At 45.1% G+C, this 72,089-nt stretch overlaps 1 protein-coding gene and 1 pseudogene across 1 annotated transcript; both read left to right on the top strand.

The window, feature by feature from the left end:
• Positions 1-31,991: 31,991 nt before the first annotated feature.
• On the top strand, positions 31,992-33,311 carry LOC136469677 (uncharacterized; annotated as a pseudogene).
• Positions 33,312-35,874: 2,563 nt separating this feature from the next.
• On the top strand, positions 35,875-57,779 carry LOC136469676 (mediator of RNA polymerase II transcription subunit 15a-like). The gene is made up of 5 exons (XM_066467774.1): positions 35,875-35,925; positions 54,394-54,527; positions 56,218-56,329; positions 56,626-56,740; positions 57,530-57,779. The coding sequence occupies exons 1-5, from the start codon at positions 35,875-35,877 to the stop codon at positions 57,547-57,549; spliced, it is 432 nt and encodes a 143-aa protein (XP_066323871.1). The 3' UTR covers positions 57,550-57,779.
• Positions 57,780-72,089: the final 14,310 nt, after the last annotated feature.

Here is a 72,089-nt window from a genome sequence, read left to right as displayed (position 1 = left end):
AGTTTAAGCATTTGACCATCACCATGCCATCTCCATTGTCATGATCTTCGCCATTGCTTCATCACTTGAGGTAGTGCTACCTATCTCATAATCATCTTGATAAACTAGGTTAGCACTTAGGGTTTCATCAATTAACCAAAACCAAACTAGAGCTTTCAACAAGGTGATATACTTGGTGGTTGGCACATTTGAGCAAGGGTTAGAAACTTCACCGGCGTCCTAGACAGAAAAGACAGGGGTTCACAGAGTGACCGGACGCTGGTGGAGTAGTGACCGAACGCTGGGTTCAAAGTCCGGTCAGTAGCAGCAGTGAGCATGCGTCTCGGTCTTATGACCGGACGTTGGCGCGAAGAGTGACTGGACGCTGGCAGGGTGCGTCCGGTCAGTGCTGACGTATGCTGATGTGAGGCGCACAGAGGAAATGTTGAGTGACCAGACGCTGGGTGAGTCCGGTCAAGCATGACCGGACGCGTCCGGTCGTGAAATTTCGTGTTTGGAACCTTACTGGAAACAACCAGACGCTGGGGTCCTGTGTCCGGTCACTTTCTAACTGACACGTCCGGTCATCACTTGACCGTTAAGATCGGGCGATTGACGTTTGAAGCCGATGACATGTGACAAGCATCGGGTGACCGGACGCTGGGGTCCTGCGTCCGGTCGAACTGACCGGAGCGTCTAGTCACCCCAAGTTGTGCCTAGTGAAGAGGTACAATAGTTCTATTTTGTGGGGCTTCTATTTAAGTCCCATGGCCGGCTCAAGCTCACCCTCTTGGCCATTTGCATTGACATAACAACCTTGTGAGCTTAGCAAAAGCCCTCACACTCATCTCCATCATTGTTTCATCATCATTGTGAGATTGGGAGAGAATCCAAGTGCATTGCTTGAGTGATTGCATCTAGTGGCACTTGGCATTCGTGTTTCGCTATGGGATTCACTTGTTACTCTTGGTGGTTGCCACCACCTAGACGGCTTGGAGCAGTAAGGATCATTGAGCAGAGGTTCGTGATTGTCTCTGGCTCCGATCGTGGTGATTGTGAGAGGTCTTGTGCCTTCCCCAACAGAGAGCCAAAAGGTAACTCTAGTGGATTGCTCGGGTCATTGAGTTACCTCACTTGTGGGTAGGTTCTTGCGGTGTCCAATTGTGTGGACGAGGTTCGTGCAACACCTCTTAGCCGCTGAACCACCAAGTGTTGGTCGACACAATAGGGACTAGTGTGCCGGCAAGCACGTGAACCTCAGGAGAAAAATTGGTTGTCTCTTGCCCCTTGGTATTCTCCCAGTGATTGATTTAGTATTCATCTTGTGATTGGTTCACTTCTCTACACGGCGGTATAATCACCCTACTCACTCATTTATATTCTTGCAAACTAGTTGTGGCAAGCTCTTTAGTGTAATTAGAATTGAGAGCTTGCTTTGTTATTTTAAGTTCATCTGGTGGAGCTCTTTAGAGTAGCAAGATTGAGAGCTCTTAGTGAGTAGTAACATTGCAAGTTGTGTGCCTAGTAATCATTGCAACTAGAATTATTGGATAGGTGGCTTGCTACCCTTGTAGAGCTAGAGCAAGTTTGCATTTCACTATTTGTCATACTAATCAAATTGCTCTAGTTGATTTGTAGATTTTTAAATAGGCTATTCACCCCCTCTAGCCATATTAGGACCTTTCAAGTAGTATCAGAGCCATGGTCACCGTTTGATTGAAGGCTTAACAACCTCGGTGTCAAATTATGGCTCAAGTTGTGTTCAACCATGTGGGGGGCAAACCACCGTTCTTTGATGTCACGTGCTATGATTATTGGAAGAGAAAGATGAGGATGTATCTTGGTTCAATCAATGATCAAGTATGGGAGGTGACTGAGAATGACTATGCTATCATTGATCCTGATGACCCCACCAACCAAGACATGACCAACAAGCAATGCAACACAATGACTCTCAACACCATATACAATGCCATTGATTTCAAGGTGTTTGAGCAAATCAAGGATTGTGAAAGAGCAAATGAGGTGTGGAGGAGATTGGAGGAAACATATGAGGGCACACCGGCGGTGAAGAGTGCTAAGTTGTATATTCTCAAGGATAAGTTGACAAGCTTCAAGATGAAGGAAGATGAGAACATTCTAGAAATGTTCCATCGGTTGCAAGTGATTGTAAATGACTTGAAGGCCTTGGGAGAGAAGATCAAGGATGATGATGTCTCTCATCGGTTCTTGATGGGCTTACCTCCAAGATTTGAGATGTTGAGATTGCTTATCATAAGAGGAGGATTGAAGGAGATTACCCCTAACTAAGTACTAGGTGATGTCATGACCCAAGAGACATACCGTGTGGAAAGGGAGGGGGATGCCAAGGATGACAAGAAGGAAGAAGAAGAAAAGAAGAAGAAGAGCATAGCATTCAAGGCTAGCTCATCATCATCCAAGAACAAGGGCAAGTCCAAGAAAGAATCAAGTGATGATGATGATCTTAGTGATATTGATGATGAAGCTATGGCCCTCTTTATATGCAAGATGGGAAAATTCATGAAGAAGAAGGGCTATGGTGCAAGAAAGAGAAGAGATCACACCAAAAGCATAGAATATGTGAGAAGATGCTACAATTGCAAGAGTCCCGATCACATTGTAGCAAATTGTTCCTACAATAGTGACAATGATGAGGATGAGAAAAAGAAGCACAAGAAGGAAAAGAAAGAAAAGAAGGAGAAGGAGAAGGAGAAGAGAATGACCTTCCAAAAGAAGAAGAAGGGTGGATGCTATGTGGTCACTTGGGATAGTGATGGCTCTTTGGATAGCGATGACTCTAGTGATGATGGCAAGAAATCTATCAAGAAAGCACTAGCAAGCATCGCCATCAACAACAAGCCCTCCATCTTCGACACTCCTTCGACATGCCTCATGGCAAAAGCTACCAAGGTAAAATATGATGTGAGTGATGATGATGAATGTGAAAATGATGCTTATAGGAGTGATGATGATGATGAGGAGTACTCCAAGGAGGAGCTCATGGACATGTGTGAGCAAGTGCATACTTGCTTTGAGATGAAGAGAAACGAGTGCAAGGAATTGAACAAGAAAATCAAATTTCTTGAGCAATCCCTTGATGAGCTCAATGGCACTCATGAGAGGCTAATGGAAGCCCATGAGAAGCTTGGCAAAGCTCACTCTAAGCTTGAGAAAGCTCACTCCTCTCTCATTGAGCAAGTCAAAGAGGAAGCCAAGAAGGAGCAAGTGATTGTATCATGTGATGTGGGACTAACCTGTGATCTTATTGATGAATCTTTTTATAAGCCCATTATAGTTGCTCCCGCTAACACTTCTTGTAGCACTACTACTTCTACTTCACCTTTGAGTGATGGTCTCACTTGTGATGCCTCATTAATGGTGGAAAATGAGACCCTCAAGAAGGAGGTGAATGAGCTCACTCGTGCCTTAGGCAATGCCTATGGTGGAGATGTCCACTTGCTAAAGTGCTTGGGTAGCCAAAGATTTTCTCTCAACTAAGAGGGATTAGGCTATACCCCCAAGAAAGGCAAGGCGGCCTTTGTCACTTCCAAAGTTAACTTTGTGAAGGGCAATGGTCGATTTTGCAATAGATGCAAGCAAGTTGGGCATGTAGAGCAATATTATAAGATTAACAAGAACAAGCTACCTATTGTATCCTCAATTAAATTTGATTCTTGTTACATGCTTGTAAGGGTGCCAATGGTGTGAAGGCTAAGTTCATTGGTACACCAATTGTGGGCCCAAAGAAGAAGGCCATTTGAGTACCAAAGACCTTGGTAATTAACCTTCAAGGACCCAAGCAAGTTTGGGCACCTAAAAAGAATTGATCTTCTTTTGTAGGTCAATTATAAAGCCAGAGGAAGGCATTGGATGCTTAATAGTGGGTGCACACAACACATGACCGGTGATCCAAGAATGTTCAATTCAATCAATGAAAACAAGAGCAATGGGATTGATAGTATGACATTTGGTGATAATGGCAAAGGCAAGGTCAAAGAGCTTGGTAAGATTGCAATATCCAATGACTTAAGCATTTTCAATGTGCTACTAGTAGAGAGCTTGAACTTCAACCTTTTGTCGGTAGCTCAATTGTGTGATCTTGGTTTCAAGTGCATATTTGGTGTGGATGATGTAGAGATTATAAGTGTAGATGGCTCTAACTTGATATTCAAAGGATTTAGATATGAAAATCTATACTTGGTTGATTTCAATGCTAGAGAAGCTCAATTGACAACATGTTTGATCACTAAGTCTAGCATGGGTTGGTTATAGCATAGAAGGCTTGGTCATGTTGAAATGAAACAATTGAACAAGTTGATTAAGCATGACTTAGTTAGAGGCTTGAAAGATGTCACATTTGAGAAGGATAAGCTATGTAGTGCATGTCAAGCCGGAAAACAAGTTGGTAACACACATCCTAAGAAGAGCATGATGAGCACATCTAAGGCATTTGAGTTGATGCACATGGACTTGTTTGGACCAACCACACACACAAGCATTGGAGGAAACAAATATGGATTTGTAATTGTGGATGATTTCACTAGATACACATGGGTATTCTTTCTTGTTGACAAGAGTGATGTGTTTGCAATATTCAAATCATTTGTCAAGGGCATTCACAATGAGTTTGAAACAACCATCAAGAAAGTTAGAAGTGACAATGGTAGTGAATTCAAGAACACTAGAATTGATGAGTTATGTGATGAATTTGGAATTAGACATCAATTCTTGGCCAAGTACACTCCTCAATCAAATGGCTTAGTTAAAAGGAAGAATAGAACTTTGATTGACATAGCAAGATTAATGTTGAGTGAGTACAATGTGAGTCATGCATTTTGGACTGAAGCAATCAACACGGCTTGCTATTATAGCAACCAACTCTATTGTCACACCATGATGGAGAAGACACCTTATGAGCTTTTGAATGGAAGAAAGCCCAACATAGCATACTTTTGGGTTTTTGGTTGTAAATGCTACATATTGAAGAAAGACACTAGATTGAGCAAGTTTGAAAAGAAATGTGATGAAGGTTTCTTGCTTGGTTACTCCACTACTAGCAAGGCTTATAGAGTTTGGAATTTGGCTAGTGGTACTCTTGAGGAGGTTCATGATGTGGAATTTGATGAAACAAATGGTTCCCAAGAGAAAGATGAGAATCTAGATGATGTAAGAGGCACTCAATTGGTCAATGCAATGAAGAACATAGACATTGGTGATATAAGGCCTAGAGAGGTGATTGATATTGAAGATAACAAGAATCAAGTGCTCCCTAACTCAAATGTGCAAGCTAGTGGTTCTCATGATCAAGTTCAAGCAAGAACTAGTGATGATAAAGTGCAAGATCAACAACAAGTGGCTAGTTCATCATCTCAACCAAGTGATCAATCAAATGCAATCAATCAAGTGCAAGTGCTTTTGAAAGGATCAAGATGCCCAAGAATGGGGTGAATTGGGCTAATTCTAAATTACTTTGCAATAATTAAATCCTATGGTTAACCCAATTAACCCCTTGTACCTAGAAAGTGTTTCTAATTGTTCTACCGCACAAAAGACTCGCAACCTAAATTCCAATCCTACTCTAGCATGACAATTCTATGAATGTAAAGACAAGAATTGAATTGCTCAAACTAAATGCTCAAAGTAAATAAAGAAGGAGGAATGCGGCGATGTTTTGCCAAGGTATCAGAGAGTCGCCACTCCCCACTAGTCCTTGTTGGAGCACCCACGCAAGGGTGTAGCTCCCTCTTGATCCACGCAAGGATCAAGTGCTCTCTACGGGTTGATTCTTTGACACTCCGTCGTGGTGAATCACCCACAACCGCTCACAACTTGAGTTGGGTCATCCACAAGCTCTCTAGATGATCACCAAGCTCCCAATCACCATCAAGCCATCTAGGTGATGTCGATCACCAAGAGTAATAAGCATGAACTCTCACTTGACCATGACAAGCCTAATGAGAAGGGTGGATGCACACTTTGCTACTCTTGATCTTCACTAATGAGGGCTCTATTTGAGATTCTCAAATCTCAATCACCTCACTAGGACCTTACTCTTCTTGGCACTCTCTAAGGTGTTTCTTAGCTATTGGAATGAGCAAAAGTACCCCCACACATGAGTGGAGGTTGTATTTATAACACTGGCCAAAAAACAAACCGTTATGTGCCTCTGTGGGGTGACCGGATGCTCTGGTCATGTTGACCGGATGCTCCAGTCAGTACACCCTGAACTCCAGTGGTTAAGTGTTGACTGGACATTGGCGAGCGTCCGATCAGCACTGACCGGATGCGTCCGGTCATGTTTTCCCCTCACTGGAACCTTACTAATATCGACCGGACGCTAGACCCCCAGTGTCCGGTCACTTGCTGAGCAATGTTCGGTCAGTAGCCAGAACCTGATCAGCGTCCAATTAGCATTGACCGGACATGTCCGATTAGGATTCTCCCTCTCTAGGACCTTACTAGAGTCGACCGAACGCTGGCCCTCAGCGTCCGGTCACTTGACCTCTCTATGTCCGGTCACTTCCAGACGCTTTCACCTTGGTCAAATGAACTAACCGGACCCTGAGCCAGTGTCCGGTCACACTAGAGCCAGCGTTCGGTTAGTATTTGACCCTCCATTCACTTCCAACTCTCGATCATATGTGAATGAAGTTTGCTCTATTGGATCAAAGGGTTGTTGTGGAGCTACCTAGTGCTAGTTTTAACAAGTGTGCACCACACTTAACTCACTAGACTCACCTAGGTCAAGCTACCTGTCCATACCCCCCTTAATAATATGGCCAAAGGAAAAACAAAGTCCTAAACTACTCTAAGTCTCTCTCCAACTCCAATCGATACTTAGAACTAGTCCACCCTTAACCTTGTTGTCCATCCTTTGAAAACCAAAATGATTTTCATCGTAGGGGCATGATCGCCTTGATTGCCCAATCGATCGCCATTACCATGACCTAACTTAATTGCCTCTGCAAAACACACGTTAGTCATAGTAATCATGTATTGTCATTAATCACCGAAACCCAACTAGGGGCCTAGATGCTTTCAATCTCCTCCTTTTTGGTGATTGATGACCTATGTTACACGGATACTCCAAAGGGGGTGACGTATCCGTATCTGATACTCATCGGATACGTGGATACGGATACTCGGATACACTATTTTAGTGGGTTTTCTTTTGAGAAAGTGTGTATCCGCGTATCCGATACGTATTGTATCGGATACCCGTACCCGTACTCGTGTAACGTAGTTGATGACAATACTACCTTGAGTATGTGAAAGAGATGGGGTTTTTAACATGCTTGGTTCATATAAGCTTTTGGCAATAAGAACAAAAGTGTTAAACAAGCTTATATGACTCAAGCCAACATGATGTACTCAAAAGATATGAAATAAGCATGAGTACAAGTAATGAAGCTCATTTGCATCAGAGTAAAACACAGAAGCAAAGGCAAATGAGCATAGCACAAGTGATATGACATATAAATAATTCATAGTAGAGAGCACACATATCATATATCACGATCACGTAGATATCACTATCACATAAATATAGTACTAAATATGAATGCATAATGTATCACACACATAAAAACTCCAAATGTAATAGATAAGCTAATAAAAGATAGACTCCCCCTAAATAGTCGCTCCCCCTAAGACTATCATACTCGAACCCTCTCCCCCTTTGGTGTCAAACACCAAAACCTAAGGGTCGGTCGGTGGGGCTACAGCGGACGAGCCAGGCGCTGAGGTATGAGGAGCAAGGTGGAACTAGGTACCATCATCATCTGATCCTAAGCTTTGAGCTGTCTAACCCTCTGTAGCTAGAAGTGATGCTGAAGCAGTCTAGGTCAGATCAGGAACTAAAGCTGCTGTAGGCTATGCTGGTATGACTGAAGTAGTCGGCTTTGATGATGCCACTGAGGAGGGGAGCGTCTCTGTAGTTGCTGTGATAGGTGCAGCTGTAGAAGGACCTAGAACATGTAGGTATGGTGGAGTAGGCTACCCTGTCAACTCGCTGAAGGTCGCTCCAAGACTCCTAGTGTCGGTGTTTTGTACAAGCACCGGCAAGTAAATTTATAGTAATGCGCGTTAGGCTCGGATGGTGCGCTAAAGGACACAAGATTTATACTGGTTCGGGCCGAATGTCCCTACGTCCAGTTTGTTGCTGCTCGTATTATTAGCACCTTGAACAGTATGTAGTAAGGGGTACAAACGATCGAGAGAGGGACTGGTCCCAAGTCTCTGATGGAAGGGCTGAAGGGAGGTCAAGAGGATTAAAGCCACTTGACTGTGTGTATCTGTGTGTTGTATTGTTCAGTCTCAAGAGTCCCCCCTCTTGATGGAGGAAGCGCATCCCCTTTTATAGATGAAGGGGCTGGCTTTACAAGGGTGAGGGCTTTAGGACACGTACTCTACTTAGTCTTGTGGCTCACGTCTACCCGGCCTGGTCCTTCATTCTGATGAGTGTGAAGGAAGATAAGCGCCTACAATACTATCGATGTCTCTGTAGAATGTCAGGTTGGTTACAAAATGCTGCCCTACGCAGGGTATGGGCTGCAGTACAGTGGTTTTGACTTATGAGCCTCCCCCAGCCTTGCTCCGCATGCCTTCTGGTTCTCATGAGTCTTCGTTAGAGGGACGCAGGGCCGGGGTCTGGAGTAGCACTGTGGCCAAGGTTTTCTGGCTTGGTGGACCTGAGGGGTTGGGAAGCGGCGCCGCTCCCTCGGATCCATAGCGTGGTGACAGAATACCCGTCGTTCATGGAGATAACAAATCTTCTTCTAGAGCGTAGCGATTGTCGTATATCTTTGTCAGGTTCCATGTCCTAGGGCTGAAGGCGGCACCTACAACTCTACAGGGCGAGGAGCACGCACCTGTACAACCTTTCGGGCCCTGCGGCTCCCGAAAGGGTCTAAAGCACCTGTCCCATCATCCCCTGGCAGTACTTTTCCTACCAGGGTGCAGGGTATGGTTCTTGGAGCCACGGTTGACCCGAACGTCTTGTCTTGCCCTGTCCCTATCATCTTGAGGGAACGGGGAGAAGTGGTCAGGTAAGATGAATCCAGTCTTTAGGTATGGAGTAGGGTGAGGCTCGTTCCTTGTCGTCGGGCAAAATGGATACCAATCCCTATCTCCTGGGCGAGACCGACCCTACCCCTCCAAGGTCGGGCGAGGCAGAATCTATCCCTCAGCCCTTGGGCAAGACCGAGCCTGCCCTAAAGGCGTCGGGCGAGACAGAGACTAGCCCTGAGCCCTCGGGCGAGGTAGAGCCACCCAAAGGCGTCGGGCGAGTCAGAGTCTATCCCTCGACCCTCGGGTGAGACCGAGCCTACCCCAAAGGCATCGGGCGAGACAGAGACTAACCCTGAGCCCTCGGGAGAGGCAGAGCTATCTCAAAACGCATCGAGCGAGGTAGAACCAAACTCCTATCATTCAAACAAGAGACGAAACAGCGCTCTTATGCGTCCAGAAGTTTTTAACGTTCGGTGGTTATTGGTTCTACCTTCTATGGTACCCTGGTATTAGGTCCCCGACAGTAGCCCCCGAGCCCCCGGGTGATTTGAGTAGAGTCGCTCGGGGGGTTGTATCGGTCCCTTCGTAGGTAAGGCTGAAGGACTTAGTTTTTCATCAACTGGATGTTTTTCCGAGTGGGTCATGGCATCCCGTTCACTGGGAACTGATTCAGGGCTGACCTAACTGATGCTTCTGCCCTTGATTTTGGATCGTTCACGGATCCTTCCTTAGTTGGGCCTGCCGCCGAGCTTCTGGGCCCTAGGTGGGCCAAAGAGAAAAGAAAAGGTCTTCGTGGCTCATGTTTCCTAGGTGGGTAGAGAGTTCGGATTCACCTAGGGAAGGCGAACCGTCTATCGAAATTTTTGGGGTGAGAGGATAGGGACTGTGCGCGCGTGTCCCGCGACGTGACACGGTGGCGCACGTGGCAGGCCCGGAGATCGAGGCAGACGGTTGCCCTTCTCACGTCCATCGTCGCCTATAAAACCATGGGGTTCACCCCCAAGGTTCCGTATTTCGCTCCCCTGCCTTTGCGTTCTGAAACATCCGCCGCCAATCGCCCTAGCCTCCTGTGCCCGTATCGCCACCACCGACCAGCTTGCGTTCGTGTTGCGGCCGCCGTCAAGCTCGCGCTTGCCCTCCTCCCCTATTGCTTTAATGGAGTTGTGGGGCAGATCTAACATCACCTCACGGCGTCTGGAGGGCCTCATCTGCCGTGGCCTTCTCCGCCCACTGTCCACCGTCCAGGAGTGGCTGCTACCTAGCGATGAGGGTGAGCTGGTGCCACCCGAAGGGTATGTTGTCTCTTTCGCCATCTTTCATGAGCGGGGATTCGCGATACCCGTGCATAGATTTCTTCGAGGGTTGCTGGATTATTACGAGGTGGAGCTGCAGCATCTAACTCCTAATGGGATTCAACACATGGCAGCGTTTGTTGCCCTGTGCGAGGGTTTCCTAGGGATCGATCCCCATTTTGATCTGTGGCGATATTTCTTTAACATTAGTTTGTCGAAGAGAAAGATTGGGGGGAAAGATGTGAACGCGCTGATGGGATGTGCCAGTATTCATCTGCGCCATACCCGGTCGAGGGGTTACCCATACATGCGTCTGGCGACATCCAACAAGGGATGGCACTCATAGTGGTTTTACATTAGGGATGATGTGAGTGCCACCCTACCGAGGTACACTGGACGCCTTATTGTAGATGCTCCAGAGTCGTGGAGCTGGGGCGTCCAGTCCAAAGACAAGAAACACCTCTCTGACCTTCTCTCCGCCCTCCAGGCCCTGAAGGATCGGGGTGTAAAAGGGACGGGGATTATCGGCGCCTATCATGCGAGGAGGGTGGCGCCACTGATGGCGCACGTGCTTCCCCTGCATCGGATGATGCCCGGGATATCGTTCGAGGGGACGGTGCTCGTTGACAAGGCGCTCCCTTTCTTGGAAGTGGCGCAGCGCATCAAGGAGGCAATGGAGCCGATGATGGATTCCATAGGCAGGGTCCTCAACATCGTGTATCCGGTGCCCAGACATCCCCCAATGCGGCCAAAGCCTGGGTTCTTTGAATTCGTAAGCCTTCTTCTCTCGTGCTCTTTTCTCTTTTTTCTGAATCTCTATTTTTTGATACTTGCCTTCGTGGCGTTGGAACTAGCCGTGGGGGCTAGTCTTCAAGGATAGTCTGGTCCCGCTGCCCAAGGACAAGGCCGTGGCAGTGGCGAATCGACTCGCGGCCGAGCAGGACAAGAAAGCAAGAGAGCAGATGAAGAAGGAGAAGCGACTAAAGCAGGAGGCACGGGATCGGGGAGAGGATGTGAGCAGTGAGGATGAAGACGACGACGATGATGATGATGACAAGGTAGCCGTCGGCATGGATTGGGATGTCCTGGAGGACGAGGACACGCTGACGAGTGGCCACCCATCCGTGCAGGGACCCTTCCCTTTCCATGCAAAGGGAAGTGAATTGATGAGGTCGGTGGAGGCCGGCGAGTCCGCCGCTTCGCACGGCGTGCCAGCCGAGGACTGGTGGATGGAGGAAAGTGTGCCTGCCGCTGCCGACCCCAAAGCAATAGGGGAGGGGAGTGGCTCTGGTGCCGCGCCCCGTGAAACAATGGAGGGGAGCGGCTCTGGTGCCGCGCCCCATGAGACAATGGATGGGGGTGGGTCTGGAGCCATGCCCCACGAGGTAAGCCTCCCTACCCCGGAGCAGGGGGTAGGCTCGAAACGGTCCTGCCCAGATGAGTCGGGGCAGGGATCTGGGGATCCGTCCTTAAAACGCTTCCGCTGGCCGAGGACGTCAACGTGAGCTGCTGATTCCCCTGTTTTCATCCTCTTTCCATTTCTATTTTGATCTAATGATTAATACCTTTGTGCAGGTTCTTACAGATGGGTCACCCCCTGGGGCTGGCACCCAAGAAGAGTCTCGCCATTCAAGCGAGATAGATGGCATCGCCTGGAGTCACCCCTACTTCGGGCAGGAGTGGTGCCGACGTCGGGGCCGCGTTGGCCGACTCGACGGCGTCTGTGGTGGCTCCCACGCCCGTGGAGGTTACTAAGCGAGCGGCCTCCTCCATGGTAGATGTGGAACCGCCGGTCGAGGGCCGCATACCGCCGGTGGAAGTGGTCGTGACCGCGCCAAGCCAGGATCAGTCGGGCATGGTTGTGGTGGCACTCGAGGCCGTAGTGCAATCCACGCCACCAGGGGCCCAGGTGGATCCGCCCGTGGCACTCGAAGCGGCCCAGATGGAGGTGGGTCCAGCTGGAGGGTCCTTGAGTGCAGCAGTGGTGCCGCACAGGGTTAGGAGGGAGCTGCCCTCGGCCCCTTTGTTGGGAGGGAGCCGCTCCCCCACGCAGGGGGAGCCACCGCTTTAGTGGATGGCCGCCCAGGACCCGACGTCAGCTCTGTTCTCGCTCGATGATCATTCTGAGAGCATGGAGCGGGAGGGTCTTGACATCGGAATTTCGACCATGCTAGAGGCCCTAGACCAGGCTAGAGGAGCACTGCATGAAATTGTCGTTCCTACTACCCAGGTACTCGCTTGATTTTCTTCTTTCTCTGCATGTTTTTGTGTTTTCGCCTTTCTGATTCCAGTCCTCTTCCTCTTCAGGTTCTTGTTGCTCGGAGCCAGAATAAATCCAAATTCCTCCATGAGCAGAAGGCGGAGTGGGATCGCCTCTCCAAGGAGGCCCGGCTACGAGCAGACATGGCCGCATAGCTTGTTACTACCCAGGAGCGAGAGGCCTAGGCGCGTCAAGACGCGGAGGAGGCCCAGGGGATGTTCGAGGATTTGTTGGTGAGGTCCAAGCTAGATGGGGAGGAGATCGCTAGGCTCCAAAAGGAGCGAGACGAGCTGCTGCAGAGGAATGCCACGGCTAATGAGAAGGCCGGCGAAGTCCTGAAGGAGCTAGAGATGGAGCGGGACCTCCGGCGGAAGGCTGAAAGTAGGGCCACGACCCTCCAGTAGAAGGTGGACGAGGACGTCGAGGTGGTCCGCTCTCTCTGGGCGAAGCTCGGTGACGCGGTGAACCGAAGGTTGAGCGCTGAAAACGTCTCCGTCAAGCTAGAAAAAGAGGTTGCCCATGCATGAAGGGCCCTTTAGGTTGAGAGCGATGAGCACGATCTTCTGCAAGCTACGGTCGGGGTGGTCCTTAATGCCCTGAATGTGACGGAGCCAGTGGAGACCAGCCCGCTCGCAGCTCGTGTCGTAGGTATCATGGCTCAGGTGGGCCAGCTTGAGGAGAGTGCCTTTCACACCAGGATCACCCAGGCCTTCACCGTCGCCCATGCTCATTATGAGAAGGAAATCAACCTGAAGGTGATGAGCAAAGGCTTCCTGTCCACCTATGAGGATGAAGAGCTGGAGAAAATGGAGGAGATGGTTGCTCCCCTTACGAAAAACCTGGCAGACAATCTGAAAGAGATGGTTCTCCCTCCACGGGGGTAATTAGTCGAACAATTTTGAGAACAACTTATATGTAATATGTGGACAAGTGTCGGTATTTTTTGAGTCTGGACGCGGTTTCATGATTTTGCGTCGTAATTCCGTTTTGTTTGATTTTTTGCGATCTTACCAATCTGTTCTCCCGAATCTTGCCGCTGGTCTTGATGTGAGGAGATTGTTTCGAAAGAAAGAAAGGAGGTAGCTGTACCTTAACTAGCCCCCGAGTAAGGTCCGACCCCCTGCATTTGCTGGGGTCGGGGGTTACTGGAGATCGGAACTGTGGTTTTGGTGACAGGGTCGACGAAGTGCTTGGATGTCATTACAATATTCCCCACCCTGTCTTCCAACAGAAATCCTCAACCAGGGACTCTATGGGCTTGACAAGGTGGGGCCTTTGAACCTATGTCCCTGTATTGATTGGCTCGAGCCCCCAGGCCTTGTTAGGGTCTGATAGGGGTCGGCCGTAATTTGCGTGTTACCCTGTCCTCGACTTTCGTAATCGAAGGGGCTGAGTAAACGACACTTGCCTCGACGGCTTGAGTATTGCGCTCAATGAGCTCACTAACGGGTACGTTTGTGTGGAATCCAGGTCCATCATTTGCTGATGGGGTTGGCAGAGCCCTCTGGTGGCACTCCACAATTTCTTAACCTGCCTCTCGGTAGATGCCCGAGCCATTCGATAGGCTCAGGGGGCCCGATGGCCTCTCCTCGATGGAGATTCTGTGGGTTTGGCTCGGGGTTAGAATCGAACGAGAAAAGGTTGAGATGTCCCTATCCGCTTCTGAGCGGGGTCGGGCAGGGCTACTAGGGCTTGTCTCAGTTATTTCTCCCTGGCTCTGTTTGGCATGAGGCGGCCTCAAGCCCTTCACGGGCCGACCTTCAAACCTTGGCCTATGGCCGCCTATATCGAATGAGGCGATGGCCGTTTCGTGGTGCGACACGAAGCGTCGGGGTGTTTTGCATATGTATAATATAATTGAAATGAAAGGGGGGTCGGTAACGTTACCTTGGTGGTATGAGTGACGAAAAGTTCATACCCGATGTGTCCATGCGGGGTTCAGACCCTGATGTTTCACAATGAGGTTGGAAGTAATCTACATAAGAATCGCTATTCTTTGTTTTTCGTATCTCGGTGACATTTCGAGCTGTTTAATTAACTTGGGCAACCTGATAGCCTCTCCTTTGGGGGAGATTCTGTAGGCAGACCCCTCCAAACCCTTTTTGAGAAGGCAGACGTTGAAGCTGGAGACGCGAGGGGCGTTTGAGCAAGATTTTTCTGGCGAATAGAAACACCGTAGCTACCGAGGCGTAGGGTCTGCTAGTTCGTCCAGTTTTTACTCAAAGTTTTATGCCCGTATTTTGCATCCTTAGTTTCAAGTGTATGGTGGGGGCGAGGCAGAGCCACCCAAAGGCGTTGGGCGAGTCAGAGTCTATCCCTCGACCCTCGGGCGAGACCGAGCCCGCCCCAAAGGCATCGGGCGAGACGGAGACTAACCCTGAGCCCTTGGGAGAGGTAGAGCTATCTCAAAAGGCGTCGGGCGAGGCGGAACCAAACTCCTGTCATTCGAACAAGAGACAAAATAGCGCACTTATGCATCCAGAAGTTTTTAATGTTCGGTGGTTATTGGCTCCACCTTCTGGGGTACCCCGGTATTAGGTCCCCGACACCTAGAGACTGAAGTGTCTGGCACTAGCAGCGATGACGTCTGAGCCGGTGTGAAGCCTGTCTGAAGAGGTGTGAACTGCGGGGCTATCACTAGCGAAGTGAACCACTAGGACACCTACTCTGTAGGTGAATCATACTGTGCTGGTGGCTATCCCTAACTCTAAAGCCCACTAGGCTATAATGCTGGAGTCATCGAAGTGGTGGCAGGTTGACCAATCTAGGGTGAAGGCTGTGGCTATGGGGCCCCAATTGCTGTCACTACATGCTGCATGAATCTAAGAAGCTGCTGCTGCATGAGGATCTACTGCTGATGCATGGCCTGCTACTGCTGCTGTAGAGCCTGCGGCTGCTGCTGAATAGCTAGCTACTATCGCTGAAACTCGTTCTGTCGAGTCTAGAACTGAGCAAATGTAGCAGCTGTCTCCTGAGCCTGTCATGCCTGGTCCTGCCTCATTCGCTCAAGTATATCAAGAAGAGTGAGGTCTGTCTGCAGAGCAGGTGACACTGAACTAGAGCTACCGGCCTCAGCATCATGTCGTCATGGAGGCATCTGAGGAATGGACTAGTAGTCATCATCAGAACTGTCACTGGGGTCACTCGCGACCATCCCCTCCTGTTAAGCAAGCTGCTCCTCCTCTATAGGTGCAATACCCCTAATAATGTCATCCTACTGGGCTATAGACTCTCACACCTCTGGGCAACGGCACGGCTAACTAGGTGCCTATGGTGTACTGTGGCGGATCATCTGAGTCAGGTTATAAGCAGGAAACTCTATAGTGGCACCACTACACTCAGCTAGCATCTTAGGTGGCCTAACTGTAATGGCTCTGTGGATAAGGAATGTGATCCAGTGAGCATAGGGTAGCTGCCTGTGACCTCTGAAGCCCTCAGCTATAATGTCCTCCATCTCTGACAGAAGAAGATCCTAAATATCAAAAACTGTCTACTACATCAGAGAGTTGAGAAGCCATAGCTGTATACGAGTCAATCCCTCTCTATATCCCATCCTTAGAAGTAATGTCCTCCTCATGATAGCCTCAATCACGCAAGCAGTGGGAGTGAGATCACTAGGGTTCCTCCACGACCCCTCGCCAAAGGGCTCTATGAAATAGTGATGAACCAAGTCCGTAGGGGGCACCATACCACCATGAGGGTGTCTGGGGGGTGCGGTCTATCCATAGCAAACCTCATGAAGCCTGACTGGCTACTCCTGAAGCCTAAGTATCTCCCTGACCATAGTGCTTGTCAGACGGTAGTCTCTGCCTCCGAATGCAAAGTGTATAAACCTATGCTACGGGTCAATCTAGAGAGTAGCATAGAACTATCAAACCCAAGATGGAACATACAGGCCTATCCGTCCAATCAGATCTGTCGGCCCTGGTAAATAGGATAGATACGGACAAATGTGCTCTCTAGTTGCTGCTACTATAGACTCTATGTTACACACCCTCTGTGATCTGAATACTGCTCCACTGTTAAGATATGCATTATAGAAATCCTCCTGCAAGGGTGTATAGAATCCCTTTAATGCTCTCTCATCCCTCTTGGGTGGAAACCACACCTCAAAGTCCATGAATCTCAGCCACTGCACCTGCTTGGCTGTGGCGACCCTTAGGTCAAGATGGGTCACTAGAGGCGAACCCTGTGGTCGAGGCGGTGGACGAGAACCCCTCCGCTGAGTATCTTCCCTAGGCATAACTGGAGCATGGGTACAACCAGAGTGGCATAACTGTGGCTGAGGTGCTGGCTCTATCTCCTCGGCCTGCTTGGCTTGCTCACCCTCATGAGTCTGCTGTGCTAGCTCTGCATCCTGAGTCTGCTGTGCTGGCTGTGCCTCTTAAGTCTGCTCTACTGCATTTGGCTGTTGCTGTGACTCCCCCTAAGGCTGACCCTCATCAATGGCAACACGCCGTCCTCCAATCATGAGAGTCCCAGCTAGACCACCATGAAGGCGCTCAACTCGCTCAAGTGAAGCCCTCGCTTCTGGTGAAAGCTGATCTACAATCCAGACTCTGCTGCGAGCACCTCCTCTCTCGGCATGCTTTGCAGCCTCTGCAACAGCGACGTCTCTCGTTGTCTATGCATCTGGATACTTGCACTTTCTTACTGCCAACTTCTTTGTCGCCTTGCCTTTTGGATCTATAGGCTGGTGAGGTGGGGGCCTCGGATCCTCATCACCGGGACCACCTCCAACATTCTTCGTACGAGCCATCTGATGGAACTGAGAAGAATCAACTACCGCTGACAAAGATCAACTGTCACTTCTGAGGCTTAGCCTCATTCCGTGCTTGCGAGCTTGGCCTCGAGTTAACTGACAACTACCACTGACACCTCAACGGCACCAATTCATTGCACGATGGAATAGATAGGATATACAAATAATTTTAATTATTCATCTAGAGATATGAAACCCTAATAGAGCAAGCAATTAGGTACGAAATTGAAACACGGGCTTGCTACCCGACGAACCGGCAAAACAGCGAGAAGAGGTACGAACGGGGAACCACCGGATCGGTGAGGCTAGGTTTCACTGGTTGGTGAGATGCGAAGGCCGAGCGATGCAATGATGGCCCTAGAACTTTGCTATGGCAAAGGTGGCGCTAGGGCAGAGGCCCGGTGGCATTGGAGAGGCTGTGTGTGGGCATAGAGGCACTAGGGCAGCACAGCATGGTGGCGCTAGGGCGGCACAGCACAGCAGCGCAGGGGCGCGACTACGGCGGCATGAGGAGTGGCGGGTGGCATGTGACAGGGCACGATGGCGTGTGGGCATAGGGCGGCGCTGTAGTGGCATGCGGCGGTGCGAGAGCGTAGGGAGGTGCAGGGAGCTACAGTGGCACGGAGAGGCTACTCGGGAGCGCAGGGAGGCAGCTTGGGAGTGTAGGGAGGCACTGCGGTGGCGCGAGGAGGCATGCATAGGGTGCGGCGATGTTGGCGGCTAGGGCTTGGCTGCAGCGCTGATGTGGGCAAGGGTCACGGCGACGCTTGATTATAAAGGGGCCCCCACGAGACTAAATAGGAAACAGAGAAAGAGTTCGCAATCCGCACAATTCCTATTGACTAGACGCTCTGGTGGCAGTGACCGGACGCTGCCACCCAGTGTCCGGTCGATTCCAGAGAGGTCTAATTCCTCTAGAATCGCGACCGAACAAGTCCGGTAGACACCGATCGGACATAGCCAGAGTTCAGTCAATACAGCCTTCGTCTTCTCTACACGACCAGACGCTGAAATGCAGAGTCCGGTCACTCCTTCGCAGCAAGTTCACCTCCTGTGAACTGACTGGACGCTGGACTCTAGAGTCTGGTGCAGCATCCGGTCACTCTTTCTTCAGCAAATCTTCAAAGTCCTTCGTGCTGCCTGTTCCCAATCAAGTCCCAACTCAAATAAGATCCAAATAAGCACCAATTGGGACTGATGTGAGTGACCTCTCTCAAACCCTCAAGTTTTTCAAAATATTTTGCCTTAGGCTATAATTCTTTTTAAGAAGATAGGCAATAAGAGGGTAATTGAAGATAAACAACAAAACAACATTCATACATATGCAATGCAATACTTGAAAGTAAATCTAGTTGCTTGTCAAGTTTGATCCAAGGTTAAGCTTCTTCACATGCTTTTCGGTGGTTATCTTAACCATGTTAGACAAGCCCTATATGCATTACAAAACATTAAACATGTTATATATTACAATGCAATGCAAGGGACAACACAAGCTCAATTTTTAGTGAAGTTACTAAAATCAAGCACATTGAGCTCATTCCGCAATCTACAAAATGTTGCCTCATCTAGCGGTTTGGTGAAGATATCCGCCAATTGATCCTCGGTCCTTACACCTTCTAGTGATATATCATTCTTTGCAACATGATCTCTAAGAAAGTGATAGAGGATATCTATGTACTTTGTGTGAGAGTGTTGAACCGGATTATTTGCAAGTTTTACCGCACTTTCATTGTCACACAAAAGGGGTACCTTTTCTAGAACTACTCCATAGTCTAGCAAAGTTTTTTTCATGTAAAGTATTTGTGCACAACAAGCACCCGTGGCAATGTATTCCACTTTGGCGGTGGACAAAGCCACACTATTTTGTTTCTTGGAGGACCAAGACACAAGTGATCTACCAAGCAAATGGCACCCTCTGGATATGCTCTTTCTATCAACTTTGCAACCGGCATAATCCGAATCGGAATAGCCAACTAATTCAAATATAGCTCCTTTAGGATACCAAAGGCCAATGCTTGGTGTGTGCTTAAGATACCTAAGGATTCTTTTTACGACAATCAAATGAGTTTTCTTAGGATTAGCTTGAAATCTAGCACACATACACACACTAAACATGATGTTGGGCCTAGATGCAGTCAAATATAACAAGCTACCAATCATAGAGCGGTAGAGAGTTTGATCAACCGAGTTACCTCCCTTATCTAGGTCAAGATGTCCATTAGTTGGCATTGGTGTCTTGATTGGCTTACATTCATCCATCTTGAATCTCTTGAGAAGATCATTTGTATATTTCTCTTGAGAGATGAAGATCCCTTCTCTCATTTGCTCGACTTGAAAACCAAGAAAGAATGTAAGCTCTCCAATCATTGACATCTCGAACTCCTTCGACATCAATTCACCAAACTCTTTGCAAGAATCTTCATTTGATGATCCAAAGATGATATCATCAACATACACTTGACAAATAAAGATATGTCAATCAAGCTTCTTGGTGAATAGTGTGGTGTCAACCTTCCCAATGGTGAAGCCCTTCTCAATGAGGAAGTCCCGAAGGCGCTCATACCAAGCTCTTGGGGCTTGCTTAAGCCCATATAATGCCTTGGACAACCTATAAACATGATTAGGATATCTAGGGTCTTCAAACCCAGGAGGTTGATCAACATAGACTAGTTTATTAATAAAGCCATTTAAAAATGCACTTTTCACATCCATTTGATAAAGTTTTATTTCATGATGTGATGCATATGCAAGAAGGATACGAATGGCTTCTAGTCTTGCAACCGGTGCAAAGGTCTCCAAAATCTAAACCTTCAACATGAGAGAACCCCTTTGCTACTAGTCTTTCCTTGTTCCTCACAACAACGCCTTGATCATCTTGCTTGTTTCAGAACACCCACTTTGTTCCAATGACTCTTGCACTTTTGGCCGCTCTTCAAGAGTCCAAACTTCATTGCGGGTGAAGTTGTTCAACTCTTCATGCATTGCATTTATCCAATCTGGATGTTGAAGAGCTTCTTCTACCTTAGTAGGCTCAAAGCAAGAGACAAAAGAGTGATGAGCAATAAATGAAGCAAGCTTTTATGAGTGAGTCATTACACCCTTTGATGGACTCCTTATGATAAGATCTTGTGGATGATCTTGTAGTAGAGGTGTATTTCTTCTATTGACCACTTGAGGGGGAGGTTGTGGAGCATCAATATCTTGTGCTTGTACCACCATTTGTTCATGGGAGACATGAGTGTCTTCATTTTCTACTCTTCCATTTTTTTCACCATCTTGTGGCACACTTGATGAAGATGGTGGATCAATTACTTGTACATCATCTTCATCATCTTTAGGCTTAATGTCTCCAACCGAAATGTTCTTCATAGCCTCCCTCAATGGTTCATCACCTACATCATCAAGATTCTCATGTGCTCCTTGGGAGCCGTTAGATTCATCAAATTCCACATCATATGTTTCTTCAACCAAGCCAGTGACATGATTAAATACTCTATATGCTTTGGACTTTGATGAGTAACCAACAAAAAAACCAATATCACAACGTCTTTGAAACTTTCCTAGGTGTTGCCGCTTCTTGTAGATGTAGCATTTGCAACCAAACACCCTAAAGAAGGAGATGTCCAGCTTCTTCCCATTGAGCAATTCAGCAGGTGCCTTGCCAAGGAACTTTTGAAGAAATAGATGGTTTGATGCATAACATGCGGTGTTGATTGCTTCCGCCCATAGAGCTTCGAGGGTGTTGTACTCATCAAGCATTATTCTTGCAAGAGTGATCAATGTCCGGTTCTTCCTCTCAACTACACCATTTTGTTGAGGAGTATATGTTGCGAAGACCTCATATTTGATTCCAACTTTATCATAATAAGCTTCTATATTTGTGTTGTCAAACTCCTTCCCATTGTCACTTCTTATCTTGTTGAGCTTCACTTCAAATTCATTTTGTGCTCTCTTGGCAAACTTCTTAAAGCAAGATGCAACTTCGGATTTGTTATGAAGGAAGAATACCCATATATACCTTGAATAGTCATCAACAATCACAAGACAATAAAGATTTCCTCCCAAACTCTTGTATGTTGTTGGTCCAAATAAATCCATATGAAGAAGTTCTAGCACTCTTGCGGTTGACATGAAAGCTTTTGTTGAATGAGTATTTGCAACTTACTTGCCGGCTTGACATGCACTACAAAGCTTGTCCTTCTCAAACTTCACATCCTTCAACCCTCTCACCAAATCATTCTTCATTAGCTTCTTGAGTGAGCTCATCCCAACATGAGCAAGTCTTCTATGCCATAGCCACCAAAGTGTTATTTTGGTGAATAGGCATGTCTTCAAGTTTGCATCTTTGGAGGTGAAGTCCACTAGATATAGGTTGTTGTATCTAAATCCTTTGAATATCACATGATCATCATCCTTCTTAGATACAACAACCTCCTTCTCGGTAAACAAGCATTGGAAGCCAAGATCACACAATTGTCCAACGGATAGCAAGTTGAAATTCAATGAAGCAACATATAGCACATTGGAGATGGAATGATCATTTGATATAGCCACTTTGCCCAATCCTTTGACCTTGCCCTTTGAGTTATCTCTAAATGTGATTCTTTCTTGTCCATCTAATTCTTCATCTAGTGAGGTGAACATATGAGGATCACCGGTCATATATTGTGTGCAACCACTATCAATAACCTAATGACTTCCACTGGTCTTGTAGTTCACCTACACACAAGAGATCAAGCTTTAGGAATCCAAACTTATTGAGGGTCCTTCACCTTCTCAATAAGTGACTTTGCAACCCAAATTTTCTTAGGCCTATTTTTGTTGGAAGGTCCTAAGAACATTACTTTCATCTTTCCACTAGAATCCTTTCTAAGCATGTAGTGAGCATTGAAGGCAAAAGGTCTAGCATGCTTGGGCAAGGGTTGTGGTGGTGGAGTTTGGCACTCATAAGCAAAGTGGCCTTCTTGTCCACACTCAAAATATCTCTTTGGCTTTGGCTTTGGCTTGGACTTATGTTTTTGTTGAGCTTGAGCATTCTTTTCTTGGTTTGCCAAGTACCCAATGCCACTTCTATCTATCTTCATGATAGTGTTCATTAGTAGCTCACTTTGAAGATGCTTGCCTCTAGTGAACTTGCTCAATCCAATCTTAAGATGCTCTTTCTCCAACTTAAGCTTCTTGTTTTCTTCCTTAAGAGCATCATTATTCTTCTCTTCCTTGAGCTTCGTGTTTTCTTCTTTGAGCTTCTCATTTTCAAGCATCAACTCACCATTATGATCAAGAGTTTCTAGCGCAATGGTGTTGTGGCTTTTGATCTCTTCAAGATCTTTTTTGAGCTTTACATTGTCATTCTTGAGCTTGACAAACTCATCATTATCATCGGCCTCAACCACTTGCTTGCCCTTGCTACTAGAACTTTGCTCAATGCTCTCAATAATCAAGTCATCACATGATGTAGCTATATCAATCTTAACAACATCGTTAGTAGCATCATGTGGCTCATTGGATAAGAATTCTTGAGCAATAACAAGATTATCATGATTAACCTTAAGAGTAGTATATTCTTCTCTTAGCTTGTTGTGGCTAGTGATGAGCTCATTATGTGTCCTCTCAAGTTTATCATATTTTTCTTTAAGCTCTTTCTTAGAAGATTTGAGCTCCTTGAGTTTGGATGATATAGCATCATTTGCTTCTTTAAGCTCAACACTAGCCTTTTCCGCTATATCACATTTGGCTAAAAGAGTGTCATTTTTAGCTTCTAGCTTTTCATTTTTAGCTCTAGTTTTTATAATGATCTTAGTGTATTATTTTAGCAATCTAGCAAGATCATTATAAGAAGGTGATTTATATTCATCATCATCACTATCGCTATCATCATCACTAGCATGCTCATCATCACTACTATCATCATTGTTAGATACCTTGCGTTCACCCTTGGCCATAAGGCATAGGTGTGTAGAGGATGATGGCAGTGGTGGCGATGAAGATGATGAAGAGTTGATAACAATTGGGGCCACCTTCTCGTTGTCACTATCATCATCGGATGAGACACTAGATGAATCAATGTCCGTGAGCCAATCACCGACAATGTATGCCTTTCCACTCTTCTTCTTCTTGTGGAAGTCCCTCTTCTTGCCATCTCTCTTCTTGTATGGCTTGTTCTTCTTCTTCTCTTCTTCTTCATTACTTGAGTCATCTTTCTTGCCCTTGTACTTGTTCTTGAACTTGTCTTTCTTGGGCTTAGTGCATTGGTGTGCAAGATGACCAAGTTCTCCACAATTGAAGCAATCAATCTCAGAGATTGGCTTTCTTCTAGAGCTAGTGAAGAACTTCTTCTTCTTGCCATCAAACTTGATGCCACTCTTGTTGAGCTTCTTAGCATCTTGGTGGTCTTTTTCACCATGAGAGCAAGACTTTCATCATCAACTTCATCATCACTTGAGCTCTCATACTCAAGTCTTGCTTTGCCCTTCTCTTGGCTAGCTTTGAATGCTAAGTCCTTATCTTTCTTCTTGGTAGAGGATGAGCCATCTTGTGGTGTGATGTGCATGTACATCTCATGAGCATTGATCTTTTCCAAGATTTGTGTCGGTGTAGTGGTGGAAAGATCACCATGATGGAGCACGGTCACAATATGCCCATATTTATCAATGGGGAGGACACTCAAGATCTTTCTTACAACATCGGATGGTTGCATTTGAGTGAGTCCAAGCCCATTGATTTCCTCTATAAGAACATTCAAATATGAATACATCTCATTAGCACATTCTTTAGGAAGCATTTCAAAAGAGTTGAGCTTTTTCATGACAAGATAATAGCATTCCTCACGCTGACTCTTAGTTCCCTCATGGAGCGCACAAACGTCCGACCATAGTGTATGGGCGTCTTTGTGGTTCCTCACCCGATTGAACACATCTTTGCAAAGACCTCTAAAGATGGTGTTTCTAGCCTTTGCATTCCACCTCTCTTAATTCACCTCATTGCCTTGTAGGTGAGTAGCATCCTGAGGTTTTGGGAAGCCTTGTGAGGCGGCTCTAAGAATACCAACATCTAGAGCTTCTAGATACGCCTCCATGCGAATTTTCCAATAAGGAAAATCATCTCCCTCAAAGATAGAAGGAGGTCCATCTCCGTGAGACATCTTGCTCTAGGCGGTTAAGCCTAAATACGTGGGCACGAGGCTCCAATACCAATTGAAAGGATCAAAATGCCCAAGAGGGGGGTGAATTGGACTAATTCTAAATTACTTTGCAATAATTAAATCCTATGGATAGCCCAATCAACCCCTTGTGCCTAGAAAATGTTTCTAATTGTTCTACCACATAAAAGACTTGCAACCTAAATTCCAATCCTACTCTAGCATGGCAATTCTATGAATGTAAAGACAAGAATTGAATTGCTCAAAGTAAATAGAGAAGAAGGAACACGGCGATGTTTTGCTGAGGTATCAGAGAGTCACCACTCCCCACTAGTCCTCGTTGGAGCACCTGCGCAAGGGTGTAGCCCCCCCCCTTGATCCGCGCAAGGATCAAGTGCTCTCTATGGGTTGATTCTTCGACACTCCATCGTGGTAAATCACCCACAGCCGCTCACAACTTGAGTTGGGTCATCCACAAGCTCTCTAGATGATCACCAAGCTCCCAATCATCACCAAGACGTCTAGGTTATGGCGATCACCAAGAGTAACAAGCACGAACTCTCACTTGACCATGACAAGCCTAATGAGAAGGGTGGATGCACACTTTGATACTCTTGATCTTCACTAATGAGGGCTCTCTTTGGGATTCTCAAATCTCAATCACCTCACTAGGACCTTGCTCTTCTTGGCACTCTCTAAGGTGTTTCTCAGCTATTGGAATGAGCAAAAGTACCCCCACACACGAGTGGAGGTTGTATTTATAACACTGGCTAAAAAATGAACCGTTATGTGCCTCTGTGGTGTGACTGGACGCTCTGGTCATGTTGACCGGATGCTCTGGTCAGTACACCCCGAACTCCAGTGGTTAAGTGTTGACCGGATGCTAGCTAGCGTCCGGTCAGCACTGACCGGACATGTCCGGTCATGTTTCCCCTCACTGGAACCTTACTAATATCGACCGGATGCTGGACCCCCAGCGTCCGATCACTTGCTGAGCAGTGTCCGGTCAATAGCCAAAACCTGATCAGCGTTCGGTCAGTATTGATCGAATGCGTCCGATCAGGATTCTCCCTCTTTGAGACCTTACTGGAGTCGATCGAACGCTGGCCCTCAACATCCGGTCACTTGATCTCTCTATGTCCGGTCACTTCTAGACGCTTTCACCTTGGTCAAATGAACTGACCGGACCCAGAGCTAGCGTCCAGTCACACCAGAGCTAGCGTCCAGTCAGTATTTGACCCTCTATTCACTTCCAACTCTCGATCATATGTGAATGAAGTTTGCTCCATTGGATCAAAGGGCTATTGTGAAGCTACCTAGTGCTAGTTTTAACAAGTGTGCACCACACCTAACTCACTAGACTCACCTAGGTCAAGCTACCCGTCCATACCCCCCTTAATAGTATGGCCAAAGGAAAAACAAAGTCCTAAACTACTCTAAGTGTCTCTCCAACTCCAATCAACACTTAGAACTAGTCCACCCTTAACCTTGTCGTCTATCCTTTGAAAACCAAAATGATTTCCATCGTAGGGGCATGACCACCTTGATTGCCCAATCGATCGCCATTACCGTGACCTAACTTAATTGCCTCTACAAAACACACGTTAGTCACAGTAATCACGTATTGTCATTAATCACCGAAACCCAACTAGGGGCCTAGATGCTTCTAGCTTCAACCAATGTTGCAAGAAATCATCCATTGGACACTATCATTGGTGATATTTCAAGAGGTGTGCAAACTAGATCATGATTGGCTTCATTTTGTGAGCACTTCTCATTTGTGTCATCCATTGAACCTAAGAAGATAGATGAAGCTTTGAAGGATATTGATTGGGTCAATGCTATGCATGAAGAGCTAAACAACTTCATAAGAAACCAAGTATGGGAGTTAGTTGAGAGGCCTAAGGATCATAATGTGATTGGAACCAAGTGGGTCTTTCGGAACAAGCAAGATCAAGATGGGATAGTAATAAGGAACAAAACAAGATTAATGGCTCAAGGTTACACTCAAGTTGAAGGTCTTGACTTTAGAGAAACATATGCCTCGGTTGCAAGACTAGAAGCAATTAGGATTTTGTTAGCCTATGCTTGTGCCCACAACATCAAGTTGTACCAAATGGATGTGAAGAGTGCATTTCTCAATGGGTACATCAATGAGCTTGTGTATGTTGAGCAACCTCCTGGTTTTGAAGATGAAAAGAAACCCAACCATGTTTACAAGTTGAGAAAAGGCTTTATATAGATTGAAACAAGCACCAAGAGCATGGTATAAGAGATTGAGGGATTTCCTACTCTCTAAGGGATTCAAGATGGGAAAGGTTGACACCACTCTCTTTACCAAGAAGTTTGGAAATGACTTATTTGTAATGCAAATCTATGTTGATGACATCATATTTGGGTCAACGAATCAAGATTTTTGTGAGGAGTTTGGCAAGATGATGGCAAGTGAGTTTGAGATGTCTATGATTGGAGAGCTCAGTTACTTCCTTGGTCTTCAAATCAAGCAAATGAAGAATGACATATTTGTGAGTCAAGGCAAGTATATCAAGGACATGCTCAAGAAGTTTGGAATGGATGATAGTAAAGCTATCAGTACACCAATGGGGACAAGTGGGAGCTTGGATAGTGATGCTAGTGGCAACATGGTGGATCAAAAGATGTATCGGTCTATGATTGGACTCCTACTCTATGTGACCGCATCAAGGCCAGATGTGATATTTAGTGTATGCATGTGTGCTAGATTCCAAGCCTCACCAAGAGAAAGTCATTTGAAAGCAATAAAGAGAATATTGAGGTACTTGAAGCATACACAAAATGTTGGATTGTGGTATCCCAAAGGAGCTAGATATGAGTTGATTGGATATTCAGACTTCGATTATGCGGGATGCAAAGTTGAGAGAAAGAGCACATCGGGCACATGTCAACTATTGGGAAGATCACTTGTGTCTTAGTCATCAAAGAAGCAAAATAGTATAGCACTTTCAACCGCCGAAGCAGAGTACATTTCGGCCGGAAGTTGTTGTGCTTAATTACTTTGGATGAAGGCTACTTTGAGTGACTTTGGAATTAAATTCAAACAAGTGCCATTGCTATGTGACAATGAGAGTGTCGTAAAGCTCACCAACAACCTGGTTCAACATTCAAGAACAAAGCATATTGATGTCCGCCATCATTTCATAAGAGATCACCAACAAAAAGGGGACATTTGCATTGAGAGTGTGGGCACCAAAGATCAACTTGCTGATATCTTCACCAAGCCACTTGATGAAAAGAGGTTTTGCAAGCTAAGGAATGAATTGAACATACTTGACTTCTCCAATATGTGTTGATGCACCCCCCACTTATATGACACGCCTCTCCTTCGAGCAATCCAAGGTAAAAGTTGATTGGCATGGCATACATCCTTACTAAGGACATGTTTAGTGCATCTAGACATTTTTCACATTTGAATAGGCTCATTCATGAAAATCAAATAAATTTGATGCTTGTATGGTACCACTATTGCTTGTATGTTTGAAATGATCTAGTGGTAACATATGACATGTTTGTGGGCTTGTAAACCTAGTATTTGATCTAGAAAACAAGCTATAAGTGTTTAACTCAACATGGTACAAGATAACCCTTATTTAGAGGTGTGAAGAAGCTTGTCCTTGGATTAAACCGAGTTAAATATCTTTTTCAAGTGATCTAAATTGAACCAAATTGGGAAAATAATCCTCATTTCACATGATTTCACCTCAACCTATCTATAATTTGAGCTCACCTTTTGTGCTAATTGTTGACAAAGGGGAGAGAAATTCACAAAGATAGTAAGATAGGAGGAGCAAACAAATGAAATGACATTGTAAGGGGATCAATAAAAAATACACACAAGTAGGGGGAGAAAGCTCATAAACTTGTACGTTGTATTTGAATGTGCATTTCATATATTTGCTTGCATGGCATAAGTTTTAAATTTCAATATCCATGCTTGTGTGGTGTATGCTAGTTATATGCTTGAATGGTGAAATGAAAAACTAACATGCATAGGCTAAAGTAACTAGACTTATGTTCATTTTATGGAAACTAGACCCTTGCTTGTAATGTTGATCTCATGGGGTATTCTAGTTTTTATGAATGTATAGTTACTAATGGTGCTAAGGATGGTATATTGGTGCACTCCGATTGGTATCACGCTTTAAAGGTCCATCTCTTATACCTTAGCATCAGACGATAGAAATTGTCTCCTATATTTCCTATCTAAGCATATGTGCAAGCTACAATCCAAACTCTTAGCACATATGTACGGGGGGGGGGGGGCAATTGCTACCATTTGGAGTTCATGAAACTTGTCCATATTTTTTATACATGGTAAATATGCTTGGGCAAGCAACATAGATTCAATTAAATCTCAATTCATATCTTTGTGTAAGGGTTGTCATCAATTACCAAAAAGGGGGAGATTGAAAGCTCTAGTTTGGTTTTGGTTAATTGATGAAAACCTAAGTGCTAACCTAGTTTATCAAAGTGATTATGAGATAGGTAGCACTACTCCAAGTGATGAAGCAATGGCGAAGATCATGACGATGGTGATGGCATGGTGATGATCAAATGCTTGAACTTGAAAAGAAGAAAGAGAAAAACAAAAGGCTCAAGGCAAAGGTATAAATAGTAGGAGCCATTTTGTTTCGGTGATCAAGACACTTAGCGAGTGTGATCACATTTAGGTTAGATAGCCATACTATTAAGAGGGGTGAAACTCATATTGAAATGCAGTTATCAAAGTGGCACTAGATGCTCTAACTCATTGCATATGCATTTAGGATCTAGTGGAGTGCTAACACCCTTGAAAATGTTTGTGAAAATATGCCAACACATGTGCACAAGGTGATACACTTGGTGGTTGGCACATTTGAGCAAGGGTTATAAACTTCACCGGCGGAGTGTCTGCCCATAGAGTGTGGACAGTCCGACGGTGCCACCGACACCCTAGACAGAAAAGACAGGGGTTCATAGAGTGACCGGACGCTGGTGGTGTAGTGACCAGACGCTGGCGCGAAGAGTGACCGGACACTGGCAGGGTGCGTTCGGTCAGTGCTGACTTATGCCACCGACATGAAGCCGATGACATGTGGCAAGCATCGGGCGACCGAACGCTGGGAACCTGCGTCCGGTCGAACTGACCGGAGCGTCCGGTCACCCCGAGTTGTGCCCAGTGAAAGGATACAACGGCTCTATTTCGTGGGGGCTTCTATTTAAGCCCCATGGCCGGCTCAAGCTCAACCTCTTGGCCATTTGCATTGACATAGCAACCTTGTGAGCTTAGCAAAAGCCCTTCCACTCATCTCCATCATTGTTTCATCATTATTGTGAGATTGGGAGAGAATCCAAGTGTATTGCTTGAGTGATTGCATCTAGTGGCACTTGACATTCGTGTTTCGCTGTGGGATTCACTTGTTACTCTTGGTGGTTGCCGTCACCTAGATGGCTTGGAGCAGCGAGGATCGTTGAGCGGAGGTTGGTGATTGTCTCTGGCTCTGATCATGGTGATTGTGAGGGGTCTTGTGCCTTCCCCGGCGGAGAGCCGAAAGGTAACTCTAGTGGATTGCTCGTGTCATTGAGTTACCTCACTTGTGGGTAGGTTCTTGCGGTGTCCAATTGTGTGGACGAGGTTCGTGCAACACCTCTTAGCCGCCGAACCACCAAGTGTTGGTCGACACAACGGGGACTAGTGTGCCGGCAAGCACGTGAACCTCGGGAGAAAAATTGGTTGTCTCTTGCTCCTTGGTATTCTCCTGGTGATTGATTTAGTATTCATCCTGTGATTGGTTCACTCCTCTATACGGCGGTATAATCACCCTACTCACTCATTTATATTCTTGCAAACTAGTTGTGGCAAGCTCTTTAGTATAATTAGAATTGAGAGCTTGCTTTGTTATTTTAAGTTCATCTAGTGGAGTTCTTTAGAGTAGTAAGATTGAGAGCTCTTAGTGAGTAGTAACATTGCAAGTTGTGTGTCTAGTAATCATTACAACTAGAATTGTTGGATATGTGGCTTGCAACCCTTGTAGAGCAAGAGCAAGTTTGTATTTCGCTATTTGTCATACTAATCAAATTGCTCTAGTTGATTTGTAGATTTTTAAATAGGCTATTCACCCCCCTCTAGCCATATTAGGACATTTCACTCCCGCGTATGGTGGCCTGAGTGCCGCAGTGGATCCCACAACTCGTCGCCTAGAGACGACGCCCTGTGTACAGCGCGGCGTCTTGCGGCGAGTATACCTGGGAGCACGAGCCCGTTGCTGTCGTCTCGCGAGACAACGGCCTTGCCTTGGGAGCTACGCGCGAGGGTTCTTTCTATAAAAATCGCACGATGCAGACGACGCAAACCGACGCGCTGTACATGCCCTTACGATTGTTCCTTTTTAATGGGGTGGTGAAAATATTAATTTCTCTTTATTGATGACTTCTTATGTTATTGTCTTACTTAGCCAAGGACATCTAAGGATTACCTGTAGCAAGTGAAAAGATAGGTTGATAGAAAGTTTTTGTTTCTTCAAACATACTCCCTCCGCCCCGCACAACAAAGAATGTCATTCTCACTTTTTGAGAAGTCAAATATTTTTAGCTTTGATCGATTACATATAAAAGAATATTTATATTTATAATGCATAATTAGTATCATTAGATAAATCGTAGAATATATTTTTATAATAATTTTCTTTAGTGATACAAATGTTGCTAATATTTTTCTATAAAACTAGTCGAATTTGAGAAAGTTTGACCAGTACGCATATCATAATGTTATTCTTTTTGGGACGGAGGGAGTACATGCTTTGAATTAATTTATACTTTAGCCTCACCTACACAAACCAAGTAACCAACATACAGAAAAGAGTAACAAAAGTTTCAGGGTGCATCCCTTCATTCTAGTAGTAATATGTTCCGAATATATCAGCAAACACCGGTCCTGGACATATCAACTTGTGCACAGTGCACTATCTAGAATTTTGAGACGATTAAATTTCCTAGGAATCTACCCAATATTGCATCTCAGTCTGTTCAATACCCTGTAGATATATCAGACCGACTACCACTTCCACTACAGCTGTTGTTTAGTCTCTTCCTTTTCTGTCAATGGGAACTGAACAAACGTGACGTAGATTCAGTCCCACAGCACAAACCACACTTGAGCACAACAAAACTGCTAGCATGAAAAGTTCGACTGCTCTTGAACTTTATGGATGAAAGCGGGAACGGGAAATTCCCGTACCGACCGACACCGAATACCGGAATTCCCGACCGGATATCATTTTCTCGGGAAAAAACGGATTCGGGAAAAAATTCGGCAAAATATGACGAATCCGGGATCGAAATCGGTTAGAGTGTTTTCCCGACCAAATTTGCGGATCCCGTATTTGTACAGGAAAACTCCCGCGGGAAATTCCCGTTTTTAAGGCCTCCCCCACGCCGCCGCCTCCCGCACCGTGCCCCCTGCCCTTGCTCGGTTGCTCCCACTCCCACTCCCACCTCGCCACGCTGTGCCGCGCGATGCAGACCCGCGTCGTCGTCTTCCCCGTCAAGGGCCGCGCCTGGTGCTTCGCCCTCCCGCGCGCCTCCGCCGCAGCGTCCGCTGCCGATGGCGCCCTTCCGCCGCTGCCGACTCTGAGGGATCTCTAGCGCGGCATCTCCTTCGGGGGCCGCACGGCGCCGGAGAAGGCCGAGGTCGTCGTTGACTTTGTCGCTGACAAGGTGCCCGCCTCCCACCCCACAGCCACGCTCGTGCGGGTACCCGTGGCGTCGCCCGCATTTGGGTTTTCTGATGGATTGGTTTGGATTTGCAGATGAACAGGGCGTGGATCAGGTTCGGGAGCGCGCCGGAGGGGTCGATGAAGAGCCGGATCCATAGGTGAGTTCAAGGCTCGGCTAGGATTGATTTGGAGATGGCGAAATGATGCCGGGTCGTTGGGCTTATGCGCTGACTGTTTTCTGTTTGTTGCAGCTTCGGGCTGAAGCTACTCTCCCGGGTGAGGACGTAGGAGGTGCTCCTGAAGTCCGTTACCAAGGACGTGAGCGCGCTCGAGATCGTGCATCCGGCGAGGTCAGTTGTGCTGATGTGATAATCTCTGCATTTCCACTTCTCTTGGCAGAAGCCCGTGTGTATTTAGTAGACATCTCTTCTTCTTTTTTTTTGTTCTGTGTTGCTGTCAATCTGTCATTCTGTCAAGCACTCAAGCTGTGGTGTGGATATGTTGCTGTCATTCTGCGTTGCTTTCATCCGTATATGCATGGTTGCAATTATTACGTCGAGCTAACTGTTTTAAGTGGTTACATGTATATCGATGTTCCCGTTTTTGTGTTATCGATTCCTGATCGTAATCGACATGTTCCTGATCGAAGTATTCCGTTCCCGATATCCCGTAATATCGAATTCGTTTTCCCGTCCGGCTTTCCCGTTCCCGCTACCGTTCCCGGTCATATAATGCAGGAGCGGGAATGGTTACGGTGTCTTCCCGACCGTTCCCGACCCTATTGAACTTCACCAACTGTAGAGACAAACAAATTAGCACCCAGTTCGCTTGCTCGTATCTAGTTTATAAGCCATGGTTTATCAGCAAACGAAAAATATTTTTCTCTCACACTAAACCAGCTAACAGTACTTTCATCCATGGCTTATAAGTCAAACCAGCTCAAACAAACCAGACGCAGGTCTAATACAATTAGCATAGAAGCCAGTAATTCACAAGGTTACACAGCAAGCGTACCAGGAAGTTCTACTGCAAAGTTAGCTTGAGCATCAGCAGCCGAGTTATATTCCTGCGAAACAAACGAGGCAGCATGAGTGTCAGGGGTATGGGTATCATGGTTTAGCTACTGACATTTTCCCTTTTTTTATTTTTTTGATAGAGAGGGACTTTCCGACCAACATTGAATCCAGTCAAAAGGGCCTCTCGTAGAAAGTTATGCCTTACTGAAGGGCCTTTCAGATGGTCTTATCAATCCATAGAGAATTAGAGATGTCAACCTAAATGTTTACGACAACAACAATAAAGCCTTTAAGTTCCAATTAAGTTGAGATAGGCTAAAATTGAAACCCAGCAGAAGCCATCAAGGTTCAGGCACGTGAATAGCTGTTTTCCAAGCACTTCTATCTAAGGCTAAGTCTTTGGATATATTCCATCCTTTCAAGTCTCATTTTATTGCCTCTACCCAAGTCAACTTCGGTCTTCCTCTGCCTCTCTTCACGTTACTATCTTGGTTTGGGATTCCACTGCGCACCGGTGCCTCTGGAGGCCTCCGTTGGACATGTCCAAACCATCTCAACCGGTGTTGGACAAATTTTTCTTCAATTGGTGCTACCCCTAATCTATCACGTAGTGGCGAGCTAAACCACGAGATAAACACCTTGTCTCTTGTATTCTTGCTATTTGTGTTGCGCTCTACTTGTTTGTCGATGATTTCAGGGTTTGCTCCCAATCTACTTGTGCATAAGCTTGTGACCTCATTCAAGTGGTGAAATAGGTTCAACGTGCCTTTAGAAGCATTAGTAATTTACTCGATCTAAGTTCTATTTGGTAGCTTTTGAATTGTCCCTTCGAGGTGCTCTGATACACGACACCACCGCAGTTTTGCTCGACGCGTAAAAGTGCAGTAGTGCCGCACCTGTTACTGACCGCGGCGAAGGAGTTTTGTTTTAACAGGCCTAGTCACCCCGCATGCTAGATCCTTTTCAATAGTGAATCTAAAAATATCAGTATTGTGTTATGAACAATATATTTTTTGAACCGGTGGTCAAAGATACAAATATCTAATTTAGGACAAAGCTAATACGACATGTAAAAATAATTAGAGAAAATAGATATAGATAGGTATAGATATAGATAATATAGATGATGAAATAGGCTAATATTGGGGCCAATGAGCCTTGACTTGCTCACTTTTATTATCGCCGAGACGCCCACAGAAAGGGAGAAGATGGCGCATCCAGCATCCCGAATCCTTTTTTTAGATAAATCCAGCATCCTGATTCGTGAGTCATGACGTGTTGGATCTCCTCAATTCCTTCTTGGTCGCTCCTCCGCCCCTGCCCCTCGCTACAATCGATTTCGTCGTCGCCGCTACCTCGGTTGCTCCCCTCCTGCTTATCAGAGGGGTGCTGGGGAAAGTTCTAACAACCCAAAAATCCATACACAAAAATACCAACTACAAATTTTTTCTTAAAACTCCCATGTGTTGATGAGTGTCATGTATAGAAATCCAACCTAAGAGTTGCATTAGGTCTAACCCCAACCTAAGTCATCACACAAGCATGGCATGCCATTGTTAATCATGTTTATCTAAATACTGACAAAAGAAACATAGCATATAATGTTAACTAAAATGGTGATTTAGATTTTCATCTGTTTTATGCAATGCCTAAAAACTCCTTTAAAGAAACACAGCATAAAATAATTATTACTCAAACCAAAGAATAAATGTTTAAAAGGAAAACTATTTCTATTTGTGTATAACAAAATTACACCTATTTTTGTTATACAAAATAGCTAAATAAATTCCTAATATATATATATAAATGATATGGGCATCATATCTAAAAGGTACACCAATTTGAAATTCAAAATTTAAACCAAATTTGAATTCAAAACAAAGAAGAAGAAAAATAAAATAGAAAAGAAAAGGAAGAAGGAAGCCTCACAGCAGCCTGGCCTGCTCGGCTTTGCGGCCCAGCCAGCCCAAGCAACCGAGTTGGCCCAGCTCGCCCTCAGACCCCACGTGCTCCCAACGGCTAGCCCAGCTCACCCTCCCGGCCTCGCTAGCCTGCTAGCGCTCGTGGCCCACGTAGCCGGCCCGCACGCCGCTCACCCCTTGCCTGCAGCCGCTGCCACACGGGCCCCACCCGTCAGCCTTCCTGTTCATCTTCTCCGCCCACGCCTCAACCGCCACGCGACCGGAGGCCGACAGCCCTGGCAGGAGCGGGCCAGGGGGTCATGCCCGGGGCATGGCCCTGTCTCCTTGGCGTCGCGCCCACGCAACCACGCGCGGGCCGTTGGATGCTAAGCCCGTGCCTCCGATCGCCCTCGGTCTCCATCCGTCGTTCGCCGAGCTCGGCTATAAAAGCCCCGGCCCTGGGAGCCCCTGAGCTCTCTCAACGCCCTGCCGCCACTTTGTGGCCGTCACTGCGCACCCGAGCCAAGAGAGGAGAAGGGCGAGGAAGAAGGAAGGGAGAGGGAGGAGGAAGAAGGAGGCGCCATCGGAGCACCTCTGAAGCCGCCGGAGCAGGAGCCGACGCCATGATCGCCTACAGCAGCGCTGCACGGCTTTTAGAGCTACACAACCTCGAACCGCCACTACATCACCACCCTATCTCCCACGACACCAACGGTGAGCCCCCCCGGTCTCTCCCTGCTCACCGCCGGACCTCATTGTGTTGGCCATGTCGCTCCACACCGGGAGCGCGCAGGCCAGGGCCGTCTCCGGCCTCTGGGTACACACGCACCCACGCGCACATCCGCGACCACGCCGTGACTGCCTCACCAGAGCCCCATAGTGCTCCCGCGTGCCTCACCGTCATCACCATGCCGCCGTGGCCGCCGGGGAGCCCCTACCAGCCACATGGGAACCTGAAGCCCCGCCTTGAGCCCTGGACTCCCTCGCCGCGTCCCCACGGATCCGTAGAAGCTCACACGCCCCACCGAAACGCCTCTCTAAGGCCATAGCCACCTCACCGACGTCGTCATCATGCCTGGAAGACCGCCGCCGTGGCCGGCACACCACGGGACCCCACATGCCGTGTTAACCACACCAACGAAGATGCCATGGGCTGCTGGCAAGGCTCACATGGAGCTTTCAACCGCATCAATTGCGCACCAGCGCTGCTGGCAAGGCTCACCGGGCGCTCACCGGTGAACTCACCACCGACAGAAGCACGACGGGAGAGGAGGTAGGGGAATTCCCCTCGCTGGCCACACACGCATGCACCCAGCGCACGTGGACCATAGAAAGAGAAGAAGGGTGGACGCGGTTCATTGGAAGGAGAAGCAGTCCACCGTAGACCGACGCATGCGTCCACCGTGGACCGCGAGCCATAGACCACAGCCTAGTGGAGGCCCAAGGTTGTGACATGGCTGCGTCACAGCATGCCACGTGTCCGGGCCAGCCCGGCCTAGACCGGCCCAACCTGAGCCCGCCAGAGCCCATTTGAGACCTAGTCCGAGTTGCCCGTTGAACGGTCAACGTTGACTGTTGACCTAGCCCCACATGTCAATGGCACAGACACTCTGGACCAACTTGTCAGATGGTGACGTCATGCTGACGTCACGTGGGACCCACACGTCAGAAGCCAACACAGCCGGGGTGACGTCATGCTGACGTCACGATGACATCAGCTGCTGACGTCAGCAGCCCTGGCCCCACACGTCAGTGACCATGACCATTGACCATTGACTCGCCCATTGACTTGACGTTGACTTTGACCGGACCCACATGTCAATGACCCAAGAGCCCCTGGACCCACCTATCGGAACTGATGACGTCATGCTGACGTCAGCTGGACCCCACCTGTCAGCTCGGAACCGAGATGATAACATCATGCTGACATCAGCATGCCACGTGGACCAGTCATAGCGTGACACGTGTCAGCCCAGGATTAATTCGGCCTTTTCCATTTTTAGAAATGAATTAAACTTCGGAAATTCATAACTAATTCATACGACCTCAGAAAAATATGAAACTAGGACCAAAATTCATCTAAAATCGAGCTTTACGCAATGAACCCATGTTTGAGTGTAGTTGGCTCTTTTGAATTTTTATTACTTCTTTGTGCTATTCTATAGACGTCGCTAACGTGACTATAATGCGAACGTTGCAGACTCGGAGGAGAACCTGACGGACGAGGACCGTGAGTACCATGAGGAGAATGGAGACAACTACACTGAAGGTGCCACATCCCACCCAATCTCGTATCACCTATTACGCATGGCTAATATAGAACTGCTATTGCTTTACTTTACTGCTACAGTCATATTATGATAGGACTTGCATGGTAGTATGCTTACTTGAAGGCCTTTACCTTGACTCAACCTTACCCCTGCATACCCTGCTGTTAGGCTAGACACACACTTACTGCTATATATTTCATTACTTATACTTCTACTATGCTTGTACTACATGCGTGGTGGAAACTGAAGTTATCTAGACTATGGGAAGAGTGCTGCGTGTGTGACTTGGGTGTGTGGAGGGTAAGGGTTGTGTCGACCAAGTTGGAGTATACGACGAGCCTAGGGCAAGTCTTGCCATGTGGTGCTATCTGGGCACCCTTGGAAATGGATACCTATGGTGGGTAAAGGGTATATGAGGTGGTCCCAGGTGTGAACCTGTGATGGGAGGAGCCCAGGGTGGAGGTGCTGTGGTGGCACGGTAAATGGAAACCCTGATGAAGACATTCTGGCTTGGTCATCCCTAAGGACTTACTAGTACTCAGATTCACCAGGAAGCCTTACGTACCACTCGCCCTATATGGTGCAGGACGGCCGGACTACTTAGTAGGATATTGCCACTACTGCTAGGTTGATAGCGGACAGTGTAAGGAGGTACGGGGCATGGAGGATTCCCCCACACCCTTCCGAGACTTCATGGAGACCTTGTGGACCCGGCTCATGACTCATAATTTTAGCCACCCCAAACTAGACTTGGGGTGTACTAGGGCTGAATGGTAGGGTAACATTATCCTAGGCTAGCAAGCAGCCGAAATCAGCCCACTTGACAATGGTCAATGAGGAAGGATGATCTTGTGGTTATGTAAAACCTCTGTAGAGTGTATGGTTGATCGATCGATACATGTGCCGACTTGTCGGCTATGGACCTTTCCTGGGTTTCGCTTAAACTAGATAGTGACATGAGTCTTTCTCTTCTTCCCCCGTGAGAGAGTGTCAGTCGTAGCCAGGGCTATGGGCCTTGAGACAGTGCCGAGAGGGAGTTGGCCTGTCGACTGAGCGATGGTATGGTGATGGTGTGGAAATGATGGTATATCGATCCTAGGATCGAAACCTAGCTCTAGATGGAAATGGGGTGGAATGGGTGTGGAAATGGTGTTAAAACTGGACCAACTATTATTATATACTTGATATGCTATTGCATAGGAAATCCCAGCCTTATAGATTCCTTTTGATTATATCCAACCTGCATCTAATTTCCACAAAGCAATGCTCAAAGGGTGGGAGTGGCCAGTACAAATTGTACTGATAAATTTTGGCACACAGGTTCTGCTGAGGAGTATAGCTCCGAGGAGTTTGACGGTTGAGGTGTTCGTGCCTACGCTCGAGTTTGGCAATCTTATCTTCAAGCTATTCTGAATGAATGCTACTTATGATTCCGCCAATACGGCGATGTAATAAATTATATAATTCCACACTATTTGTATTCTGATATTATCATAGTATGGACATGGTATTCGACTAGAATTTGGGTAATATGATCTACAATGGTCTTATTACACTTCGACTCTGTGGATTTCCCTTCGCAAAAATCAGGTCATTTCAGTTGGTATTAGAGCCATACTTGACCATAGGACGAAACCCTTAGGAATGGATGATAGAATAGGACATGAACAGCCCTTCTTTTGGTTATATATCGACCCTGCATTTACTTTTATGCAAGGCTTATCTATTATTGACCTGCTAACACCTGTTCCTTAAAACATGCAGATGGCAATGAATGTCGACTGGCCACCACTAGGACCGCTACCCCTGGACCACGCCAAGCTCACCTTCGACCTACATGAGCTTGGGGGTTTTGCACAGACCCTATGTTGAGTTCTCGTCATGTTTGGTGTCCCCGATGAGCTTGTCAAGGTCACCTGCACCGGGAAGCTAGCTCAGGAAGGAGGAATCGAAGGACCGATTGTCACCTCAGTCGAGTTCCTAGCTAGCACTACCTTACCTTCTGTCCCAGCTTTCACCGAGTTGACTATAGAGGACACAGTTGAGGAGGGACTGCAAGCTATCTCACACAAGGCACTTCATAGAGTGATGAGGGACCACTACGAGCACTTGAAGATGACAGAGTTCCGTCTACTTCCCCAGGCCCTTGACCTCAGCCTTGCCCCTAGTGAGCAGAGCTTCATAGTCGGCAGGGTTATCTTTGCCGAGGGGGACAGATGCCTTCGTGTCTCAGCTATCCACCTACTAGAGCAGGACAGGTACGTGACCCAGCTAGAGTAGAGGAGACATCAGGACTAGGCCCTTCTATGGGAGTACTAGGAGCGAGACTCACAAGGAGCACAGGAGCGATCTAGTCTACTTGAGACAGTCGCCAAGCTGCAGGACGAGCTCAATCGTCGTGAGGAAGTCCACAGAACTGAGGTCGCTGACTTACAGGACAAAGCCGCCAACCTAGGCAACAGGAATTGCTACCTTGATAGCAAGGTCTTGGAGTTGCATAGAGAGTTGGACGACAAGAAGGCTAAGTTCAACCGCAGAGGAGACAGAGAGAGATCCAAGGGGATTGATATGTTGAAAATCCAATCTCGGAATAAGACCATGACTCAGGATTTAGAGGAGTTCAGGAGGAAGGCTATTCGCAACCAGGGTCACCTGATCGAGGCACTCAGGCAGACCGAGTACCTACAGGACAAGTGTGAGAGGACATGGCAGGCTTGGTAGAAATCTGACAGGAAGCGCCTCAGGGAGATGAAGGGAATGTGGGATCAGCTACCTAAGGAGATTCGCAGCAAGACAAAGCCTAGGATAGAGGAGTTCGAGTTAGCCCCAACTCACCTTAACCTAGATGCCTACCCTACCCTACCTAGAGCCAAGCCTACTGAGGAGCTCGCTGAGGCCTTGAAGTACGTGTCTCGACTTCACAAGTCTGACGAGGAGATCGAGACCAAGAACACTCGTATCCCAGCTATGGTGTACGAGTTAGAGTAGAATGACCCTGCATGGTCATGAGTCATGTCAGTAGCTTCCGTAAGTTGTACCCCATGATGTACCCCTTATGAGATGTATTATGAGACATTATGCGTAGTACGATTCTCACACGTCTTCAAGTGTAGCTACTGGAGATGATGCTATGTAATAAAACCCATGTAATGAATGTTTTGGATCTTATTGCATCTTATGGATCTTATTGCTTCTTTGTAATGAGTGTTGGATAGTATAAATGTTTTTCTTTAAATTATCAAAATCATGTAATCATATTGAATTATAAGCACTTATGGCACAAGCACTAAAATTCTCTATGATCCGTGTTGCAGATGCCGAACCACCGATCTAATCGCCTAATGAACCGTGGATGTGCGCCCACCCCCGAACCAGTCGAACCAAATGGGGGCGTGGTGGAAACAACCGTGGCCATGGCCATGGGCGTGGACGTGGAGGGATACCCTTCAACCTAAAGAATACCCCACCGCCTGAGGAGAACCTTCCTCCACCACCACCACCGAACCTGGCAGAAGTGATGGCACAACAGACTCAACTTCTGGCAGCTCTGGTTAACAAAGCAAACCGTCGCCAGGGAGGTCAGTAGAATGACTTCCAAAGGAAGCTGGAAGGATTTCTAAAGCTAAAGCCACCTACCTATGATGGCACCGACCCTGACCTGCTTGTAGCCGATGACTGGCTCAAGGAGATGGAGAAGAAGCTTGACCTCACTACTTTCACCAATGATGAGTGTGTTGGAGCAGCCGCACACCAGCTCACAGGTGCAGCACGCACCTGGTGGGATAGTTTTAGTGATTCCCATGAAGACCCTGCCAACATCTCATGGGATGAGTTCGCCGAAGCATTCACTGAGTATCACATTCCCAAGGGTATCATGGAGGCCAAAGCTGAGGAGTTTCGCAACATCAAGATGGGAAAGGATAGGGTGACTGAGTACACTACTCGTTTCACCAATCTTCTTCGCTATGCACCTTCCTATGTTGTGAACTCTGAGAAGGAAAAGCTGTACTATTACCGCAAGGGACTTAACCCGCACATCAAGCTAAAGTTTGGTGGTATTGAGAGTAACACATTGCGTGCTCTATTGGATCGTTGCATCCAGATCGAGAAAGATCATGCTAAAGCTAGAGAGGAGTACAGGGAGAGGAAGCATAAGCCTGAGGAGTCCTTCCATGGCCGTGATCACAAGAGGTTCCACAGAGATGCACCATCCAGGGAACGCTCTCGCCACAACAAGGATGACAACCCTGGATCGAGTAGGGGTAGTGGAGGCTACACTGCCAAATACTTCCGCCCTGCTCAGGATTGTTACACCCAGGACCATTATGCTCAGGACCGCAACACTCAGGACCGTTTCAACCATCCCTGCTCAGCGAATGAATGCCCAACACAGAACCGCTCCGCACCAAGCACTAGAAACTAGAAGGCACCCACGCCAACCCCTACAGGTGGTACGCCTTTCACCTGCTTTGCTTGTGGCCAACCAGGTCACAAAGCCACTGAGTGCCCACAGAACTCAGCTGCTCAGAAGTCTCAGCTCAAGGGATCTTCTACTCGTGGATGTCTCAACCATCTAGACACCGAGGAAGCACAGGCTGCCCCTGACGTTGTGTATGGTATGTTTTTAGTTAATGGCAATACTGCATCAGTTCTATTTGATTCTAGAGCAACTTGTTCTTACATATCATCCAAGTTTGCATAAGAGCATGACCTGCCTGTAACCCCACGCGAGAAGCCTATCATCACTAGCTCACCTTTAGGAGACCTAAAATACACCCACATCTGTAAGGGAGTGAGTCTTACCATTGAGGGTCTTATCTTTAAAGCCGACCTAACCCTGCTACCTTCCACTAACCTAGATGTCATCTTAGGCATGGATTGGCTAACCATTCATCGAGGCATCATATCATGTTCACCTAGATATGTCCAAGTGACCCACCCATCAGGCTAAGTCATTAGATGTGAACCCCAGTCCGGAAAGTCCACCTCTATCCTATGTGCCCTTAAAGCCAGTTCAGAATCACAGAAAGAGGAGAAGACAGTACATGATGTGCCTGTGGTCAGAGACTATCCCGATGTATTCCCTGAGGAATTACCGGGTATGCCACCAGACCGTGATGTAGAGTTCATCATTGATCTTTTGCTGGGAACAGGACCCATTGCCAAGAGACCCTATCGCATGTCAGTTGATGAACTGGACGAGCTCAAGAAATAGCTTGATGAGCTCATCTTGAAGGGATATATCAGACCTAGTGCTTCACCCTGGGGATTCCCTATTCTGTTTGTTAAGAAGAAGGATGGCTCAATGAGAATGTGCGTTGATTACCGGAACTTGAACGCAGTCACCATCAAGAACAAGTACCCCCTGCCAAGGATTGATGATCTGCTTGATTAGCTTTGAGGTGCCAAGTATTTCTCCAAGATCGATCTCAGATCCAGCTATCATCAGATGAAGATTCGAGAGAGTGACATCCCAAAGATAGCTTTCATGACTAGGTATGGGTAGTTTGAGTTCACCGTGGTGTCCTTTGGACTCACGAATGCTCCCACATACTTCATGAACATGATGAATAAGGTTTTCATGGATGAACTAGATAAGTTCATGGTAGTATTCATTGATGACATCCTTGTCTATTCATCCACCATTGAAGAACACGAACATCATCTGAGAACGGTGCTTGAGAAACTAGCCCAACATCAGCTCTACGCAAAGTTCAGCAAATGCGAATTTTGGCTATAGGAAGTTGCCTTCTTAGGCCATATACTATTAGCTGAAGGTGTCATAGTTGACCCAGCCAAGATTGAAGCCGTGAAAGAGTGGGATCAACCCCGTAATGTGACAAAAGTCAGAAGCTTCTTGGGATTGGCTGGATATTATCGCCGATTCATTGAGAACTTCTCCAAGATAGCCCGTCCAATGACCAACCTTCTAAAGAAGACTAAGGAGTTTGAATGGACGCCCACGTGTGAACAAAGCTTCCAAGAATTGAAATAGAAGCTTACCACAACTCCTGTGCTAGCATTGCCTGATATCAGTAAAGATTTCGTGGTCTATTGTGATGCATCCCGTCAAGGACTTGGTTGTGTACTGATACAAGATGGAAGAGTGATAGCATATGCGTCTCGACAGTTGAAAGAACATGAGAACCGTTACCCAACCCATGATCTTGAGTTAGCAGTAGTTGTGCATGCCTTGAAGATCTGGAGACACTACTTGATAGGCAACAAGTGTGATATCTTTACGGATCACAAGAGCTTGAAGTACTTTTTCACTCAGGAAGATCTAAATATGAGGCAACACTGATGGCTAGAATTGATCAAGGACTATGACCTAGAAATTCACTATCATCTGGGAAAAGCTAATATAGTCGCAGATGCTCTTAGTCGCAAGAGTTACTGTCACACTTTGATCACTGAATCTGTACAACCTGAGCTCAAGGAAGAGATTGATGATTTCTAACTAGAGATAATACCACATGGCTTATTGAATCACCTCCACATACAGTATGATCTCACAGATCGCATCCGTCAAGCTCAGAAAAGTTGTGAAGAGATCGAATATCTCCGTGGTCTAATAAAACTAGGCTACAAGACCAACCACCAAGAAGATGAACAAGGAACCATCTGGTTCAAGAACAGAATCTGTATTCCATCTGACCTGGTACTGTGAGAGGGAATTCTGTCAGAAGCTCACGATTCTAAGTATTGTATTCACCCTGGAGGTTCAAAGATGTATCAAGACTTGAAGAAACACTTCTGGTGGAAAGGCATGAAGACAGACATTGCAGGACATGTGGCATGGTGTGACACCTGTAATAGAGTTAAGGCTGAACATCAAAGGCCCACATGTCAGATGGTGATGTCATGATGACATCACGCGGGACCCACATGTCAGAAGCCAACACAGCTGGGGTGATGTCATGCTGATGTCACGATGACATCAGCTGCTGACGTCAGCAGCCCTGGCCCCACACGTCAATGACCCTGACCATTGACCGTTGACTCACCCGTTGACTTGATGTTGACTTTGACCGGACCCACATGTCAGTGACCCAAGAGCCCCTGGACCCACCTGTCGGAACTGATGACGTTGATGATGTCATGCTGACGTCATGCTGACGCTAGCTGGACCCCACCTATCAACTCGGAACCAAGATGATGACGTCATGCTGACATCAGCATGCCATGTGGACCAGTCACAGCATGACACGTGTCAGCCCAGGATTAATTCGGCCTTTTCCATTTTCAGAAATGAATTAAACTTTGGAAATTCATAACTAATTCATACGACCTCAGAAAAATACGAAACCAGGACCAAAATTCATCTAAAATCGAGCTTTACGTAATGAACCCATGTTTGAGTGTATTTGGCTCTTTTGAATTTTCATTGCTTCTTTGTGCTATTCTATAGACGTCGCTAACGCGACTATAATGCGAACGTTGTAGACTCGGAGGAGAACCTGACGGACGAGGACCGTGAGTACCATGAGGAGAACAGGGATGACTATACTGAAGGTGCCACATCCCACCCAATCTCGTAGCACCTATTACGTATGGCTAATATAGAACTGCTATTGCTTTACTTTACTGCTATAGTCATATTATGATAGGACTTGCATGGTAGTATGCTTACTTGAAGGCCTTTACCTTGATGCAACCTTACCCCTGCATACCCTGCTGTTAGGCTAGACACACGCTTACTGCTATATATTTCATTACTTATACTTCTACAACGCTTGTACTACATACGTGGTGGAAACTAGAGTTATCTGGACTATGGGAAGAGTGCTGCGTGTGTGACTTGGGTGTGTGGAGGGTGAGGGTTGTGTTGACCAAGTTGGAGTATACGACGAGCTTGGGGCAAGTCTTGCCATGTGGTGCTACCTGGGCACCCCTAGAAATGGATACCTGTGGTGGGTAAAGGGTATATGAGGTGGTCCCTATAACACCCCAGGTGTTTATCACCAGTTAAGCAATGGGTTTAAACTCAAACATGACATGTCGAGTGGTAATGTAGGTGTCAAGATCAAATCTACATGATGGCGCTCCAACTTAAACTTGGGCCACGCGCATTTGCTTACATATGGACCCTTGTTAAGATTATTCAAGAGTAATGCTAAACATGCTTCTTTCATGTACATTACATCCACATGCATCCATCTAGACCCGTGGAAAAGTTTCATGAAGTTTGGAATCAAAAAGTCACATGAAATGATAAGTCATATCTTTGCATGAATTGCTTTATCAAGTGAATGGAAACATATGAAGTCAACCAAACCTTATAACCTTGCTCAAACAACTCTAATTGAACTCTACAACAAAAGTTATGAAGGGTTCGTGTTGAGCGAAGGTGGAGAAAATGTCCGAAAATAATGGAAACCCTATATTTTGTAGCAGAAAGGACTTTGCGTTGACCGAGAAATAAAGTTGACTTCTGGACCAGATATGAGGTTTGACCAAAAATGAAAGTTGAAGAAAAGTTTGAGTATAACAAACTTTGTTAAAGGACCAAGTCATGATTTAGCTTCGAAATAGATCGAAACAGTGCTCAAAGTATAAGAGAAAAAGCTGAAATCAGCCCGACAGTGTTTGCAGTCCGGAATTCACTGACATCGACATTGACATTCCGCGTTCTCCAAATTTTGCTAAGCAACTTGAGTTGGTCCAAAAATAAAAGTTGAAGGTTATATTATGGGGAAGAGCATACAAAAAGTTGCACTGAGTTTGACCGAGTTTTGACCTCCGAAAGCGAATTTCCGTGACCATTATCAATGTGTTGACACAAGCAGTTTGTAGCTTAATTACCTACTAATACATAGCTCAAATGACTTGGCACCCTTAATAAGAAATGTAGAGCTGACCAAGGTGAGCAAACTTTGTTTTGGGCCCATTGCTAAATTCAGCCTAGAAGCAGCCCTAATTGACTCCCCACGTCGACCACGCCGTCGCCCGCCACGTGCTCGGTAGAATTCCTCAAAGGGCGGCCCGTGTCCAGTGCGTGGCAGCCATGCGGGAGCTCGCCTCCACCATTGCCGCGCGCCGCTGCTGTGTGCCCTGCCACTGTCGCGCTCCTGCTCCTCCATAATCGCGCGCCCGAGCTCCTTTGTCCCCCGCTCACTCCCTGCCCTCTCTCTCGGTCCCCTCTCTCGCCTCCACCATTGCAATTATTGTTGTGGTCAAGAGTCAGAATTTGGAACTTTGAGTGTTGTGAGACAACTGATTAGTTACCCATAGTAAGGTTAATCTCTAGCTAGGTAACAACTTGTGGTAACTACGAAGGCCAGATCTCGTAGAATAATGCTAAGCAAAGAAACAGCAAAACCGGTTATCTTCAAGCCGGCGATTAGTGACTCAAACAAAATCGGATTGACCCCAAACTTGGTGATCTCATTCCTTGCTTAGGACCCTTCAATGTCTTAAGTTGGTTTGAGTATTGGTTGAGTAAAACATCGGATTTGAGAGATATCTTGTCGGCTCGGTTTGCTGCCATTTCAGAACATAGCAGTTTTGGTAGATGAATTGTTTGGATGGTCAAACGGTGTCCGGTTGAGTTGAATTTTGGTGAGTAGTTAGAAGACCCATGGATCTACATGCCCACCAAAATTTGTGTATATTAAAGCAGTAGTTTGTGAGATATGAATAGAAAACAAAAGGGTACAGAATCTGCAATTTCGCTGTGACTGCGATCATCATTTGCATTAGACGGTTGTGTTTGTAATTCATACCAAGAAATTACAACTTGTAGGTGTATTGCTGTTAGGCAACCCTCCTTACCCTTGAGAAGACTAATTGCACCCCTATGTGCCTTGCTTTTGCCTTCTTAGATTAGCAATGCGTGAGCAGTCAAGGTGTTCTAGAAGTCAAATTGTGCCGTGCAATTCGAATGTAATTGGAAAGGTGTCAAACCATAGATTTTTAGATTATGGTTTTTGAGATATTGACTGGCCGAAGAATGGAAGCCTCGACGTCTAATATAGTTTAAGAAAGCTGGTTTTGCTACAATGCAAGTCAACCAACTTGCTGTGCAACTGCACCACGAAGGCAAATTTTACTTAACCTACTTGGTAGTGAACTAGTCCCTAGTTTTGTGATCAACTTATATTGTCCTCCAAGCCTCGCTAACAACCTTCTGCATCAATGGTTCTCCAATGCTGACAGGCCTAAGGTGTCTTCCGTGTGTTTTACCCAATAGGTTGCATCAGATTCAACCCAGATCACTGTTGCAACTTGGATCCAAAGGCTCCCTAAGGAATGATCATCGAGAACGTTGAGCCGATTGAGTCAGCTAGTACATTTACCCCTCACTCAATAGACTTAGATAATACAGTGTCGTTATCAGAGGAAGAGCACTACATACATGGAACATTATGTAGCTTTCCATCAGTTGACATCTGAGTGATTGCGCCACTACAACTAGTTTGGATATTGGTTAACTAGCTTCTCATACCCTCAAAGGATGTTTACCCCATCTATGATCACATTCTTTATGAGAAGTTGTGCTCAAGCCACTTTAGTAGAGAATTGCTTTTCAAACCTTGGGAACAAATATAGCATCGTTACAAGGAATATCTGTCAACAGACTATGGTCTAGTGCAAAGTCCGTAGGTCTATGCTATATCCACTAGGGAAGTAGATGTTACAAGTATTTAGTCTATGCTGGTATCACTCTTCGTACATCAAGGACGAAGTACGTAGGACAGTGCTATCTTGGATTCCTTCCAATGTAACAATGCTTTATGGACGCCAACGAAGGAAAGTCTTCAGACAACATCTTACGACGAAGAGCAAGTATCAGAAAGTGTTGTGACCAAATTAGCCTCTCTGATACTCCAAAGTTAAGTAGCCTAATGCTATCACTGATGTTGGAAACTAGATGACATGTTTTTCTTCCCTTAAAAGTCTTTCGCACCGAATCTCGGGACGCGATTCCTTTAAGGGGGGAGGGCTATAACACCCCAGGTGTTTATCACCAGTTAAGCAATGGGTTTAAACTCAAACATGACATGTCGAGTGGTAATGTAGGTGTCAAGATCAAATCTACATGATGGCGCTCCAACTTAAACTTGGGCCACGCGCATTTGCTTACATATGGACCCTTGTTAAGATTATTCAAGAGTAATGCTAAACATGCTTCTTTCATGTACATTACATCCACATGCATCCATCTAGACCCATGGAAAAGTTTTATGAAGTTTGGAATCAAAAAGTCACATGAAATGATAAGTCATATCTTTGCATGAATTGCTTTATCAAGTGAATGGAAACATATGAAGTCAACCAAACCTTGTAACCTTGCTCAAACAACTCTAATTGAACTCTACAACAAAAGTTATGAAGGGTTTGTGTTGAGCGAAGGTGGAGAAAATATCCGAAAATAATGGAAACCCTATATTTTGTAGCAGAAAGGACTTTGCGTTGACCGAGAAATAAAGTTGACTTCTGGACCAGATATGAGGTTTGACCAAAAATGAAAGTTGAAGAAAAGTTTGAGTATAACAAACTTTGTTAAAGGACCAAGTCATGATTTAGCTTCGAAATAGATCAAAACAGTGCTCAAAGTATAAGAGAAAAAGCTGAAATCAGCCCGACAGTGTTTGCAGTCTGGAATTCACTGACATCGACATTGACATTCCGCGTTCTCCAAATTTTGCTAAGCAACTTGAGTTGGTCCAAAAATAAAAGTTGAAGGTTATATTATGGGGAAGAGCATACAAAAAGTTGCACTGAGTTTGACTGAGTTTTGACCTCCGAAAGTGAATTTCCGTGACCGTTATCAATGTGTTGACACTAGCAGTTTGTAGCTTAATTACCTACTAATCCATAGCTCAAATGACCTGGCACCCTTAATAAGAAATGTAGAGCTGACCAAGGTGAGCAAACTTCATTTTGGGCCCATTGCTAAATTCAGCCTGGAAGCAGCCCTAATTGACTCCCCACGTCGACCACGCCGTCGCCCGCCACGTGCTCGGTAGAATTCCTCAAAGGGCGGCCCGTGTCCAGTGCGTGGCAGCCATGCGGGAGCTCGCCTCCACCATTGCCGTGCGCCGCTGCTGTGTGCCCTGCCACTGTCGCGCTCCTGCTCCTCCATAACCGCGCGCCCGAGCTCCTCTGTCCCCCGCTCACTCCCTGCCCTCTCTCTCGGTCCCCTCTCTCGCCCCCTCTCCTGGCTACGCGCGGACGCCGCCATGGCCGGCTCCTGGCAGAGCTTCTCCCAACCACCGCCTGGCCCCTCTGCGGCGCCATGCTTTGCTGCTCGCTCCACCCGTCGCTCCCTTCTCCCTTCTCCACCTTGGCACGCCGTTTCCCTGGCCACAGCGAAGACCGGAGCTGACCTCCAGCCGGCCGCCGTCGTGGCTGGCGAGCAGCGCTGTGGCCAGGTCAAAGCCAGCCATGGCTGGCCGGGGCATGGGCCACGTGTAGGTGCGTCCAGCCTCCAACCTGCTCCCGCACCTCTTCCTCGCCGTCGACGGCAACCTCACCGGCCGGCCGACGACCTCCGCTGCCGTGCTCTGCTGAGACTCCGTGAAGAAGAAAGAGAGAAGGACCACGCGCGTGAATAGAAGCTTTTCCAGGGGGTTTTGTGAAGAACTAGTGACTCCAGTGAACAGTGCCAAAAAGGATCAATTTGTTCGTGTTTAATTTGTGTTTTCCGCAGGGACCCCGATGCAAGATTTCAATCCCTTTTTCTCTGGTTTTTACAGATTTGAATGCTCCACTTTGAAAATTCGTAGTAATTTGTAGAAAAATTGTAAAATAGTAAATGAGGAATTTTTGGAATCCTTGTGAAATTCTCTGTGCACTAGATCTATAATATTACATATTTTAGTTTAAAGGTTTAGCTGTAAAAATAGATTTAGGCAGTTAGGTTCTTAATGCTAGTCATGTCTTGTCTTTTTTATAACTGCAGTTATTTTACTCAAATAAATGTGAAATTTTTATGGAGTGTTACTGATGTGATTAGTGATGTCTGGTAAAAATTTCAGTATTTTAGGCTTGATAGTTTAAGATCTATAAAAATAACAAATTGCCTGTATTGCCTTACCCCTATTCTGAATAGGCCTGCAAGATTAAATTAATTGGCCTAGTTAGGTGATGAATCATGACTTTGTGATAATACATGAGTTGTAGTACTTTTATTAAGCTTTTCAAAAAGCTAAATATCATGATTTTTGGTTAAGTAGATCTTGAGTTATACTTGCTTAAATATCAGTGGCTGTTTCTGCCCAAACTCTGACAGGGTTACCTTGTTGGTATTGTGGGGCCTTCTTAATAGTAGAATTTGCTTTAGGTGTTTACAACAAAGTTGTTTAGAATTTGATAAGCTTTCTCAAAAGTCTAGAACCACATTTATTGGACCTGTATAACTCCATTTATAGTTGTTTAAAGTGGCATGTCAGTTTCTAACTATGTTTTGGACAGCGATGCAATTATTGGATTAATTGACCCTTCTAACTGTAGAATCATCTTAAGATGATAATAAGAAAGTTGTAGATAACTCACCTAACTAGCTTGTGTTAAATTTTCATGGCATGTGGCCAAGTAGTTTGTGAGTTATGACTGTTCTAAGTTGGTCTTCAGAAATTGTAGCTTTCTAGAATTTCTGGACCAGCCTTGATAAATGTGCCTGTTTAACCTTGTTAACTTTGGAATCATGCTGATAGGTTTAAATATGAATTGTAGAAAATTTCATAATATTTCCATAATGTCTTCTTGCAAGTCATTTGGATTTGTGTAACTCCAGTTATAGCTAAATCTTGTAGCTGCTGTTTGCATGTCCAGAAATTGACAGATTCCAATTTTAGTTGTTTGCTTGTATATTGCTAAGTGTGGCTCATACCTTTGGTGATGATTGAGTTAGAGTACCTAAGATCTTGGGAAATTTGTGTCATGCTTGGTGTTGTCATCTTCTTTACTATCGTGGGATGATAAATTGTGCGATATTTAAAGTAGACAATGTGAAGTGCTTGTGCATGTTAATGTAACCTTGTGCTTGTCTTACTTACTGCATGCGATGCATTGTCTATTGCACTTCCATGTATTCATACACTTGCATCTTGCATCTCATCTAGGTGCGCTAGATGAACCACATGAAGGATGAGATGTTGGAGCCAAACCCGAAGACAGCGTTTGATAGATCTATCCTGAAGATGGAAGGACTAAGCAAGTGCTAGGACCTGAAATGTCACCAGGACGGTGCAACCTAACTGAACTGACTTGTGTCGGATCCCAGGCAAGCCCCGGAGCATTCTAAGCCTCCCATGTTTTTACAAAGATCTTGAGTATCTTTTATTATTGATGATGCATTAAGTATAGGAATTGCTTGAAACCAATTGTTGCATTATATCCTTACCTTGTCCAGATAAAATCCTATGAACCCTAATTAAGTGTAGGATCGAATGATGCTTAGCTATGCTTAGACCGGTAGAAGTCGGGTGATTTCCTATCACCTGCGAGATGTAGGATGAGCTCCGGTCATGGTTGGCTATAATTGATATCATGGAAAAGAACCATGTGTTAATAATGAAAAGAGACCGGACGGGATGATGGTAGTGCAGCAACAAGGCATGGAGGTCTTGGGTGTGAATCTATCCCCGTCTGTGTCGTTTAAGGACCGATTTGCTGTACGTCCTCATGTCATGTTGAACGCATGCCTATCACTTAGTTGGCCGGATAACTCATTCCAACCGCGAAGCCGAGTAGCTCAACTCAGGCCGGAAGACCGAGAAGTGAAAGTGCGCACCCTAGCGGTAGCAAGGAGGTGCGGGGAGCTATTGGCGTAAGTCCTTGGTGAGATTGACCACCTGGCAGAGTGGACTCCCTGAGGGTGCGGCGCTGCTCGGAGCCGCGATTCCTGAGATGTACCAAAGGTGACCCGAGGAAACCCTTGATCAGGTGGATTGGGTGAGTGTTAGGAATACCCCTCCAGCTGGATAGGAATCGATTCGAATCGCCATCTCTCCCGGATAGTGAGAACTTGACTGAGCAGCGGCAACGTAGACTCACTAAATTTAATGATATGGTTAAATGATGATGATGATGATTATGATAATGAGCCATGAATTACCTGATATGGTTATTATTGTTTGCAACTTAATTAAGTGATTGATTAGTATATGTGCTAATATAGATGGTAGGTAATGGCTAAAAGTCGCTGCTAGTATAGGCGGATAATACTAATGATTACTCAAGCTTTTATGCAAAAAGGTTGTCAGCTCAGCTCCATCAAATAAAGCCTTGCATAATCCTTGGTGTCACTTTATTTCTGGTTTACGACGGGTAAGTCTGGCTGAGTACATTCGAGTACTCAGGGTTTATCCCACCATGTTGCAGGTGGAGTTCTCGGCCTATTGAAGATGGTGGCTAACCGCCGGTGGCTCGGTGATTCTATACTTACTTCTCACCTATATGCTTTTATCGGATGATGTCACTTATGCTAGCAATGTATTTGGAACATATATTAATGAAATCTTTTGAAAGCTATGTTGTTTTCACTAATCGGTTTTGAAACCCAAACTTGTAATATTATTTCCGCTGCAACCCTATGTATGTGATGTGTATTTGCTTAATCCCGCGATCTTGGTTGTGATATTGATTTACCAAGGTCTTTCGGGACACTCGGCGGACTACTGGGTTTATATGAGTGAAAGTATGCGCATGTCAACGTGTTCGCGGGGACAGTCGTACTTGATCTTGTATAAATTGGGCGGTTCTGTTATAGCCCCAGGTGCGAACCTGTGATGGGAGGAGCCCAGGGTGGAGGTACTGTGGTGGCACGGTAAATGGAAACCCTGATGAAGACATTCTAGCTTGGTCATCCCTAAAAACTTACTAGTACTCAGATTCACCGAGAAGCCTTACGTACCACTCGACCTATATGGTGCGGGACGACCAAACTACTTGGTAGGATATTGCCACTACTGCTAGGTTGACAGCGGATAGTGTAAGGAGGTATGGGGCGTGGAGGATTCCCGCACACCCTTCTGAGACTTCATGGAGACCTTGTGGACCCAGCTCATGACTCACAATTTCAGCCACCCCAGACTAGACTTGGGGTGTACCAAGGCTGAATGGTAGGGTGGCATTATCCTAGGCTAGCAAGCGGCCGGAATCAGCCCAGTTAATGACGGTCAGCGAGGAAGGCGAATCTTGTGGTTATGTAAAATCTCTGCAGAGTGTATGGTTGATCGATCGATACATGTGCCAACTTGTCGGCTATGGACCTTTCCTGGGTTTCGCTTAAACTAGATAGTGAGATGAGTCTTTCTCTTCTTCCCCCGTGAGAGAGTGTCGGTCGTAGCCAGGGGCTACGGGCCTTGAGACAGTGCCGAGAGGGAGTTGGCCTATTGACTGAGCGATGGTATGGTGATGGTGTGGAGATGGTGGTATATCGATCCCAGGATCGAAACCTGGCTCTAGATGGAAATGGGGTGGAATGGGTGTGGAAATGGTGTTAAAACTGGACCAACTATTATTATATACTTGATATGCTATTGCATAGGAAACCCTAGCCTTATAGATTCCTTTTGATTATATCCAACCTGCATCCAATTTCCACAAAGCAATGCTCATAGGGTGGGAGTGGCCAGTACAAATCGTACTGATAAATTTTGGCACACAGGTTCTGCTGAGGAGTATAGCTCTGAGGAGTTTGACGGTTGAGGGGTTTGTGCCTACGCTCGAGTTTGGCGATCTTATCTTCAAGCTGTTCTGAATGAATGCTACTTATGATTTCGCCAATGTGGTAATGTAATATATTATGTAATTACGCACTATTTGTACTCTGATATTATCGTAGTATGGACATGGTATTTGACTGGAATTTGGGTAATATGATCTACAACGGTGTTATTACACTTCAACTCTATGGATTTCCCTTCGTGGAAATCAGGTTGTTTCAAAAGTGCTCCCTCCATCGTCGCCCAGCAGATCGATCGAAGCCAGCAAACAAATTAGAAAGAGCAAGAGAGGCGCCCAAGTCCCTAGGGCAGAAAACCATGGACGGCGCCACCAACTAGCACCCCACGCAGGGCATCGACCCTGCCGCCGTCACTGCCGGCGGCGGCGTCGACCCTAACGTGGCTGCCCCCGCCGGAAGCAACTGGCGCACCCAGCTTCAGCCCGAGGCATGCCATAGGATTGTCATTAAGATGTACGTCCTCTCCATCTTCCTTCCCTCCCTCCTCCCCCTAATGGGAATTGTCAAACAACTACAATCTTTTCCTTCCGCCGTGGCGGATCAATGTCGCTTCTTTTACGATTTGAACGATTTGATCCGTGTACACCTGCTTCCCTCTTTACTTTATTTAGATTAGATAGACAATATCATGCTTGCTGGGTAGGGTTTGCTGATGCATCCATGCACTTAGACCTGCTGAACCATGCTTGCACTTGGACCTAACAATTCACACTTGGACCTAACAATTCGTCTACCTTTCTCTTGTTTGTTTACCCACGAATCACCTACTCGTTTGTTCGTGACATATGATCCATACAGTCGTGTTTGTTCGTGACATATGGATCTATATAGTCGCATTAATGCCATCCAATCCAATACATCATACTTTCTAAGATTATATATCTTTATTTAACCCAAATTTAATCATCAAAATTATCAGCAGAAACTACTTGACTACCTGTTTGCTTGCTATAAGATTCAAAAAAAAATCTTTATAAAGCCATCTTTGTTGTATGGTGACAAAAGGGTACCACAGAAGCTAAAAGGCAAGTTTTATAGGACGGCGATTAGACCTGCTATGTTGTATGGTGTAGAATGTTGGCCTACGAAAAGACGACATGTTCAACAGATAAGTGTCACGGAAATGCGTATGTTGCGTTGGATTTGTGGTCATACAAGAAGGGATCGTGTTCGGAACGATGATATACGTGATAGATTAGGGGTAGCACCAATTGAAGAGAAGCTTGTCCAACACCGGTTGAGATGGTTTGGACATGTCCAATGGAGACCTCTAGAGGCACCGGTGCGTAGTGGAATCCTAGGCCAGGATAGTAACATGAAGAGAGGCAGAGGAAGACCGAAGTTGACTTGGGTAAAGGCAATAAAATGAGACTTGAAAGGATGGAATATACCCAAAGACTTACCCTTAGATAGGAGTGCTTGGAAGATAGCTATTCATGTGCCTGAACCTTGATTGCTTCTGCTGGGTTTTAACTCTAGCCTACCCCAACTTGTTTGGGACTTAAATGCTTTGTTGTTGTTGTTGTTGTTGTTGTTGTATAAAGCCATCTTTGCACAATAAACACACATAGAAACATATGCAACTGCATATGGCAACATTTCAGTTTGAGTATGGGTGTAGAATGCGACAACTCATAATGTGATTGTTTTTTTCTTTCCAAACACTTCTCTATCCCCTAGTGGAGGGTAGGCATGGCGTAGCGGTAGGCTGCTGACTTTCTCCAATTTGTCAACCTCCTTGCAAAATAAGAAAGGGTAAAACCATATTCTTCTTAGACCCTCATCTTGTGTAGGACCTTTTAGCATTGGTTATGCGGTATGACCCAAGTCTTTTTCTGCCAACTAATTATTAAGTCATGTATATGCCTGCCGATGGAATGTGTCCATTTTACCCTTGCCAGCACTTAAATTTTACCCTAGTTGCCACTTGAATGTGTCCATTTTTACCCTAGTTGTTCGTTCGGTTCAAAAATATGTATGTGCATTAGCGGTCCACAAATTCCATGCCCACTGTTTCCACTAGTGAACTATTATTTTTGTACATGTACTGGGGCTTCTGGTTTACTGGACTAATTAAATGGTAATCAAACACATTTATCAGTGTATCTCTCAATATATCCCTTCTTGCATTATATATGTATAGAATGGAGACTCTGAAGAAGCACCTGCCAGTATCAATACCAGAAGGACTGACTGAGCTTCACAAAATTGCCGTGCGATTTGAAGAGAAAATCTATACTGCAGCCACCAACCAGGTACATTTAACCTAACTCTAGTACGCTCCCGTACAGAGTCAGAATGTTTAGTCATGGGGTGGGTCAATGATATGGACATTTGATCTACTGACAATCTTAAAGGCTTTTAGGTAAATTTTAGATGCTTATAGATCTTTTTATCATGGTAAAATACATGATGGGGCAATGCATGGATACTCTGCTAATCATATTTAGGAGGCGTGGTATCAAAATATCATGGGCCCATGCAACTTGCACATGTAAATTGTATTAATGCAAAAACCACAACTTAAATCCTTTTGTTTTGTATCACTCAGTCTGATTATTTGCGGAAGATTTCTCTGAAAATGCTATCCATGGAAAGCCAGACAAAGACCCAACAGAACCCTGGAAATGCTCAAGTGATTCCAAATCAGAATCCTCCTGGTCCAGGTACCATACACATCAAATGCAACATCACACCTTTTTTTTGTGCTATCAATGTATTTGCTTCTCAAAAAAAAAGAAGAAGAAGAATGCAGGCAAGATATTCAGGGCATAGTTAAGTTTTCCACATTAAGATAGTTTACTTCTCACTGGTGGAATGCATGCTTTTTATTTTCACTTGCTTCCTAATATGTTCATATTTGCATCTTACGATTTTTTTGGCGCTTTATTGTTTTAAAGGGCAAATTTGTTATTGCTAAAGTTTATTGGCTATCATAATATAGTGCCTGTTTGGATGCCGTAGTTTTAGAAAAACTATGGTATGAAGTAACTAGTTTTATATATGATGATGATGAGGTTTCTTTCTAATGAAAAGAACTCCGATGGATTAAGTGCTAAGGGGCTTCACAACTCCATAAAAGCACAATTTAGAAAGGTTTTCCTTTTTGATAAGTTAATTAATTCCCTATATGATGGGATAAATGGTCTGGGTAACCGCGTTAAAATCTTGTTTGATATGGCTTATGAATTGAAGGCACTTGGATTAGATGTGTCCAATGAGTTTATGGCAAATTGCCTTATAAGTTGTATGCCAGAAAACCATACCAAACATGCTCAAAATGATAAGTTTCCAATGGTCTGCAAATTTTGCAAGTTACCAAATTGATGATATGTATAAGAATGGCTTTGAAAGACAAGTAACTTAAGTTGTCTCATAAGTTTTATTTAAGATATTTCCCCAACATATGGTGGATTAACTAAGGTGTAATAATGCATATCTTAAATTCTCCTCAGGTCTTGCCAACCATAAGTGAAAGGAGAGAAAGGGGAGAAAAGTCTAAGGAGCCATTGATGGAATAAATATGAAGTCGAGCCTTGGAGCTTCGCATTAGATCAGATTTAAGTTTAGTTTTTGATGATGCATAAGTTATCTTAGTTTTTGATAAATCCATTGTATTCTGAACAAATGTTCTTGAGTTTGGAGTTTATGGACACATCATCAAATTTATTCCATTATGATTTATCTTATTAGTTGGCAAAGAGATTTATTTCCTGTAATATGAGTTTTCTTTATGTCAGTTTTATTTTTAAGTTAATCATTATTCATTAATCAAGATGATGAGACCTTGTTAAAATTGTGTCACTACTATTAAGCCACATTTCGAAGGGGATAATGGACGGTCTCATCAGGAAAGAGATGCTCTATTCAATAAGATTTTAAAGCATGGGACTTCAAAAATAAATAATTCATACTAACTTTTGTCCCTAAGCCCAACATTAGTCTCTAATTGAAGTATGACTTGCTTTCACTATTTTTGGCCAAAGCTAATTAATGTTTGCATGTTTATCAAGTATCTTGTTCTAGTTTATTCTGGCCAACTGCTGATTAGACTAATTCATAGAGCTTGTTTTTGAGACTTATATGCCTTATGTTTGTCATTCTGGCCAACGCTGAATTGATGAATATTTGACCATAAAAGTTTTACTGGGCAAAATCTAAGCAAGACATATGTATAGTCTAGCTAAGGATAAGCAATGAGATTATAAGTAAATGAGCTGTTCACATGACACCCTGATTATGTTCCTAGAGAACACAGAAATCAGGTGGGAGCAAAGTCCTAGGGATTACTGTTTTCTGCTGTTATAACTATTTCGCTAAGTTAAGATGTAATGAATGTGTCCCTAGAGAATGCAAGAATCAGTGGGAGCTAGTGGGAGTTCACAACGGAGGAAGATTAAATCTTGGAGAGATGCGAGCTTAGTTTTTTGTATCAATGACTTAAGAAGAAATCAATATCTTAGTTTCTGCCATAAGTCATTCGTATACCTCCATTTAAATTTCTACTAATTTTCTATTGTGGATTTTCAAGAGTTGATTAGTAAGCCACAATAGATATATGTAGCAAGCATTAGTTGATAATTAGGCACATAAGTAAACCTCTATTGTTAATAAACTGTTTGTGATCCATGACAAATATATAAGATGGTCACATCACAAGAGGAATTTTGTTATTCTAAACTAAGCAATTTTATGAGCTTAGGTCCATAAGTATATATAAAGTGTGGGTGTTAATAAGTTTTCTATCGAAGTCAAAACAATATGTTATAAAAGGGTCTATAATTTTATGCGTGGCTTCGAAGGGAGTTTTATAAGATTAAAACTAAGAACATACCTTACTATGGTTTAGAATTTCATCAAGTGGAGAATTATGTTTATATGAAATGGTGGAAAAGCTTATTGTCCTAACACTCTACATGGGTGAAGTTGACTTACGTGGCAATAGAAATGTCACATAAAAGTTTTCTACTCACCCAAATTTTTAATATGTTATATTTTGATGAAGCCTATGAGATTTTGGCTTATACCAATACAGGACCAACCGAGTACTAGGACTATCATAAAAGGCATATCAAATAGGCATATCAAATGAATGCTTAAGTGATAGAGTTTGAATAAGTAATGCCACGCATGTTTATTTGCACAGTGCAGTTGCACAACGCAGTAAGATTAATTATCCCAAATAATTCTAAGAATAAGGTAGTAACAGTTGAAGAGGAAGATGTTCCATATGCTTTGGCTGTCATTAACTTTAAGAATGCTAAGCCAATACTAGTCTAGACTTGGCATCAGGATACTTGACAAAAATATTAGTTTATTAATCTAGAATAGGTTCACTAGAAGGTGTCAAAGAATTTTAAGTTAGTGATATGCACCAAAAGAATCATCAGGTCACTTATAAGAATTAAGAATTAGTCATTTGTCAATTCTCTTAAGTATGTATAAGAAAGTACACAGTTAGATTATACATACTCTTGCAGAAAAGGATAATTTCACTGAAAGCTCCAAATATAATTAGTATTAAGATGAGCTCAATTAGTGGCATGTTTAAGAATGAATATGACAGGCCATGTGGCTTAAGAGATATTATCCCAAAATTGAGTATTGACATACTGCTATAGGCCTACAGTTAAGTTACAGTATTATTTTGAGTAACAACAAATCAAATGCTGATGTCAAGCACATTGATTAAATGTTGTGAAAGAAAGAATCCAGAATCAAATTATTAAGCTTGAGAAAATAAGAACTAAGCTGATGCTAGCATATTTAATTATTTGAGCCTTAACACTTATCCCATTGATAAGCACGCAAATCAATTTGGGTTTTAGTGCAGAGTCTCTAACTTGATTCCTGATAATATGGCTATATACTCCCAATAAGTAATAAGTGTTGTAACAAGGTATTACAGTGAACTATGGGTAATGGAGTCCCAGTGACGATTAATGCTACTGACGACGCATTGGTCTAGTCTTGCTGTAGTACTGATTGTGAACATAAGTGTAAGACGAACATTAGTTACATAAGTGCATTAGCCGTTCGATCAAGTGGGAGAATGTTGGGATATGATCGGTTTCGGCTAATCCCAAACTTAATTATGAGATTAATTAAGCATTAAGTTTTTGATCCACCTATCATTTATTTCTAACTAAATAAGATCTGTCGTGATCGGCGGCAACCCTTAGATCTTCTAGGGTTTCGGCCCCTGGCGCACAGCGCATCTATAAATAAGAGGAGACGTCCCTGGCGGCTCCTACCCACGTGAAACAAATCACATAATCAGGTCACTAAGGCGCTGAAGGGTTTAGGAAGGTCAGTCTACCTATGTCTAAGTACAGTTGCTGCAGATTGGATCTACATCGCTTTCTTCATTAAAAGAAAGCATTGGTTCTCATATTGGTGAAAATAAGTTCATCTACATCAACTACACGAGCACAGATGGCATCTGTCGACCCTGGTTAGTATCTAAGATTAATTTTCAGCATTAAGATGAGTTAGTGATCATGTTTAGCACTAAGATAAGATTCTATCAGTCTAAGTTCTAATTCAACAGGGTGTAGGAATGCTTCCAAAGAAGGTGGTTCATTCAACTGGAAACAAGTGCTTCCAGCGGACCTAGTATGACCCTCTATTCCGCCATCTTCTTCCATCCACTGGGGCTGTTCACATACATCATATTTTCCCATCTGCTTCTGTTTGGATCCTTCAGCCACTATCAATTTCCCCTCTTCTGCCCAAGGAAATCGAGTATGCCTGACCATGAGAGTAGCGAGCGTTTTTAATGCTGAAGCGAACTCAAAAGGTAAACAGCATCACTCGGATGTTACGTCAACAGAATTAACACATGATAAATAAGAAATATGAGACCAGGGTGTGGTGGAATATAGGGCCTGTTTGGGATAGCTCCACCATCGTAACACCCCTAAATTTCCAGTTTTAGGTTGTAAATAGAAAACACTAAATAAAACAAATGTTTTAATATTTGTATAAAACTTGATAAGACTAATTTGAGTTTTTGCAAATTTAGTTATAGAAAGTTGTGTATTTCAAAAATTTCCACATTAATTTGATGGACTCACATATGGTGTGTATCCGGTTTTGTCTTTAAAACTAGGTGCTACACACCAACTCAATCTGCACCACCACAAAAAGCGTGACAAATTCGTATTTGACATGTCTTGTTTCCCGGGTCTCCATTACATAAATGAAATCAAGCCCATGATCGCTAACTACCTCTGAAATGTACTGGTATTTAGCCAGGTCTAAGAGACCTGAAAAAGCCTTTCATGGAGAAACTCTTTTTTTGTTTTTGTTCCTACCCTTCGGGTTTTGTGATCCTCTTGAATTAGATTTTGATTTTCTTGTGGTTGCCATGAGATCACAAATTCTTATGTCTATAGGTCCACATCATCAAAATTTACTTCAGACACATCTCTAACCAAGTGTGCGAGTAGAGCACTATCTGGTTCAACACCCTCATCATCACCTGTATCCAAGAGATTTAGTTTACTAGAAGAGGCTTTTAAGTCACCTACTATTTGCGTTTTCTTACTGGATGTGGCACTGGTTCTATCGATCTCAATATGTTTTAGAGCATTAATAGACATGTTAACTTTACTACTACTATTTCCCAAATTGAAATCCAAATTACTTAAATTTGTAACACAAATATCATTGGGTAGAGTAGCAAAAGAGGTAAAAGAAATTAGTGTCTAACATACCAGTATGTTTGACTTGAGAAGTCGAAGGCGATTGTGGCGTACCCCTATGGTTAGCTATCGCTTTCTGCAAAGTATCCTCATCTGCAACAGTAATACCATCCGCAGACTGAACATTAGTTCACGTGCTGCAACGTAAGGTAAACTGAATTATCATAATACTATCCTTTGCCAAATTAGAATCATTACCAGATAGTATACTCGGAGTAGTAGGAGCAGATTTGTTCATTTCTATTGGCAGCACATGTGGGTTTCATGTACCGCTCTCAGTCCGCAACAATTTTGGTGAATCAGCGAGCTCAATAAAATGCTGCTCGTTGGTCTGCAGGTCCTCATCAACTACAATGGGTTGGTGCAGTTCAACATCAGGTGAAGGCTGCAGCTGCAGTTCAGCACTCCTGGTAGAAGCATTAGGAGGCAAACTATCCTTCGGTTGATTTGGCATCAAGCTCATTGCCCCACCACCAGAGTGCGTTAAAACTTGAGCTAATTTTTGCTGCGCCATCATCAACCGCCTAGTTTTAGCCCCTGGGGACAGTGGAGTCACCAGAATAGGTGATGAACAGGTAGCCTGAGGAGACAAAAATGGAGGGTGGTTGCTTCTCGAAGGCATCATTGCAGCTGTTTGCATTGGCACCGGTTCATCCTCCTCCTGTCCAGATGTCGATGGATTTGAAACCTCAGAGTTCTGCCACTTGTTAGTGTCCGCAACTGTATCCGGTCCTCCCATATCCCTGCCTTTCTCTGTCCCATCACCATCCCGATCCTTAGGATCATCATGAGCAGGAGGTGGAAAGGCTGGCATAAAATCACTACTACACTCGGACTTTTCACACCCACATCGTAACCCCTGTCGCAGCTGCATTTTAGCCTCGGCGGTAAGCTGTCGGTAGTGAAGGTCATAACCATCACCGTCGGAATCTGAGACCGACTGCGGTGTACACTACACTGCCGTATTGGTTTATGATCCATCCGTGATAAGGTCTTTATTTCCGTCGCATTGGAGCACAACCCGTCTGTGGGTATACACTAACACCGCCACATTGGCAAATGATCCGCCTGTGTGGAGGCTATCATCACCGTTGTGTGGGCACATCAACAGCTGGTGTAGTGGTCACCAATACCGTCGCTTTGTACTTCGACGCGACTGTCTACGGTGCCGCTTCGCTGTCGCTTCGACAGCCGAGACGTTTGTAGAGGTAAACATCATCGTCGCTTCAGCGTATGAACCGTAAGTACAAAGGTCATGGTCACCGTCGCCTTGCACCATGATCCGCCTTTGATTATCGTTTAATCGATGTCGGGTTACTAAACGATTCGGCGGTGATACACTTTTATCCCTATCGCATAATACGTATAGCGACGGTGTTGGACGTTTGCACCACCAACGGTGGTGGTGATAACAAAACAATAAATGACCCTTAATAGTTTACTGAACACAAAGTATGCAGATATAATCATTGCATTCATAAACTATGTTCTTACAATAACAATGGATGCTTACCATAGTATCTTTCTCAACTGATGTCTTAACACAAGCGGTACATAGATTGTGAAAGCATCTAGGCCCCTAGTTGGGTTTCGGTGATTAATGACAATACATGTTTACTATGACTAACATGTGTTTTGCAGAGGCAATTAAGTTAGGTCATGATAATGGAGATCGATTGGGCAATCATGATGGTCATGCCCCTACGATGGAAATCATTTCGGTTTTCAAAGGATGGACGACAAGGTTAATGATGGACTAGTTCTAAGTGTCGATTGGAGTTGAGAAGACACTTAGAGTAGTTTAGGACTTTGTTCTTCCTTTGGCCATACTATTAAGGGGGGTATGAACGGGTAGCTTGACCTATGTGAGTCTAGTGAGTTAGGTGTGGTGCACACTTGCTAAATCTAGCACTAGGTAGCTCCTAAAAAGCCCTTAGATCCATTGGAGCAAACTTCATTCACGTATGATCGAGAGTTGGAAGTGAATGGAGGGTCAAATGTTGACCGAACGCTGGTTTTGGAGTGACCAGACGCTAGCGCAGAGTCCGATCAGTTCACTTGATCAAGGTGGTTTCGTTTGGTGTGACCAGACGCTGAGAGGTGAGTGACTGGACGCTGGGTCTCAGCGTATGGTTGACTCCAGTAAGGTTCCAGAGAGGGGAAATCATGACCGGACGCGTTCGGTCACAACTTAAACACTAGAGATCAGGGAGAACTGATCGGAGCATCCAGTCAACATGACCAAAGCGTTCGGTCACCCCGCAGAGGCACATAACAGTTCGTTTTTCAACCAATGTTATAAATACTTCCTCCATTCGTGTGAGGGGATACTTTTGCTCATTCCAACATCTGAGAAACACCTTTGAGAGTGCCAAGAAGAGCAAGGTCCTAGTGAGGTGATTGAGATTTGAGAATCCCAAAGAGAGCCCTCATTAGTGAAAGCAAGAGTAGCAAAGTGTGCATCCACCCTTCTCATTAGGCTTATCATGGTCAAGTGAGAGTTCATGCTTGTTACTCTTGGTGATCGCCATCACCTAGATGACTTGGTGGTGATTGAGAGCTTGGTGATCATCCGACGGAGCTTGTGGATGACCCAACTCATGTTGTGAGCGGTTGTGGGTGATTCACCATGACGGAGTGTCAAAGAATCAACCCGTAGAGAGCACTTAATCCTTGCGCGGATCCAGGAGGAGCTACACCCTTGCATGGGTGCTCTAACGAGGACTAGTGGGGAGTGGCGACTCTCCGATACCTCGGTAAAACATCACCGCGTTCCTCCTTCTCTCTTTACTTTGAGCAATTCAATTCTTGTCATTTACTTTCATAGAATTGCCATGCTAGAGGAAGATTGGAACATAGGTTGCTAAACTTTTGTGCGGTAGATCAATAGAAACACTTTCTATGCACAAGGGGTTAATTGAGCTAACCGTAGGACTTAATTATTGCAAAGAAATTTAGAATTAGCCCAATTCACTCCCCCTCTTGGGCATCTTGATCCTTTCAATGGGTATCGGAGCCTTGTGCTCACAAATTAGACTTAACTGTCTAGAGAAAGATGTCTCACAGGGATGGACCTCCTCCTATCTTTGAGGGGGATGATTTTCTATATTGGAAAATCTACATGGAGGCATATTTAGAAGCTCTAGATGTTGGAATACTTAGAGCCGCCTTACAAGCCTTCCCAAAACCTCAGGATGCTACACACCTATAAGGCAATGAGGTGGATTACGAGAAATGGAATGCAAAGGCTTGAAACACCATCTATTCCCCAATTCGTTCCTCTTCTCGTCGATTCGCCGGTTCGTAAGGTAGCAAGCCCTCGTTTCCAATTTCGTATCTATTGCTTGCTTTCTTAGGGTTTCGTATCTCTAGATATATTGTATTTATTTGTATATCCTATCTATTCTATCGTGTAGTGAGTCGATGTCGTTGTGGTCCCATTGGCAGTTGTCAGTCAACTCGGGGCCAAGCTCACGAGTATGGATCGGGGCCAAGCCTCAAAAGTTGTCGTAGAACCGACCAATTTATAAGAGTACAAGTACAATGGCAGCCGCAAGCGGTCGCACTGTCATACTTGAACCCATATAAACCTGGTAGTCCGTCGAGTACCACGACGGGTCTCGATAAACAATTTATAACAACCAAGATCATACATGATTCAACATACATGCCACATATTACATAAAGTTCACAGATATATTTCTCCATCAGAGTACGAATAAAAGTTATTACAAACCGAGTTTGATAGATAAAGCGGAAGCAATTAAGTTCGAAAATAAAGTTTCCAACATAGTTTGATACAGTGCCAAGTAGGATCACAGTCCACAAAAGCAAGGATAGGAATTAATAAAGAAGCCTGCCTAAGGCTTACTCCTCATTCACGGTGGGATAGAAGCAACTCTTGCAATAACCATGATACACAGTGCCATCTGCAACAATGGGAAATAAAACCCTGAGTACGAGAAGGTACTCAGCTAGACTTACCCGTCATGAACCAGAAATAAAATGACTCTAAGGATTATGCAAAGCTGTATAAGTGGACGTAACTCAACAATATTTTGCATAAAAGCAATTGACTCATTGTACAATTATGATTCCTTTATCAAGTTAATTATAACTATACATTTCTAGATTAGCAACTATCCTGTACCAAACATGTGGTATATCATTTAAAAGCATACAATAGTAACCATAGCAGGTATTGTAATTCCATATTCATCCGAACCATCATGTTCCATAACACAGTTACTACGATGTTGGGACTAGCCAAGTTTCTCACTATTCGGGAGAGACGGCGATTCGAATCGATTTCAACCAGCTGGGAATTTATTCCTAACACAAACCCAGGTCTACCAGCCACGATAGCCTTAGATCACCTTTGGTACAACTCAGGTACACATTTCGCGGGTCCATACCGCGCCACACAATCTGGAACACCAGATGCCAGGACGTTTAGGCCTAGCCTGCCCTTGGGCTCAGTCTGATCGTTCCCTGGAAGGAGCGCACAATAGAACAGGTCCCGGCCTACGTTGAATTACTCAGCTTCGTGGTCGGAATGAGTTATCCGGCCAGCTAAGTGAGAGGCATACGTTTAATCTTGTCAGAAGCACCAACAATGGTACGGTCCTTAATCAACACAGACAGGGATAGATCCACACCCAAGACCTCCATGTCTTGTTGCTTCTCTATCGACATCCCGCTCGGTCTCGATTTTCTTTTACCCCATGGTTCTGTTCCATGATAGCAAATATAGCCAACCGTGCTCTAGTATCCACCTATATCTCGTAGGTGACAGGACATCACCCGACTTCTACCGGTCTAAGCATGGCTAAGCATATATTCGATCCTAGACCTATACCGGTTAAAGGTGTAATATCTGAACAAGGAATGTACATGCACCAAGTGGTTCCATTCAACTCTTATAACCTAATGCATCAATCATAAGTACTTAAGTAAACATTTGTAAAATACTAGGAGACTTAGAATGCTCCGGGGCTTGCCTCGCAGAAAGGAAGTGGGGCGGTGGTCAGGACACTCCAGAAGCTCTTCAGGATTCTGCTCCACGCCTTCGGGAGCTGCGGCTTGCGGATTCTCCTGTTGGTCCCCTTCCTCTGCTTCTTCGAATTCTAGCAACATTATCTCTTCCTCCGATCCTAGATGCATGAATATGGCATAAGTATTACGAATGCATATATGTTAACAAGTGCATCATGTCTATTGAGTAGGTGCATATCTCTTCTCGATTATTTAATTACTACTTCCACAATGCATCTACTATATTCACAAAACATCAGCTATTTGTTTCACTCATAACTGGAGTTCTACTAATCCAAATGCAGTGATCTTCCTAGACTTTCTGGAAAGCTTATCAAATTATCTACAACTTTGTTATTAACCATTTTTACAGCAAACATCATCCCTATCATGCAACTTATCAAACTACAGAATCTGTCCGGAATCCTTTTAAATTTGCATTTGAAAGCAACGATACTTCTACTTCATGTAATCACTCATAATTTGACAACATAAAGTCTACCAAGAGTTTAAGCATACCAAATACATTTAAGATAATATAATGGTGAAGCCCTAAACTATTTATTTAAATGCCTTTATTATTTTATTTAGATATTTAGGTTAAATAATAAACATATACCAAATGTGCATCATAAATTCTCAGAAAATTACAGTGGCTTACTAGTGCTACCAATAGACTACTGTAAAAATTTCATGCCATTTTGCCAAGTATAACATCCTATACAAAAATGACAAGGCAGCAAGGCTTGAAATAGCATAAATAGAAAACCCTATTGAAAAGTGTCAAGTAACAGATTTCCTATTTTTCTTAGCATCCATATACTACTAGGATAACCTCCAACAAATTTCATGAATATTGGATTCCTAAATAATTTATAAAAATTCACACAAGGATCTCCTAATTCTAAAATAAAAATCTATAACTACAAATCTACACATGCACTGATCCTCAAATTTTTACCAGAGTTCATACATTACAAGAATAGCTTACCACAAACATCTCATAATTTTTGGAGCACAGGAACTCTAGATATAAAATAAACAAATTTGCATACATTCAAAAACACATTTCAAATCTCTATTTAAATCTCCCAAAATTTCTATTGTAAATGTTAAGAACATATTTTTCCTAAATACTACACTTCCTAAGGAACACTACACAATTTATTTCTCAATTTTTGAAGCTACCAAACAAAAGATATAAAAATCACAAAACAAATCAAAATCTGGAATATTTGAACTAGCTTTAGAATAAAGGGTCGCTGACAGCAGGGACCCACTGGTCAGCAGGGCCCGCCTGTCAGTGAAACCAAAATAGAGCCAGCGGCACTGAGCAAGCTTGCGCGGCCACGGCTCGTCGATGGCGAGTCCGCCGGTGGTGACGTCTACGCGGTATGACCTACTTGACCGGGCACATGTGTTGGGCTAGCTAGGTGGGCGGATGACCGGCGCGAAGGGTGACGGCGTCGGCCATGGTGGCACGACGGCGCTGTAACATCCTAGCCTAGGGCTTAACAGGATTAATAGGATACTCATACCAATAAGTTGCAACTTCTTTTCTGGAAGCCCATCTGCAAATAACTCTGAGGTTAAGCGTGCTTGGCCTAGAGCGATGGGTGACCGACCAGGAAGTTCTTCCTGGGTGCGCACGAGTGAGGACAAAGTGCGCAGTAAAGACCTGTGTTGGTCTGTGAGGGCAGTCTATATCCTAGAGAAGCTGCTAGATGTAAGCGGGCCCGGCCTCGGAGAGGCGGGACGTTATAGAATGGTATCAGAGCTGACTCTCGCGGTTTCACGGGCGCGTGTGTCGCAGTTGCGCAGGCATGGTGCGCATGGCTGGTGTGGATTCAGTGTGGTCACACAACATGGCACATGCGCTGGCTCTGGACATACGGACGTGGCCAAGAGAGGACGCTCCTGGCTTGGGATTGATCGACGAGGATGTCAATCTCTTAAGGGGGTGAGGATGTAACATCCTGGCCTAGGGCTTAACAGGATTAATAGAATACTCATACCAATAATAAGTTGCAACTTCTTTTCTGGAAGCCCATCTACAAATAACTCTGAGGTTAAGCGTGCTTGGCCTGGAGCGATGGGTGACCGATCGGGAAGTTCTTCCCGGGTGCGCACGAGTGAGGACAAAGTGCGTAGAAAAGACCTGTGTTGGTCTGTGAGGGCAGTCTATATCCTAGAGAAGCTGCCAGATGTAAGCGGGCCCGGCCTCAGAGAGGCAGGATGTTACAAAAGTGACAGTTGTCAGTTGATTCTTATCAGGGCAGTTGTTCTTTTCAGCTTCATCAGATGGCTCATGTCAAGAATGTCGAAGGAGGTCCCGGTGATGAGGATCCGAGGCTCCTGCCTCGCCAGCCTACAGATACAAAAGGCAAGGCGATGAAGAAGCTAGCGGCAAAGAAGCACAAGTACCCTAATGCAGATACAGTGAGAGCAGCCGTAGTTGTAGAGGTCACAGAGCATGCAGATAGAGGAGGTACTCGGAGTGGTGTTGTTATTGTAGATCAACTTTCTCCATCTACGAGGGCTGCACTTGAGCAGGTTGAGCACCGTCATGATGGTCCAGCTAGGACTGTCATGGTTGGAGGACAACATGTGGCTATTGATGAGAGTTAGTCTTAGGGGGAGTCATAGCAGTAGCCATAGCCAACAGAGCAGACTCAGGAGGAAGGGTAGGTCAAGGAGACAGAGCAGGCACCTCAGCCACAGCTTCACCACTCTGGTCGTACCCATGTTCCAGTCACATCGAGGTCAGAAACACAGCGGAGGGGTTCTCGTCCACCGCCTAGACCACAGGGTCTGCCTCCAGTGACTCACTTGGATTTGAGGGCTGCCACGGCCAAATAGGTGCAGCAGCTCAGATTTATGGACGCAGTGGTTCTCGCTGAGGAGAGATGACCGAGCTTCAGAGGGTTTCTACACACCATTGCAGGAAGATTTTTATAATGCGTATCTTAACAGTGGGGCTGTATTCATATCTCAGAGGGTGTGCAACATTGAGTCCATTGTAGCAGCAGCTAGAGAGCATATTCGCCCTTACCTAGCTTACCTACTAGGGCTAACTATTTTACTTGGACGGACAGGCTTATATGTTCCATCTTGGGTCCATTAGTTCTATGCTACACTCTGAATTAACCCATAGCACATATTTATTCACATTGCTTTCAAAGATAGAGATTACAAACTGATGAGCTCAAGGGCCAGAGAGATTTTTAGGCTTTAGGATCAGCTAGTCTAGCTTCATGAGGTTTGCTATGGACAGACAGCGCCTTCTAGATGCCCTCATGGCGGTATGGTGTCCCCTATAGATCTAGTCCGCCATTGCTTCATAGAGCCTTTCAGCGGGGGGTGAGCAAGACACCCAGTGATCTCACTCCTACTGCTAGAGTGCTTGATGTTATTATGAGGAGGACCCTGCTTCCGAGGATGTGGTATCACGAGGGCTTGACATGCATACAGCTATGGCTACTGAACTCTCTAATGCAGCAGACTATGTTTGACATTTGGGATCTCCTTCTATCAGAGATGGAGGATACTATTGCAAAGGGGTTTAGGGGTCATAGGCAGCTGTCATATGCTCACTAGATTACATTCTTGATCTATAGGGCAGTTATTGTGAAGCCACCTAAGATGCTGGCAGAGTATAGTGGTGCTACTACAGAGTTCCCTGTATATAACATGACTTAGATGATCCACCATAGTGCAGTGAGGACACCCAGCCAGTCGTGTCATCGTCTAGATGTGTCAGAGACTATAGCACAGCAGGATGAGACCATCAGGGCATAGCAGCTATAGAGGAGGAGCAGTTAGATGCTCAGCAAGAGGGGATGGTCGAGAGCGACCCCAGTGATAGCTCAGATGATGACTACCGCAATATCCCTCAGATGCCTCCACGATGACATGACCATGAGGCCGATAGCTCTAGTTCAGCTCCACCTGCACCACAGACAGACCCCACTCTACTTGACATACTTGAGTGGATGAGGTAGGATCAGGCTCGCCGGGCTCAGGAGACCGCTACTATATTTGCACAGTTTTAGACTCGGTAGGATGAGTTCCAGCGATAGCAGTAGATGATCCAGTAGCAATAGCAGGCTATACAGCAGCAGCAGCAGGCCATGCATCAGCAGCAGCTTCTCATGCAACAGCAGCTACTTGGGTTTATGTAGCATGTTGTGATAGCTATTGGGGCTCCACCGCCACAGTCTTCGCCCTAGCTTGGTCAGCCTGCCACCACTTCTATGACTCTAGTTGTATAGCTCAGTGGGCTTCAGAGTCAGGGACAGCCAGCGCCATAGTTTCCTTCACCTATAGAGCAGGTGTCCCAGTGGTTTGCTTCACTAGTGTCAGCCCCACAGTTCACTCCTCTTCATATGGGTTTTACTCCGCTTCAGAGTTCATCAGTGCTCACCCCAGTTTCTAGGAGCCTTGGTGCTTCATTCAGTGAGTTGATAGGGCAACCTACTCTACCAGAGCTTCATGTCCCAGGTCCTTCCACAGTTGCACCTATTACTGGGACTACAGAGATGCTCCCTTCATTAGTTTCATCATCAGAGCAGGTAGCACCAGTTATAGATCCAACCCAGACCGCTTCAGTATTGCTTCCAGCTATAGGGGGTCAGACTACTCAGAGCTCAGGATCATATGATGATGGCGCATAGTTCTAGCTCGCTCCTCACACCACAGCGCCCAACTTGTCCGCCATAGCCCTACTGACCGACCCTTAGGTTTTGGTGTTTGACGCCAAAGGGGGAGAGGGATCGAGTATGCTAGTCTTAGGGGGGAGCGATACATTTAGGGGGAGTCTATCTATTAGCTTATCTATTACATTTGGAGTTTTATGTGTGATACATTATGCATTCATGTTTACTATTATGCATTGAACTACTTAAGTGTGTTAATGTGATCATGATATTTATATGATATGTGACATGTGTGCTCTCTACTTTAAATTATTAATATGTCATATCACTTGTGTTATACTCATTTGTTTTGCTTCCACATTTTAACTCCAATGCAAATGAGCTTTATTACTTGTACTCATGCTTATTTCATACCTTTGGAGTATATCATGTTGGCTTGGGTCATATAAGCTTGCCTAACACTTTTGTTCTTATTGTCAAAAGCTTATATGAATCAAGCATGTTAAAAACCTCATCTCTTTCACATACTCGAGGTGATATTGTCATCAATCACCAAAAAGGGGGAGATTGAAAGCATCAGGCCCCTAGTTGGGTTTTGGTGATTAATGATAATACATGGT

This window comes from Miscanthus floridulus, chromosome 8 (assembly GCF_019320115.1).
Source record: "Miscanthus floridulus cultivar M001 chromosome 8, ASM1932011v1, whole genome shotgun sequence".
NCBI lineage: Eukaryota > Viridiplantae > Streptophyta > Magnoliopsida > Poales > Poaceae > Miscanthus > Miscanthus floridulus.
Note: the sequence above shows the minus strand (reverse complement) of the source record. Positions and strands in the feature narration are given on the sequence as shown.

What these genes read in the sequence shown, in the direction of transcription:
- LOC136469676 (XM_066467774.1), top strand. Translation starts at nt 35,875, where the DNA reads ATGTCGCTCCACACCGGGAGCGCGCAGGCCAGGGCCGTCTCCGGCCTC. An exon ending in GGGCCGTCTCCGGCCTCTGG is followed by an intron (nt 35,926 to 54,393) that starts GTACACACGCAC and finishes GCCACCAACTAG; the next exon opens with CACCCCACGCAGGGCATCGA. An exon ending in CATAGGATTGTCATTAAGAT is followed by an intron (nt 54,528 to 56,217) that starts GTACGTCCTCTC and finishes ATATATGTATAG; the next exon opens with AATGGAGACTCTGAAGAAGC.